The sequence below is a fragment of the Dryas octopetala genome, chromosome 2 (assembly GCF_963921425.1).
Source record: "Dryas octopetala chromosome 2, drDryOcto1.1, whole genome shotgun sequence".
Classification (NCBI taxonomy): domain Eukaryota; kingdom Viridiplantae; phylum Streptophyta; class Magnoliopsida; order Rosales; family Rosaceae; genus Dryas; species Dryas octopetala.
Genome location: NC_141367.1, coordinates 5003416 through 5075504, shown reverse-complemented (window position 1 = coordinate 5075504; position 72089 = coordinate 5003416). Strand labels below are relative to the sequence as shown.

The 72089-nt window shown below is 37.1% G+C and overlaps 1 protein-coding gene, 2 long non-coding RNA genes and 3 pseudogenes across 7 annotated transcripts; 2 read left to right on the top strand and 4 right to left on the bottom strand.

The window, feature by feature from the left end:
- Positions 1 to 20194: 20194 nt before the first annotated feature.
- Positions 20195 to 23112, top strand: LOC147292651 (uncharacterized; annotated as a pseudogene).
- Positions 23113 to 34690: 11578 nt separating this feature from the next.
- On the bottom strand, positions 34691 to 39359 carry LOC147292650 (putative disease resistance protein At4g27220; annotated as a pseudogene). The gene is made up of 3 exons (XR_015120333.1): positions 38468 to 39359; positions 35199 to 38337; positions 34691 to 34797 (listed from the first exon to the last, which is right to left on the bottom strand). The product of XR_015120333.1 is annotated as a putative disease resistance protein At4g27220 (transcript).
- Positions 39360 to 40084: 725 nt separating this feature from the next.
- On the bottom strand, positions 40085 to 43453 carry LOC147292649 (uncharacterized). 2 transcript variants are annotated; one of them, XM_086231684.1, is made up of 8 exons: positions 43317 to 43453; positions 42921 to 43069; positions 42712 to 42777; positions 42139 to 42243; positions 41654 to 42001; positions 41119 to 41330; positions 40510 to 40598; positions 40085 to 40415 (listed from the first exon to the last, which is right to left on the bottom strand). In XM_086231684.1, the coding sequence occupies exons 2-5, from the start codon at positions 42988 to 42990 to the stop codon at positions 41931 to 41933; spliced, it is 312 nt and encodes a 103-aa protein (XP_086087810.1). In that variant the 5' UTR covers positions 42991 to 43069; positions 43317 to 43453; the 3' UTR covers positions 40085 to 40415; positions 40510 to 40598; positions 41119 to 41330; positions 41654 to 41930. The 2 variants fall into 2 exon arrangements, with proteins under 2 accessions (XP_086087810.1, XP_086087811.1); XM_086231685.1 differs by lacking the exon at positions 40510 to 40598.
- On the bottom strand, positions 43285 to 44473 carry LOC147292648 (protein VARIATION IN COMPOUND TRIGGERED ROOT growth response-like; annotated as a pseudogene).
- Positions 44474 to 47271: 2798 nt separating this feature from the next.
- LOC147292647 (uncharacterized) lies at positions 47272 to 50762 on the top strand. Of its 3 annotated transcripts, XR_015120567.1 has the most exons (6): positions 47272 to 47677; positions 48896 to 48957; positions 49069 to 49106; positions 49596 to 49679; positions 50037 to 50165; positions 50439 to 50762. It is a non-coding gene; the product is annotated as an uncharacterized LOC147292647 (long non-coding RNA). The 3 variants fall into 3 exon arrangements; XR_015120565.1 differs by lacking the exon at positions 50037 to 50165; XR_015120566.1 differs by lacking the exon at positions 50037 to 50165 and having other exon boundaries at positions 49596 to 49684.
- An 8425-nt stretch (positions 50763 to 59187) lies between these two features.
- Positions 59188 to 62744, bottom strand: LOC147292646 (uncharacterized). The gene is made up of 4 exons (XR_015120559.1): positions 62600 to 62744; positions 62382 to 62448; positions 60002 to 60094; positions 59188 to 59517 (listed from the first exon to the last, which is right to left on the bottom strand). It is a non-coding gene; the product is annotated as an uncharacterized LOC147292646 (long non-coding RNA).
- Positions 62745 to 72089: the final 9345 nt, after the last annotated feature.

Here is a 72089-nt window from a genome sequence, read left to right as displayed (position 1 = left end):
ATAGACATATACGTGAGTTTCACCTTTAGAAGAGATGTAGTTAGTAGAAATTGTACGTATAATTCTATTGTTTTTTTAAAAAACAATAGAAGGGATGGGTTCGGTCCGGTTACCAAACCGGAATTCCCAAACCGGTGTATCAAACCGAACCTCATCGGATGCCCCCCTTTTGGATACCAGTACTAGTACCAGATTGTCGGTGAACCGGGACTCGGTATGACTGGCCTTTCCGATTGGCTAAGATCGGTATGGGCCCTAAGCTAAGACAGAGGGGCGAAGACGCGAGAGAGTCTGAGAGAAGAGTTCACCGCCGGAGTAGTTGCGGCTTTGGAGGCTCGATTCGGCGGTTGTGGTGGTCCGATGAACAATCCGAAGCCACCAACATGTTCAGAACAACGAGAGGAAGCTTCCCTAGGTGGTCCGGAGTCGCAACGCTGCTGGAAAATGAGTGGGCTCGCCGAAGGTGCCCATCAGACTCGGGGTTGGGCTTTCAGTTTTGCTGGGTTACTGGGTTGATGGCTAAGTTATATAAGTATAGGGAAAATGTTAGCAAAAGGACTATAAATATACCCCTATTTTCAGTTGAGGATCCCGATTTCACTTTGATTCAATTAAGGACTATAATTTTTCAAATGACTCAATCAAGTACATTCCGTCATGTCTGTCACATTTACCGTTAAAAACTGGTCACGTGACCCTCACGTGACCAATTTATAGGGGCAAAAAAGTCTTTTCTCATAAAAAAATGAAACTAAATAAATTTAAACAAATTTAAAAAAAAAAAAAAAAATTCCCTCCATCTCCCCCATCTCCCACCTTCGCCACCCCCTGCACCATACCCAGCCCAGCCCCTCCCCTCCCCTTCCCTTCCCTTCCCTTCCCTTCCCTTCCCTTCCCCTCTCTTTCTCTCTGCCCCCCAGCCAGCTCCCCCTCCCCGTCACTCATCCCCGCCCCCTCCTCCCCCTATACCATCGCCATCCACTAACACACCGCCAAAAATGGCGATTCAGACGGTGGCAGCGGCGACGGAGTCTGTGGGTAACTTGAAAATCAACAAATCAAGTCTCAATCAACTTCAATTTCATTTTAGACACTCCAATTTGATGCAAAACTATTCAAATTGATCCAATTTAAACAAATTCCGAAATGGGCATAAACCCTAAAATTTCAACTTCAACTTTCTCAAAATTGACAAGCTAGATCAAGGGGAAAATAAAGGCCATACCAAGAGGATCAATTTTCACAACTAAATCAACGGCCAAAACTCACCGGAAATGGCAAAAATCGGCGGCGGAAGCCTCCGACCTTCATAGCTCTGATTGGCTCCCAGCGGTGGTCCGATGAACGATCGGGAACCATGGTTAGACTCACTGCGATGAGAAGAAGACGTCTGGGCCAGAGTTGGGTCACGAAACTACCGAAAACAACGAGTCAACACAAGAGCTCCAACCGGCCGAACTGGGTCTCGAGTTCGTGGTGTTTCTGGGTTGAACCGACACCAAGGAGAGGGAGAAGGAGAAGTGGCGACCTCATCTGGGCTGGGGGGCAGAAAGAACGAGAAAGATATGAGAGAAAAGAGAGGGGAGGGGAGGGGAGGGGAGGGGAGGGGAGGGGCTGGGCTGGGTATGGTGCAGGGGGTGGCGAAGGTGGGAGATGGGGGAGATGGAGGGAATTTTTTATTTTTTTTTTAAATTTGTTTAAATTTATTTAGTTTCATTTTTTTATGAGAAAAGACTTTTTTGCCCTTATAAATTGGTCACGTGAAGGTCACGTGACCAGTTTTTAACGGTAAATGTGACAGACATGACGGAATGTACTTGATTGAGCCATTTGAAAAATTATAGTCCTTAATTGAATCAAAGTGAAATCGGGATCCTCAACTGAAAATAGGGGTATATTTATAGTCTTTTTGCTAACATTTTCCCATAAGTATATAACTATATACTTATATAGTTATATATACCAAGTTACCAAGTTGCTAAGTTACCAAATACCAACTATGAATTATTAATAATTTAAGGCTCAATTACAAAATGTACCTACCAACTATAGGTGGTATTTCAGATTGGTTCACTAACTAATAGAAAGCTACAAAATAGCACATCCATTATGAATTTGGTCAAAAAAGATAGTTAAATGTCACTTTAGACAACGATAACGTTAATTTTTTAAATGATGTGGACACCAAATTTGCTTCACATGTATCAATAATGTCATATTGATTAAAAAAATAAAAAATAAAAAATAACAAAACTTTTAAACCCTCTAAATATATAATTAAATATAACATCATTAATCCATGTGGTTTAAATTTGGTGTCCGCATCATTTAAAAAATCCACGTCAGCATTGTCTACATTGATATTTAACATTCTTATTAACGAAATTTATAATGGATGTGGTAATTTGTAAGTTTCTATTAGTTAGTATACTAATCTGAAATAATTTTTTATTCATGGACCAATCTGAAATACACTCTATAGTTGGTGGGTGTATTTGTAATTAAACCATAATTTAATTATGAGCAAAATGTACTGTTGGTCCACTTACTATAGTGGATTTTCCAAGTTGGTCCACGAATTAATTTTCGTCACATGTTGGTCCACTTTTAGTTAAATACCATTAAAATTCATCCAACCCAAGCCCATGCCAAACTAACACCACCCCTTTTTAAATATCAATATAAACATATTAATACTTATTTATTATAAGATCCATTGATTTTAACTATTAAATTTTAATAACTTTTTAGTTTAAGTACCAAAATTAAATAGCATTTTAGATTAGGTACTAGTTGAAAAGTCAAACAAAATAATAAAGTAAAAGGTATTAGAATTTACAAATATGACATCACATGCCACTACAATAAAAAAATAAAAAAAATATTACATCACAAATATTACATTAATTTATATTATATTGTATTAAAAAAAAAAATCAATCCAGTCACAACTTAAATATGACTGTTTTGGTAAATTGAAAAAGACAACTCACACCACTATAATATGTATTATTTTGAGTAAAAGTATTATTTTGACCTCTATTTATATTATATTGTAGTATAATTTCTCTAAAAAATTTTTAATTAAGTTACAACTTAATTGTGACTGTCTCACAACTTAATTGTGACTATCGTTCAGTCACAACTAAATTTGAAGTTGTGAGTGTCGTACAGTCACAACTTAATGTGAAATTGATATTACATTAGCAAATTTTCAAGATAATATAAAAACCTCAAGGACAATTTTGTCAAAACCTTATAAAATTTAACTAACACCCATCATATATTGGTCAAAGGACAAAAATGTCAAATGGAAAAGACTCAAATCAAAGGGGCCAACATGTTTGTAACTTAATTTAAAAAACTACATTTAAATTGGTAGTTCAATTGAAATATTATATAGTCTTCATGTTATACCAAAAAATTATTAGAATTTGGTATTTAACCATAATTTTCTATTTATTATATCTCGGTCAGAATATAAATTACTATTTATATTTTCCTCTACATTTGTGTATATATTACGTACGTAGTATTCAGGCTTCTTCACGAGCTTTGTCGTTATTGGATCGGTATCTCTCTCTCTCTCTCTCTCTCTCTCTCTCTCTCTCTCTCTCTCTCAGCTAAGCATTTGAGCAAAGATGGAGATAAGGTGAGGAGTAATCACTAATAGGAGTCACAGAGAATTACAAGTTTGTGTGGCATTAACAGACCCCAATACAAGACAAGCCATTCCAACCATGGATTCATACTGATTTTCCCAACAATTTCTTGGCTTTTTTTTTGTATTTCTCTTCCTCTTAATCCCCACCTCCTCTGCTCTCTCTTCTCCCTAATTAAAAGGTATTGTTTTCTTTCGCAACTACTCTTGTCGCTTTTGTTACATTTGGCTCCATTGCAGAATGAGCCCACTGGTTTTGGTTAACTTGTTGATTGATGTCGAATGGGTTTTGGTCATTTTGGTTAACTTGTTGATTGATGATCTCAAATGGGTTTTGGTCATTTTGGGTGGCTTTTGTTACTCTCTCTTCTAGTTGTTCATCAAGTCTTGCTAATAGACTTGGTTAGATCTTTCCGTTGTATCCATTATTATCATATTTATTCAGACTTGATACCATTGCCCAATAAATGTAAGCACATTGCCGAACCATGTTAAATTTATTGGTGTCCTTATTTCTTATTTATTTCTTGATTGGTTTGAGTTTGATAGTTTCTCATTCTATATTTAATCGATCCTGACAATAAGAACAACCTTTCTCTATTTACTTTTTTGAATCTTTGTTCCCACCATTGCTCAAGTAATTTGTTGGACATTATCTTTCATTAATTTTTTTCAATCAATCAAATGATTTGGTACTGTGGTTAATTTACTTTAGAGAAACAAAAATGGTTTTTGGCAATCCCTTTAGAGAAAACTCTATGAATGGTTGAAATATCAGATTCTTGCAAACTCTGTGAATGTAACTGTGGATCTGAATTTTTCTCTTTGGTTTAAGAAAGACTCACTAGGTGTCATTAATCAATGGATTAAGAAAGATTCATATATAACATGAATGAAATGTCGAGTTAAACTTGAGTTACCAAGTCCTATTTTTCTGAGAAAATGCTTCTGGACAAAAATTGTAGCTTCAGAACGATTGAGGAATTAAAACTCGAGTCGAAGTGTAACGACCCGACCCAAAATTCGGGAGAAATTTTAATTTTTATTCGTATTGGCCATGTAGAGGTATAGTGGGAAATGGGTTTGAGAGACTCGTATCTTTTCAAGTTTTTTTTTTATCCTAAATAATTTGGGAATTTAATTGAGAAATAAAAAGGGTTTTGGGTTAAATTTTTTAATTGGGCTTGACCCAAAGTTGACTTTTAAAATAAATGGGCTTTTGATTTTGACTTTGGGTCCGTTAGATATGTTTCGATCCCACGATTTCATAGACACGTAGCACGCTTCGATCCGAGTTACAGTTTGGAAGATACGGACATGTGAAGTGAGGGGCAATTTTGTAAATTTATAAAAGTGGGTTTTAAAATCCCAAAGGTCCAGAAAATTCTGGACTTTCTCTCTCCTCTCACGCCTCACTTCTCTCCTTGTTATCTCTCCCCGACGCCCCTCCCCTGGGAGACACTCCTTCTCTCCGGCTTGCTTCCCTCGCCATCCGGCCAGGAGGCGGCGACGGCACCACCTCAGCCTCCCCCTTCTCTCTCTCTCCTCCCCCGATCTCTCTCTCTCCTCGCACCCATCTTTCTCTTCCCCTCTGTGTGCGCGACACCGACACTGGAGGACAGCCTCCGGCCACTTTCTTGGCGGCATGAGACCACCGTCGTGACCCCTGTGAGTCGGCCGTTCCTTTCTGTGCCTCCCCTTGTCGGCCCGCCACCCCTGTGCGCAGGAAATCGCCGGAGAAAACTCCCCCAGCCGCTAGTTTCTCTTGCCGATTCCGGCCATCTTCGAGCTTCGATCAAGAAATTGGTTAGTGGGTTTTCTTCCTTTCTTCATGGGCTTCCAAACCCATATGGTGTTACTTGTCAATTTTGAACAATTGTGATTTTGGAAAATTGGGGTTTAGGGCTCATTTCGGGTTCATATTAAATATTCGAAATTTGATGATGTTGTATGTATTTTTGTACAATTCTCATCTCTAATAATCTTTAATTTAAGTTTAGAACTGATGGTTCGAAGAAATCTTGGAGAATTGATAGTTTTTAAGTATTTAGGAACTTGATTTTTAGGAATTATGGGTCATTTCGGGTTGGCCTTGTACATTTTGTTTTAGAGTTTATTTTGGACCATTGTCGGATAATATTTATTCATATGAAACCCCAATCAAAGTTTAGAATCGAAAAGGTTGTGGATTTTGGAGAAAATTTGGAATTCGATATTGATGTCACCACTTGAGTGATGACGGCAGTGGCTCTAACCACCCCGCTGTCATACTAATTATCTAGCAGCAATTTAAATGTTTTTTTTAGTTGGTTATCGATTTAGGGTAGGTGGAGGCTGTTCGGGTGGACCAAAGTTTATTTGAGATTGAATTTGGACACTTTTTAGATTATGAAGCTATCCTTGGATGATTTTCTTGTTTCAGGCGAGGCGACCGTGGCTCGTGACCATCCGGTGGAGGATCGAAACTAGATTTCCCAATTTGTGAGTGGACTTTATTTTTATAAAAGTTTATGTTTCTAAATGTCTATGATTTCATTGATTTAATGGTGGATTTGTGTTGAGAATTATTATTTAAAGTTTCTTCAAATGATATCCTTTTAGACTAATGACTTTAAAAGATTGAGATGTTGTGATTTGAGGAAAGATACATGTTTGATGAGTTGGGTTGTTAAAGGGAATTGTGAAAAGAGTATTTAAAAAATGCTGTGTAAATGCATGTGTAGACCGGTCGAGCCTGCCTGTGTTAAATGCACGGGATTGTGGCCAGGATACGAGCCTGCTCGTGCGGAGCGACCCTCCGTACGAGATTGTGGCCAGGATGTGAGCCTGCTCGTGCGGAGCACCCCTCCGTACGAGATTGTGGCCAGGATACGAGCCTGCTCGTGCAGAGCGACCCTCCGTACGAGATTGTGGCCAGGATTTGAGCCTGTCCGTGCGTGGGATTGTGGCCAGGACATTGTCTACAGTACGGGTACTAGTATGGTGTGAGTTTTAAGTATAAGAGTTTTGAGATGATTTTCGAAAATGGGTTGCAATATGGTTTTAAAAAAAACTAGGGGATTGCAAAAACGATCGTTAGGTTTCTAAAGATGTTTATTTTAAGACTTCTAAAAGGATAAATTAATTATATATTTCGTTTTCTTAAAACGTCCACTCACTGAGTTATCTCACAATTTTTTTGTTTTGTCTTAAATTGTTTCCCCCAGGTAGTAGCTTTGGTGGAGGTCGAGCCAATAACGTCGAGGCATTTAAGTCCATCTCCCTAGTCAGACCCTGTAGGCGTCATTTTATTCTTATAAAAATTCCTTGTAATAGAATAGAGGCTTTGATGACCACTTAAAATATTAAGTTGGTTTCTCTGCGAAATTGTTGGGTCTGAGACCCTTTTTGGTTGTGGTAGAGGTGGTTGCTGTTTAGAAGTGTTTTTTAACAGGTTTTGAAATTTCTGGGTTAGTCCATTTTGAGGGGAGGTTCTGCCGAATTTTAGGTAGGATTTTCCTTGATTTTGGATTCCCGCAGGACCTCTCCGGGTTTCAGGGTGGAAATCCGGGAGCGGTCCTGTCACAAAGTGGGGTCTCATTTGTAATCTTTGACTCGCTCAAGTTGATAACAATTATGCAGTACTTTAAATTATTTACATTTTGATATACTTTTCATGAATATTGGATTTGGTTTCCATATGCAGCTATCTTACGAAGTGAAATGCAATCCTACACTAATAATCATGAAAATTACAAACGAGTCCATTGGTACCTTGAAACACTTGATTTCAATCCAAGCTAATTAATGAAGAAAAAAAAAATTCCAAGAGCCACAAAATGTTTCATTTTACATTTTGTTTTTGGTCAGAAAAGTACTTGATTAAAAAACAAGAAGGTTCAAGGGGATGGTACCCAGCCGGCCACAAGAACACCAGTACAAAGCCAAACAAACAGCAAGGAAACAAAAGTAGACCAGACTACCAGAACTAACTAAAAAACTAGTAGTAGAGAAGAAAAAGATATGTAGCAAAATAACAGATAGCTGCCACATACCAAAAGAGAAAAGAAGAGATCCGGATATAGGAGAAGAGGCACCCTAGCATGAAAATCCCCACAAAAGAATCTGGAGTGCCCAAAGTCAGTGAGCGACCATCTCCACATCAGAAACCGGCGAGCCAGGAAGCCCATCCCGCGATTAAATACTGACCAGGGAGGGTAAGGGACGATTAAACCATGTCTCCAAGCACAACCTCCTCAAAGCTAGCTGTGCAGTGCAATCTTCGGCGTTGTTGGCATTGCAGGGGATCCAGCCCCATCTGACATGATCAAGATGAGCTCGATGCTTGTGAAATTCCTTGAGGAGCGAGAAGAAAATCCAGTTCCCCTTATCAGCACTACAATTTAAATTATCAATCAGTTAATTCGAGTCACTTTCCAAACAAATGTGTCTGTAACAAATTCAACTTGCAAGCTTTAAACCTTCAGTAGCAGCACAAGCTTCTGCCTCCAAAGCCAAACCCAAGGGGCGGTGATGAGCCAAACCTGTACAGAAGGATCCATCAAGTCCCGAATAATGATCCCCAGACACGCCATGGTATAGTTTGCAACCCACATCCCATCTACATTAATTTTCACAAAAGGAGGGCTGAGTTGAGACCATGTTGATGGTGGAGGAGGATCAGTAGTTGCATGGTTGGGTTGTAAAACAATGTGAGAGATTTTGACTGCCAGAAACTCAGCAATGGCCTTGTTTGATCTTCTAATAACCTGCTCCGGGGAGGGAAGCACACCATGAAAACAAAAATTGCATCTCTCCTTCCAAATCTCCGAGCAATAGAAGCTAATGATAAGTCATCAATTAAGAATAGCATTGGTCTTGTACATCCTTACCAGAAAACACTTCCGAAAGCCAAACATCAAGAATAAAGATCCTATCTTTGGGAGGCCTATCGCCCAGTCAACACCCAAACCATACCCAAACCATACCCTCTTTGTCAAAGGGCATAGAGAAGGGGGAAAAAAAAAACACAAATAGCAGAACAATCAATAAAGTGATGTATAGGGGTCGATTTAAGAAAAATAAAGTCAGGAAAAGAAAGATGCTAAAAATTAGTAAGAAGACACGAAATAAAGAAACAAATGATATTCAGTCAATATGGCGACATAAAAGGCAGGAAAGAATATTCTGGTGTCAAAATTGGGTGCATAATATATTAATTTCAAGGGAAACAATGAGATCTACAAGACTCATAAATTATGAGCCCGTTCAGTTTTTGGCCAAATTCCTTCGTTTAGGGCCTCAAATAAGCAGTTTAGTGATTTTGAATAAGTTTCCTAAATTGTATTTATTTCTATTTTATTTTCGTTTTGAATTTCGAGCATCTAGGGTTGTGGAAGTATTTAAACAACCTTTTTAGTTGATTGTAGGAGATCTTTTCCCCACTAAAGTGCATTAGAGACGTCTCCCTGTTCCCCCGCATCCGGGGACATGTTTTCTGTTTGCATGGATCTGAAGCGTTTCTTTGTTTCTATAAATTTAACGTGTTTCTCTATTTATATAAATTCGAAGCGTTTCCCTAATTTTATGGATTCAGAGCGTTTATGTTTGCGAGCTTATTTGATTCTTTTACGTTTGCATGCATTCGAGGCGTTTTTCGTTCACGCACATTTCGGTACGTTTCCTTGTTCGTATGCATCCGGGGTGTTTTACCACCCACGCGCATTCGGAGAGATTCCCCCTATGCGCGATCTCCATCTAAAAGTCTGGTCCAAATCGAGTTTTAAAATGGATCAATGGAGTACAACCTAGCTCCCAACTGACATAAGGATCGGCCAGACAATTGTCAAGCCCAAAGGCCCAGCCCAACGTAAGTAACCGACATTAGGATGGGCCAGCCAATCGTCAATCCCAAAGGCCCAATCCAGCGTAAGTAACCAACATTAGGATGGGCAAGCCAATTGCCAAGCCCAAAGGCCCAACCCAGCGTAAACAACCGACATTATGAGGTGGTGCGTAAATATTATGCAGATTTACACACCGCCTCAGTATCTATTATAAATTAAAAACCGTCTCTATTAAAACAGTCACCTCAACTCCCTATTCATTCACTCCCTATTAAAACCGTCTCTATTAAAACGGTCACCTCAACTCCCTATTAATTCACTCCCTATTAAAACCGTCTCTATTAAAACGGTCACCTCAACTCCCTATTCGTCGTTCAGAGTCTCTCAGTCCTCCTTCTAACTTTCTCCCTCTCTCTCTTCTCTGGTCAGTCTCTGACGAAGATTCCCTCCATTCCATCCCAAGAGGAGGAAGAAGAGAATAGGTCTTTCCCATTCCGGTGGCATTCCCATTCCTCGACTCCTTACAAAGAAACCCTAATTCCGACCGGGTTAGCATAATTTCCCTACTTATCGTTCTTCATTGTGTTCTTTGGGAAATTTTTCTTTGTGTCTGATTTTACTTTGTTTTTTGTTCTGTTTTCGGGTGTGGAGGTGGTTGGTTGTTGGTGGTTCGGTGAGGTGAGGTGAGGTGATCAACTATCAAAATTGGCCAAGTATTCCCCTGTACAATGCCGCCACTCCACCACCGGTCCACCGCCTTTTCCATTCCCATAGCCATTCGTAGTCCTCAACCCAAACTCAAGCTCCCGCCAAAAACCCTAATTCGGACAAAGCCTCTTTTGTTCAAAGGTTCGAGGATTGGCTAACATTCAACGACGGCCCGGTTAAGTGATCGAAATCGGCCAAGCACGGAGACTCCGACCCAGACATGCAGTGACGCAAGGGCTTGAAAAGAGGAGGGAAGTCACCACTCATGGGGTAAAAAAGGTAATGGAATTCTGTTCAGATAGATAGAGCTCTCCTCCCTCTCTCTCTTTGCTTTCATGGATGATTTATATTTTTCATGAAAAAAGTTGACATGTGTCTCCTTATCTTATGCGTTACAGTGTTACACCCATATATCATACATACAATATGCTCTCGTAGCACAGTTGGTTAGAGCACCCGTTTAGTAAGCGGGAGGTCTTGAGTTCGACTCTCAACGAGAGCAAACCAAAACTACTTCATTACTCGCTTATTCCTTTTATTGTTTTGCATTTAATCAAATGAAGGTGAAACGACTCATAATTCTGAGTACAATGACCTATGCAGACTACAATGACTAGATGGAGCTGACTGAGGAATTGTTGAGTGGTAAGGCAGCATTGATGCATGTCTCCAACATGTGCTCTTAGAAAATTTTATCTTGCTGCTAGTTCCTCTGCTACATTGTACATACTTCCCATGTTGTCCCATGTTACCTACTAGTTTATTGGCCTAATTTCTCACTTGTCTCACCTACATTGGTGAAAAATATTAGCGGTGGGCAGGAGCTCAGTTATCCTAGTTACTTATGCATTCTACTTTTGAACACAACATATAATCTGTGATCTTGTTGGCTACCATGTCCTCATGGGTTTCTAAAAACACTTTTTATGTCACGTTTGCAGTATTTCGGATAAGTAGGTATGCATTTATTTATGCATTTGTGTTTGCAGGGCAGTATATCATGAATTAATCCAGTTGATTCTACTGGTATATTATTCTCATATGCCTATGAAAAGGCCTATGGACTCTTTCTTGGAAAGGACCAAATAACTATTTGCTAGTGATTGTTTCAAGAACAGATTTATGAGTTTATAATGTGCCTTCAATTGTGAACATCTGTGTTGAATGGATAAACTGAGAATCTTCTACCATTGGCTTCATCTTCATTAGATGGGAGTTATGAGTTGAGTATTTTTATTTCTGTAACTTTTTATTTTCTCAATTGTTAGGTGGTTATTTCATGTGCTTGTATAGAGTTTATCTACTTACTATTTTCTTGTGCATCTCTGTAGGAGTATATTTTGGATGGATGATGACTCCACTCATGCAGCTAGGGTATAAGAAACCCATCATTGTCACAGATGTTTCACATGGGATCAGACTGAGACATTGATTAGAAAGTCCACTTTATGTTGCCTCCTTTTCAGTTGTTTCTACATTAGTGTGTGTCCGGTGCACAACATGCATAGCAGTTTGATTTTGCAGGTTCCAGGTATGTTGTTGGAAGCTTTGTGCAGTAATTGGTTTAATTTGGTTTTGCTCCCAAAGTATCTTTTTGTGTGCTTGTGTGTGTGCGCATATAATAGCAACTAATTCATTGCATCTTTTCTCGCCTTACAACTAATTCTCCAAGGCTATGAAAAAGGAATGTGTGGATCATATAATGGAGTGAAGTCGAGTCTTGTAGATAAGAACTATTAAAACTAACTGTATTAGTATGTCGTTGGCTACCCACTCCCATGGAAATTTCTGGATTCACCCACCCCTACTTAGACGCATTTGCTTCTAATCAGATGTTATTGACTCAATATTTTCTATACATTAATATATCCCCCTTCTTGAGTTATTTATTTTCCTATTCATGCAGAAAGTCAGAGTTGGATGAATCTGAATTTTCTAAGTTCCATTCTAGTGTTGACCTAGGTGATATTGTTGGTGTGACTGGTTAATTTTGTTAAATTCTTTTGAATTCCTTTTGTCCGTTCTTTAGTAGCTACTTTTCTTTTCAAGTGTTCACAATGAATATTCAGTTGTTTACATATAAATAATTAAATAGACCTGTCATATGCCACTTAGGTTTATTCAACGGTACCATAATTCTGTGCTCCAGAAGTATTGCTGAAGAAGGGGATATGGAATGCAATGTGACTGCTGAAGTATTGTTTGTTGTCACATTGAAGTATTGTTTGTTACCATTTGTAATATGGGACATACAGATTACTCAATAGGTTTTACAATGCATATTTAAAAAATTGACTTCATAAATATTGGAACTTTCGATGTACTTAAGCAGTTTTAAATATTAATCATGGATTTTCCTGCTGACATCTGTTTGTATGTTCTTATTAAACAAACAAATGGTTAGTTTTTCCATGCAGATTGTAAGCTGGAGAGCTCATCTGAATTTCCTGGAGGAAGCTGAGGCAAAGGATCTCCTTTGCAATGTTAAGCAGATGCTTGGTACCAGAGGAATCTCTCTCTCTCTCTCTCTCTCTCTCTCTCTCTCTCTCACCAGGGGTGGTACCAAAGGAGCTCTTAAATAGCTGATTTACTTTCATAAGGTATTTAATTGGGAAAATTTCCCACTCTAAACTCACCTGCCTCAGGAAAGTGCTATTCATCACTGTACGGATGCTTGCCATCATTGTCAGTTGATGTTTCTTTCTTTTTCCTATTCACCTTCTAATCTGTACGAATTTACACTGCTTCAAATTCGTGATAATGTTCAGGTACTTTGCTTTATTGGAGATGCTTTTTCCTCCATGATAAAAATGGCTTGGCAATTGTGAACCAGAGGTGGGATGCATATCTATTTGTTTTCCAGGCTCGTGAGTACTTTTCGGATATATTCCCCCTCTTCTTGTTCGCCTTTCTTTTTTTCTTTAAATTTTCTAATCTTCCTTTTATATACTTAGAACATGTCAGTTGGTAATTAAATGCCTTTTGAAATCAACTGCATGATTTTCAGTTCAAACAGAGGATGCCCTCATTGATAAATTAATAGAATTATTATGCTTGTGAATTAGTATTGCTCATTCATCCTCTGAAAGACATTGGTAAATGTCATAACAAGTGCAGGAACTCAGGTGGGCAAACTATGAAGAGATGGACGACCTCACTCGAGTAATTTTGTATTCACTTTTTTATTTTAAGTTGATTTTCCAATTTAAAATTCATTGAATTAATTATTTCTAAAGTTTTATTAGGTAGAGTGTTTTTTACAACAGTACATTGAGCTCCATTCATATCCCTTTATTCATATATGAAAAGAAAAAAAAAATCAAATTTTCTAAGGAATTGTAGAATTGTAGTTGCTATTAACCTTAGTTTTCTCAACTTTCTTTTCCCACATCTTTTGTTTTGAAAAATCTTTGGTCTGTTAGATTTTAGCCTGTGAGTGGCGGTCTGAATCGTCTGATCCAACTTCTCAAATTTTTTGTTTGTTTTCATATTGAAAATTCCCTATTTAATTCATCTACACTTCTACAGGTTAGTTTCGTGATGAAAGCTTTTAAATGCACCCAAAATCTGAAGAAACAAAGCCTGCATGTGAAAGTATGGACTTGTATGGTCCAAATGGAGTTTTAAAATGGATCAGTGGAGCCCAACCCGGCCCAATAAAGAAGATCCAACCGAACGAAAATTAGGGGTGGGCCAAGGGTTTGTGAAGCCCAAATTGTATAGCCCAGCGTAATCTAACGCTAACCGTAACGGACATTAGGAGTCGTTAAACTAACACCAACGGAACCGACATTAGGTCTCCAATATAAATCTTTCTATAACGGTAAAGCCCAAGGCGCGAAAAAAAAGCCCAAGTCGCAATTCGCAAAGCTCAGCGAAAAAATAACGCTAACAGTAAATTTGGAGTTGGTGCGTAAAAACTAAAAATCACGCACCGCCTTATTCTCCAATATAAATTAACGGTAACCTCCATTCACTATTATTCATTCACTCATCACACACACAGTTACAGCCTTTCAGTCTGAGAGATAGTCCTCCACTCCTCCCTCGATGATTCTCAGTCAGAGATGAAGAGAAAACCTTCTTCTTCTTCTCTCCAGGCCCTCCATTCCATTCCATTCCCACTCCCATTCCCATTCCCTGTACGATGCCTCCACTCCAGCACCGCCTTTTCTATTGCCATTCGCATTTCGCCGGAAACCCTAATTTCGACCACGCCTCCTCCGTGCCAAGGTTCCTTCTTTCTTTCTGTCTGATTCTTTTTCTTTTATTTCTTTTATTGTGTTTTTTTTTTCTTTTTCCTTTATTTGGGTTGGTTGTTTGAGGAGTGGCTGACATTGTTCCTTCATTCATCGAAATTGGCCGAGTATTTGGTGGTCACATGCAGACTCAGACATGCATTGATGCTTGAAAAAAGGAGGGAAGTTACCACTCACCACTCAGGGAAAAGAGGAGGTAAAAATTCCCTACAGATAGATAGAGCTCTCCTCTCTCTCTCTCTCTATTTACATGCATCTCCTTATGTTAGGCACACCCATCAATATCATACAGTATGCTCTCGTAGCTCAGTTGGTTAGAGCACCCGTTTAGTAAGCGGGAGGTCTTGAGTTCGACTCTCAACGAGAACAAATCAAAACTACCGCATTCTGTGTATACCAGCATTTTATTGTCTGTAAGTCACATCCAACATTGATACACATGTTTCTTATATTGTTCTGCATTAAATCAAATGAAGGTGATATCCACTAATAATCCTCAGTTCACTACCTGTGATTTCTGTATGGCTTTTGCAGACTACAATGACTTGATGGAGCTGACTGAAGAAATCTTGAGTGGTAAGGCATCATTGATGCATGTCTCAAAAACAGATTATGAGTTTATAATGCGAGTAAATTATGAGTTTATAATGTGAACGTATAGTTTATAATGCATGTCTCATGAACAGATTAGGAGTTTTTTTTTTTCTTCTATTTTCAGTTGTGAACATCTGTGGGAGTGAATACGATATATGGGTTTCAATCCAATAGATTGGTATGTCAACCAGAAGGCAGTCTCTCTCAAATGGGCTTGATAGGTGGATATAAAATTATGTACCAGTATCAAAATTTGTTATCAAATGTTCTCCTCCTAAAACAACAGCTCGTTTGTTGGACAAGGTAAATAACTTTCTATGTCCTCTTTCTCAAACTTCTTTTAAACCAAGTACACGAATCAGGATTTCATTGCTCATCTTTTCTGGTGGTATGCACTTACTATATAGATGCCTTTTGTCCTATTTGAGGTGGAGTCTGTTGAGGGCTAATGATGTTGTGAAAGGCCTAGCTATTTCTTATTGGGCTTGGCATATCAGATTGAAAAGTGATACCCTGTCTAAAGATGACTAATACATCATACATATTTGGTTAGATAAGTTGGCCATTGTATATAGGTGTTTGCTATTAAAATTTTTGCCAACCAAATTGATATTGATTTCACTCCTTCCCTTATCAAGTCTGTAAACTGTTGGTTGTCAAATTTTCCCCTCCTTAAACAACAGTTCGTTTGGACAAGGTTAACTCTTTCACTCACTCTGTCTAGAATAAACTTTGGTTTCGTAGAAGAAAGATAATGGAGGTGCTATGATGAAATTAAAAGTGATAAAAAGGTTTTGGTTTCGTACTTTAGCTATGCAGATCATAAGCTGGAGAACTTTTAAATTCCCAGATGACGCAAACCATTTAGATCCGAAGTAGGTCTTGTAATGGAGTGAAGTTGAGTCTTGTAGATCAGAAGTATAAAACTAATTGTATTAGTATGTTGTGTTCTTTGATCTGCCTTGTTGATTAGTAACTTGTCTTTCAAAATAACTGTTGATCTATGTTTTTTAAGAAAAAAGTTGGCATGTGTCTCCTTATCTTAGGCACACCCAACATACAATATGCTCTCGTAGCTCAGTTGGATTGAGCACCCATTTAGTAAGTAGGAGGTCTTGAGTTGGACTCTGAACGAGAGCAAATCAAAACTACTTCATTAGTCTCTCAGTCTGTGTACATTTCAGTGGTACATGATTCCAGCATTGCATTTTCTGTATGTCCCTTATAGCATTGATACACCTACTCCTTATATTGTTTTGCATTTAATCAAATGAAGGTGAAATAACTCATAATCCTCAGTTCATGACCTGTGATTTCTATATGGCTTATGTACACTACAATGACCTGATCGAGCTCACTGAGGAAACGTTGAGTGGTAAGGCATCATTGATGTATGTCTTCAACATGTGCTCTTAGAAAGTTGTATCTTGCTGCTAGTTCCTATGGTAAAACTTCACAGATGGAATCATGTTCTTGTGAAGTCTACATCATAGATGGAATCATGTTCCTCATTGGATCCTTTCCCCTACTTTCGTCCAGCTAGAACTACATGCATGCATCTTTGTGTTTATTGTTTACAATTGTTGTGAAACTATAACATGCAATGTGTTATCCTTTCCCCAACTTCCAACAGAGAGAGCCCAATGGCGGCAAACGAACAGAAACCTTATGGCCGAGGGACACCATGATGGCCATTCAGCTCTGATCTACCTCAGGAGCAGGTGCTCGTGTGATGTCCCCATTGTAATGGGCCTGATCTTCTAGCCGTTTGATCCCACCTGCCCCTACCTCCATGTACCTAGTTCATTTTGCAATGGAAAGGTACTATATTTTGGGTAATTTGCTTCTGTTGTGGTTAGTCCAAACACAAAATCTATTTGCTATTTGCTTTATCTGGATATAATTGTGATTGATGCAATAATTGTTGCCATATGATTCTTTGATGTGTTCTTGGTATCTTGTTACTCAGCAATTAAGAGAAGGATTAAGATTGGTTGAAAATTGTAGGTTTTAAGTAATTATACTGAATGTCCATTGATGATAGCTTTGGGATTTTGAGGTACAATGCCATGTAATCTTAATCTTGTTATAATCATTGATAATAAGATAAATTCCCAAGGACCACTTGTTTGTGCTAGCGTATATTGGGGTCTTTTTTTTTATAAGTAGGTGTATATTGCTGAATATATTTCGTTTAACAATTAGAGATGTTTGTTAGCAAGCCTTTAAAAGATTCTACAGTACAAAAAATCAATCTTGCATTTGATGTATGCTTACATTTCATTTAATGTCTTGATTGCTTGAATCCCTTTACTTTCATGCCGTTATAAGTTGAACCAGATGCTTTACACCATTCTTTCAGATGTCCTGCCTAAACATTCATGGCAGCATGAGTTAGATTGCTCATATAAATGCACTGACTTAGCATTTGAGCAAGATCAACATAGTTTTATGTCTTGCAAACAAAATGAAGTTGATGTACAATTCTTAAAATGTTAATTGTGGCTGTGACTGCTGATAAAAGTTTTCAGGTAAAACTACCACAGGTTTTATAACTGACATTTTCTCATTCAATTTTTATGTGTCCAACTTATTGCGTGTTTCCTTAAATGGTTTAGCTTTGCCATGCAGATTGTAAGCTGAAATTCCCAGAGGAAGCTAAGGCTAAGGATCTCATTTGCAAGCTCCTTTGCAATGTTGAGCAGAGATGCGAAGGAACTAAATAAATAAAAGCTAGTGAAGCATGAACTCTCTCTCTCTCTCTCTCTCTCTCTCTCTCTCTCTCTCACGAGGGGTGGTACCAAAGGAGCTCTTAAATAGCTGATTTACTTTCATAAGGTATTTAATTGGGACATTTCCCACTATAACTCACCTGCCTCAGAAAGTGCTAAGAACAACATTTATTCATCACTGTACGGATGCTTGCCATCATTGTCAGTTGATGTTTCTTTCTTTTTCCTGTTCTTTTTTCTAATCTGTATGAATTTACACTGCTTCAAATTCGTGATAATGTTCAGGTACTTTGCTTTATTGGAGATGTTTTTCTCCTCCATGAATCAAATGGCTTGGCAATTGTGAACCAGAGGTAGGACGCTTTTCAATTTGTTTTCCAGGCCGGTGAGTACTTTTCTGATATATTCCCCCTTTACTTTTTTGCCTTTCTTTTTTTCTTTAAATTTTTCTGATCTTCCTTTTATGTACTTAGAACAAGTTATTCGGTAATTATATGATTTTCAGTTTAAACAGATGATGCCCTCATTGATGAATTATTTTGCTTGTGAATTTTTCCCAGTTCATTCATCTTCTGAAAGACATTGGTAAATGTCATAACATGTGCAAGGAACTTAGGTGGCCAAACTATGAACAGATGGATAACCTCAAGTAATTTTGTATTCACTTTTTTCTTTTAAGTTGATTTTCCAATTTAAAATTCATTGAATTAATTCGTCTACAGTTTAGTTTCGTGAAGAAAGCTTCTAAATGTACCTGAGAATTTAGTCAGTTTAGTTAGTAGTTAGTACAGCCAAAGAAAAAAAGCCTGCATCTGAAAGTATGGTCCAAATGGAGTTTTAAAATGGATCAGTGGAGCCCAACCTGGCTCAATAAAAATCCAACCCAATGGACATTAGGAGTGGGCCAAGGATTTGTGAAGCCGAAATCGTAAAGCCCAGCGTAAAACTAACGCTAACGGTAACTGACATTAGGAGTCAGTGCGTAAAATTCACGCACCGCCTTAGTCTCTAATCTAGGAAGCACCGATACGCAAATTTGTTGAGGTATGTCGTATCGGGGCCTAGGATAGCACCGATACGCACTAGATACGGGGATACACGTATCGAAAGCATGCTAAACGTATATGTTGACTTTGACTACTCGATACGGCTGCGATACTTCAGCGATACTTCAGCAATACGGTCAAGATACGGTCTAGATACGTATGGGGTATTTTTTCAAGTTTTTTGTAAAAATGGGAGGTCTAATCGCAATTTTAAAAAGTTGGCAAATTTTAGATCATTAGATCCCTAACTATTCAACGTAGCCATCACTATTCATGCGCGAAACAGAAAAGGAAGTCGAGAAACCTATTTTCGAGCAGCCATCGCCGTCAAGTAGAGCAGCCATCGCTGTCAAGCAGAGATCGCCGTCGAGCAGAGCAACCATCTTCATCGAGCAGAGCAGCCATCGCTGTCGAGCAGAGATCGCCGTTGAGCAGAGCAGCCATCGTCGTCGAGGTTAGCTTTGGCTCTGACGCTCTGTTTGTTTTCTTTCTTAGTTTCTCTGAATATTCTGGTCTGGTCTCAATTCAACCCTTGACTGGCAGTATAAGTGTATATTGTATAACCTTTTGTTTGTTTTATTTTATAATTCAGAAAAGTGAAATCATGAATAGTATTGGGTTTGGGTTTATTTGTTTTGAGCAGTAATCAATTAATCATGAATAGTATTGGGTAGTTTGTTACTGTTTTTTTTTTTTTTTTTTTATAATTATGAAATCTGAATAATGAATAGTATTGGGTTGGGTCTGTCACTGTTTTTTCTGAAATATGAATAGTAAATAATATTGGGTTGGGTCTGTTAGAAAAAAAATAATGCTATTCTTACAATTTGTTAGTTATATTAGTTGCTCATTTGTTCAAGAAATGAGTTCAACACCAAATATGAGTTCATCAACAAATAGTTTAACTGCAAATTCTATTGACGTTGCTGCTGTTGAGGTGAATGATAATGCCCCATTATGGCAGTATGTCAAGAATCTTGGGAAAAAAGTGGGGAGTTCTGGAGGAAATACTCAATTTTTGTGCAATTTTTGTAATGGCACTTTCAATGGATCCTACTTTAGAGTGAGTTGTCATTTATTACGAAAGTCAGGAAATGGAATTGCTATATGCCCAAATTCAAAGAGTCATTTGCCGAGGTTGCAAAAAGAGGTAAATGAGGCTAAAGCTAGGAAGCAAAAATCTTTACCTAATCAAGTTCCTTTAACCACAACAATGGGTTCTTCTGGGAGTAGTACTATGAGAATGGATGGTGGACTTTATGAAGATATTGTTGAGCCAAAAAAAAGGAAGGGAATGGGTGGAAGTGGAGCCATTGAGAAAGCCTTCACAATGGCAGCTAGAGAAGAATTGGATGGTGAAATTGCAAGAATGTTTTACACGGGTGGTTTGTCATTTCACTTTGCAAGGAATCCACACTATGTGCGTTCATACACTCGTGTTGTTTCTAACCCAATTCTGGGTTATGTCCCTCCAGGTTACAACAAATTGCGAACTACACTTCTCCAAAAGGAAAGGCCTAACATTGGCAAATTACTAGAGCCAATTAAGATGACTTGAAAAGAGAAGGGTGTAAGTGTATGTAGTGATGGGTGGTCAGATTCACAAAGAAGACCTCTTATAAATATTATGGCTACTTGTGAAAGTGGGCCTATGTTCTTGAAAGCAATCAATACTCAAGGTGAGTACAAGGACAAATTCTACATTGCTAACATACTTATTGATGCCATTCAGGAAATTGGTTCACAAGATGTGGTTCAAGTAATTACTGATAATGCTCCAGTTTGCAAGGCCGCCGGATTGCTTATCGAAGCCAAATTTCCACATATCTTTTGGACACCATGTGTTGTCCATACCCTTAATCTTGCTTTGAAGGGAATTTCCTCACCATCTTCAAGTGCAAGACATGAAGATATTCAAGAACAATGTGGTTGGATAGCAAAGATTTATGAGGATGCTTTGATGATAAAAAACTTTATCATGAACCATAGTATGAGATTGTCAATGTATAATAATCATTGCAAGTTGAAGTTGTTATCCGTTGCCGATACACGTTTTGCCTCCACAATTGTGATGCTTAAAAGATTGGCTTAATTATCGATTTACCACCCAAAACTGTAACTCATTCCCACTTTACCACCTGAAAGTTTTTTTGTCCCAGATTACCACCTGTAACTTACATCCATGTCCCATTTTACCTTGTTCCGTCAACAATTCCGTTAATGCTGACGATCTGGCCGTTAATGCTGACGTGGCGCGCTAGATGTGCGCCACGTGTCACATCTTTTTTTTTATTTTTTCGCATTTTTTTATTTTTTTATTTTTATAAACTTTGAAAATTCATTAAAAATAGCTCCGAACTCAGAAAAATACACGAAAAATTCATACGGACTCGTCTTGACTAGCACTAATTTTATATAAGGTTAAATTACCAATTTGCCCTCTAAAAATTTTCAAAAAAAATTAGAAAGTCCAAATTTATTTCTAAAAAATTAAAATAAATTTTCCTCTATTAAATAAATTCTAGAAAAAATTCTAGAATTTTCGTAAACTCTTGGAAAAATTCTCAAAAATATTTTGAAAAATTACCAAAAGCTTGTTTTAGAGAATTATTTCGAGACTTTACAGAAATTTTAGAATTTTTCTAGAATTTATTTTATACGGAATTTTATTTTTCTCTAAGACCGAGAGGTCTTTTGGGTAGCAAGTGTTCATGAGAAAGGTAGTGTTAGTTTTTAGAAGACTAACGGTGCAGACCTCATATTTTTTGGAGTTCGGGAGATTATTCTATGAATTTTCAAAGAGTCAAGAGTATTTTAATTTTCTAGAAATAAATTTGGACTTTCCAAATTTTTTGGAAATTTTTAGAGGGAAAATTGGCATTTTGACCCCATAGTAAATTAGTACTAGTTAAGACAAGTCGGTAGGAATTTTCCGTGTATTTTTCTAAGTTCGGAGCTATTTTTAATTAATTTTCAAAGTTTATAAAAATAGAAAAATCAAAAAAATCAAAAAATACAAAAAAGATGTGACACGTGGCGCACATCCAGCGCGCCACGTCAGCATTAACGGAATTGTTGACGGAACAAGGTAAAATGGGACACGGATGTAAGTTACAGGTGGTAATCTGGGACAAAAAAACTTTCAGGTGGTAAAGTGGGAATGAGTTACAATTTTGGGTGGTAAATCGATAATTAAGCCTAAAAGATTTAAGAAAATAAAACAAGGCTTGGAGCATATGGTGATTAGTGAAGAATGGGATTCATACAAAGAAGATGATGTGGAAAAAGCAAGAATGATCGAGGATAAGATATTAGATGAAGACTTTTGGAGAGTCATTGATTATATACTTAGCTTTACCGCTCCCATTTATGAGATGCTTAGGTTGGCCGATACGGACACACCTTGCCTTCACTTGATTTATGAGTGGTGGGATTCTATGATAGAAAAAGTGAAGGAGGCTATTTATGCACATGAAAGAAAACAACTCAATGAAGCATCAAGGTTTTATGATGTGGTGCATGGAATTTTAGTGGAGCGATGGACTAAGAGTAGTACACCACTTCATTGTTTGGCACATTCTTTAAATCCTAGGTAACTTTTTTTAATATATATATCTTTACTATTTAGTAAATTTTGAATATTTGGTTTTGTCATTTTAATCTTATATTGGTTACCCCTATTGTGCTTCTAGGTATTATAGCAATGAGTGGCTAACGGAGGCTCCCAACCGTATTGCTCCACACAAAGATATTGAGATCACAACCGAAAGGAAAAAATGTATCAAAAGATATTTTACTCATGAGGGAGAGCGAAGAAGTTTCAATATGGAGTATGCCGCTTTTTCGGCATGTATTGAAGATTTTGCTAATAGTGATTCAATCAAGGATAGAGGATTGGTGCCTCCGGTGAAATGGTGGATAGTCCATGGAGCTTCCACACCAATCCTCTAATCCATAGCTTTAAAGCTACTTGGACAACCTTGTTCATCCTCATGTTGTGAAAGAAATTGGAGCACTTATAATTTCATTCACTCGGTGAGAAGGAACCAAATAACACCACAAAGGGCGGAAGATTTGGTGTTTGTTCATTACAATCTTCATATTTTATCAAGGAAAAGTCCAATCTACAAAGAAGGTGTGTCTCAAATGTGGGATATTGGAGGGGATGAATTTGATTCCATGAATTTGGAGAGTGGCGGAACTCTTGAGGTTGCAAACCTTTCCCTTGATGAACCGGAATTAGAAGCCATGTTATTTACCGATGATGGTGTTGAAGAGGATGAATGAAGTTCATTAGGAATTTGAATTTTATCAGTTTTTTGTGTTTTATTTGGAACATGTTTTATGTATTGTTTTATTTGAACATGTTTTATTTTGTGTTTTGTTTGGAACATATTTTATGAATTATGGTGTGTTTTATTTGGTATATTTAGATGATATGTGATTTTTTTTTTTAAGTTTAAATATATATATAATTTTAATATCCGTATCTGAGCCGTATCGGTGTTCTTATTTTTTAGAAATTTGCCGTATTACGTATCGGTGTTGTGTCACGTATCGGTGCCGTACCCGTATCAGTGCTTCCTAGTCTCTAATATAATATAACGGTCACCTCCATTCACTATTACTCGTTCACTCATTACATACACGAGAGACTCTTCAATGGGGCATGCCCCACCCCATACAAGATTTAGTCTCACACACACAGACACAGACTTCTGAGTCTGAGAGATAGTCTCAGTCCTCCCTCAATGATTCTCAGTCGAAAAGATGAAGAGAAAACCTTCTCATCTTCTTCTCTCCAGTCAGTCTCCGACTGTATTCTCCCTAATGCCTCCATTCCATTCAATTCCCATTCCCATTCCCTGTAGGATGCCTCCACTCCAGCACCGCCTTGCCCATTCGCATTCCGCCTGTAACCCTAATCCCGACCACGCCTTCTCCGTGCCACTCGGCGACGGCTGGAAGAGGTCTTTCCCATTCCGGCGGCATTCTCATTCCTCGACTCCCTAGAAAGAATTAAAGAAACCCTAATTCCGACGACCGGGTTAGTATGGTTTCCTTCCTTATCGTTTATCTTTACTGTACGTGTTCTTTTCTTTATTTCTTTCTCTTTTGTTTTTGTTTTTTTAGGTTCGGGGTGGTTGGTTGTTCGGTGAGGTGATCGAGCGATCGATCGGGCTTGAAAAGTAAAGAGGTTGAGCTATATAGACAAACTGGCTTTGATCCATTTGAGGTGGGCTCTCTTTTTTCCTTTTCTTGATGTTTTGTGTTACTTTTGATCTGCTTTGTTGATTAGTAACTTGTCTTTCCAAACAACTGTTGATTCATGTTTTTTTGGTTGGTTGGTTGTTCGAGGAGTGGCTGACATCGACGGTGGCCCGTTAGCTGATAGAAATTGGCCGTCATACGGAGACTCCGACTCAGACATGCATTGACTCTTAAGGGCTTGAAATAGGAAGGAGGTCACCACTCACCACTCACGCTTAAGGCTAATATAGGTAATGGAATTCCCTCCAAATAGATAGAGCTCTTCTCTGTCTCTCTCTTATTTTTTTCAAGAAACTCGTTGACATGTGTCTCCTTATGTTATGTGGCATACCCATATCATATATACAATATGCTCTCTCAGTTGGTTAGAGCACCAGTTTAGTAAGCAGGAGGTCTTGAGTTCGACTCTCAACAAGAGCAAATCAAAACTACCTCATTCTATGTACACCAGCATTGCATTGTCTGTATGTCATATCGAATATTGATATACCTATTTCTTATATTGTTTTGCATTAAATCAATTGAAGGTGAAATCCACTCATAATCCTTAATTCACTACCTGTGATTTCTGTATGGCTTTTGCAAACACAATGACTTGATGGAGCTCATTTGTAAGCTCCTCTGCAATGTTGAGCAGAGGCTTGGTACCAGGGGAGCTCTTGAAATAAAAGTGGGTATGCATGACGCATGAACTCTCTCTCTCTCTCTCTCTCTCTCTCTCTCTCTCTCTCTATCTATCTCTCTCTATTTATTGGTTTTACAAATCATTTATGGTTTTTAAGAAAAAAGTTGACATGTGTCACCTTATCTTAGGCACCCCCATCATACAATATGCTCTCATAGCTCAGTTGGTTAGAGCACCCGTTTAGTAAGTGGGAGGTCTTGAGTTCGACTCTCAACAAGAGCAAATCAAAACTACCTCATTCTGTATATACCAGGATTGCATTGTCTGTATGTCACATCCAATATTGATACACCTGTTTCTTATATTGTTCTGCATTAAATCAAATGAAGGTGAAATCCACTCATAATCCTCAGTTCACTAACTGTGATTTATGTATGGCTTTTGCAGACTGCAATGGCTTGATAGAGCTCACTGAAGAAATCTTGAGTGATAAGGCATCATTGATGCATGTCTCAAGAACAGATTTATGAGTTTTTTCCTATTTTCAGTTGTGAACATCTGTGGGGGTGAATACCAGATATTGGCCTCATATGGCTTTCAAGCCAATAGATTGGTATGTCAGCCAGATATGGCTTACAGTGCTCCATGAAAGGTAGTCATATGATTTGAGTGTGAGAAATTGTTATTTTTAAATTTAATTGAGTTTTTTCCCAAGTAATTTATTGATCAATTTAATTAGTCACTTCATTTCTCTCTCCCTCTCTCACACTCTCCTTCTCTTCTTTCTCTCCTACTCCCTCTATCCCTCTCTTCTTACTTATTCCTCAAATGTAGGTGATGCATGGGGAAGATTATGTTTGTTTGGCTTATCTAACTGTGAAAGATGTATTGATGTTTCACACTTTCCTGCAAGAAGAGTATGGTGGTGAGTTACTGAGGAAGGCATCACTGACTTGATTGGTATTGTCAACGAGAAGCTATGGCGTGTGAGCCAAAGCACTATCTCTCTCTTCCCTCCCCTTTCCCTTCTTACTTATTCCTCAAATGAAGGTGATGCATGGGAAAGATTATCTATTTGGTTTATTAATTTGGTGAAAGATATGAAACATATGGTGAGTTTATAATGAATCATTGAGTGGGTTAAGGTCAAACTCAAATTCGATGGAAAACTCAAATTCAACCTTTCTATGCTATTTATTGGGGGAATGGGGCATTTTGCTGGTTACGAATGAATCATTGAGTGGGCTAAGGTCTTGTTACTTTTCTTATGTGTTTGGACTGGGAGTTGGTTTTAGTGTTTTATGGTCAGGGGCTTACCAAGTAGTATGGTCTTTTGGCTGGTCTAGTATTAGTATGTTGTTGGCTTCCCAGTCCCAAGGAAAATTTTGGATTCACCCACCCACCCCTGCTGAGATGCGTTTGCTTCCCATCAGATGCGATTCACTGAGTTTTTTCTGTGCATTAATATATCCCCTTTCTTGAGTTATTTCTTGAGCTTTTACTTTTTATCTAAATGTTGAGTTAACAATAATGATATAGGCAAGCAGCTTTTTTCTTGGGACCAAGACAACAGGTAGTCACGTGATTGAATGTTTGAAATTCATATTCACCGAGTGGCCAAGTAGTTTTATTTTAATTGAGTTTTTTCCCTAAAAATTATTGGTCAATTTAATTAGCTACTTTATTTCTCTCTCTCTCTCTCTCTCTCTCTCTCTCTCTCTAACTCTCTCTCTCTCTGTCGAGAACTTTAGTGTCTTAAAACAGAGATAAGGGAGGTGCTATGACGAAATTAAGATAAGTACCATTCAAATGGGCTTGATAAGGATCCAATTGATATTGATTTCACTCCTCCCCCCTTCAGGTCTGTAAACTGTATTCATTGGTTATCAAATGTTCCTTCCTGAAACAACAGCTCGTTTGTTGGACAAGGTTAATCATTTCTATATCCTCTTTCTCAAACTTCTTTTAAACCAAGTACACGAGTCTGGATTTCATTGCTCATCTTTTCCGGTGGTATGCACTTACTATTTAAATGCCTTTTGTCCCATTTAAGGTGGAGTCTGTTGAGGAACTAATGGTGTTGTGAGAGACCTAGCTATTTCCTATTGGCCTTGGCATATAAACATCACAGGTTAACTATATAACATCACAGTCCTAGACATACTACCATTATCAAATTATGGCATCAGTCTAGTTGACTAAAAGTCTTGAAGTACTTTTGCCACATATGTATATTGTGATGATATTCCTATTACATTTCTTGGTTTCAGGTACTGGGGACTCTGGAAAACTCTTGGAGATGGAATGTTACTCCATAAGTGAATATGTTTCTGGGACAAGTGCCTCAGCTTCTTTAAACTTTCATCTTGATTGGGATTGTGAGCACTATGTCCTTGTGGGCCATTATGGCCCTTTTGGTTTTGGTTTATGTAGCCTTTATATGTTATCAGGTATGTGAAATCATCCACTAATTTCATTTTTGACTTACTTTTCGGACTTGCACTTTCCATTTTCCTCATGTCCTCTATTTTGTCCCTCTTGGAGTAGAGAAGTAATGTACTGGCCGGGACTCCATATGCAGATCCCTTGTTTATGCACAATTTGGAGAAGCACTGAATGGTATATCAACTATTTGTACTTATCAAGTTTATGATTGGATGACAGACATTAATGGAAATTCTGTGGACAACACTATCAGATTCACACTGGTGAACATGAGTGGAAGCCGCTAGCTTGGAATCCGTTTGGAAACATTGGGAGGCCTCATAATATGGTCTACTACCTTTGCTATTATCCAGAATGGAAGGGCAGAGAACCAGCACATCCACTATGGGTCTCCTTCTTAGTTATGCACTTAATATTACAAGTTTAATGACTGGTGTGCTGAGACTTGCAAGCCTGGCTGAGAATAGCTTAAATTCTGTTGATTGGTTTGGTACATATATAGGTTTGCCTTCAGAGGCTCCAGCTATAATTGAAAGCAACCGGCCCCCTCCAGGATGGCCTTCATCTGGATCTATCAAGTTTGAGGATGTTGTTCTACGTTATAGACCAGAACTAGCTCCACTTTTGCATGAGTTGTCTTTTGCTATTTCTCCAAGTGCCAAGTACAGAATTGTTGGAAGGACTGTGGGCCAGGGAAGTCCATCTTGCTGAATGCTTTAGTTTGGATTGTTGAATTATAAAGAGGGAGAAATTTGATTGATGATTTGTGCAATATTGCTAAGTTTGGACTAACAGATCTACGGAAAGTTCTTGGTATTATACCACAGTCGTCAGTTTTTTTTCAGGTACAATCAATTCTAGTCATTTTTTTAGTTGGGATGTAGTTGATTTTGTTGTTTATTCTTTTCTTTGTTTAAGATGTGGTGATGCAGTAGTCAAGATCCAGTAATTTCACAAATAATTACAGTAAGGAGGAATTAATGTAGGAACACTAAATCATAGATCTCCGGGTACAAGAGCTTGAGCTCTCAGGTTTGATTTTCATTCAACAGTTTCTGGGCTGAAAAAATATTAGTGGACTGATCCAACTGCTTAGAAGTCCTAGATACTCTTGCATCATATGCACATGCATTTTTGGTGATCATGTTTGATGTGTTTTGTTTTGTCATATATGTTGGGTCTTTAATGGGATTGAGTATCAATGAATTTCTATGATGCAATGGACTTCGCTTCCATATTTATCTTTTTCTGAACCTTTTTAAAGGAAATGCCTGAGAATGTTGCCTTTTGTATAAAGTATAGTTAGCATATATATAGGCTTATATTTAGGTTTTTTCCTTATTTAGCTAGGAGGAGTTAATGTATTAGCTGTATAGTTGACTTACCTAAATGGTAATCTAGCTGTATGTATAAATATACCTTGAGATGAATGAAAATAATAAAATTCAGCCATATTCTAATTTGGTTTCAGAGCCCTAGGGTTTTTTCCTTTTAATTTTTTTTTCTGACGCTACAATAATGCCGCTGCTACAGTAACTCCGGCGCTACAGTACTCCGCTGCCCATCTTGTGTTTTTTTGCTGCAACCCTAATTCCCTTGAAGATCTGCAGCTGCCGCAACCTTCAAGAGCAACCCTAGCTCTTATCTTTTGTGGCTGCCTAGCCTATCTTCCTAAACCCTAGCCAAACAGCAATCTTAGTTCCTCTAGCCCTAGTTGCAAATAGCAACCCTAGCCGATTCCTTGCTAATCAGCAACGCTAACCATGTCTGATGAAGTACCAGCGCATTCGAACACCAAGTCTCCTCTGATTCCTGAGAGCAAGATGTCATCCACTGTGACCATTCAGGAGACCTCGTCTCCAATCCATATCAAATTGGATGGTACGAATTATCGCATTTGGTCTAAGATTTTGGAGATGCATGTTGCCGGCAGAAAGAAGAAGGGCTATATTTCAGGAAGGAAAGTGGCTCCTGCTGAGAGTGATCCGGCCTATGATGAGTGGGAGGCTGAGGATGCTTTGGTGAAGTCATGGCTTATCAACTCCATGACACCTAACCTCATGTCTCATTTTGTTCAGTGTGGTACAGCAAAGGAGGTTTGGGACGCTGTTAAGAGGAGCTATCTTGATGCCTCTGATTCTTCTCAAGTTTATGAATTGATGAAGAAGACTTTCCAATTACGTCAAGGTGGCCGGCTTCTCATAGAATACTACAACGAGATGAACTCCTTTTTTATGGAGTTAGACTATCGGAGGCCTAACGACATGGAGTGTCCGGCTGATGCTGAAAAGCAGAGGAAGCGTATTGCGGAAGATCGAGTTTATATGTTTCTTATAGGTCTTGATCACAGTCTGGATCAAGTTAGCAGTCGTGTTTTGGCAACTTTTCCTCTACCGAGCCTGGAAGAAACATACTCATTGGTTCGCCGTGAAGCACAAGGACAGGTCACAATGGGTGCTGAAGTTATCTCTGAGACTTCAGCCCTGATGATCCAGAAGAGCGATTCTCGACCAGCCCCTTCTGCTGGTTCTTCTGAGCCTGCTGCTCGCCTCTGTACTCACTGCAATAGTTCCAAACATACAGTAGATGTATGTTGGAAGAAGCATGGTTACCAGAAGTGGTATAAACTTAAGCAAGCTGAGCGAAGGAATAGAAAATCCGCTCATGTCGTTGTTGCAGATACCCTTACCCCTCCATCTTTTGCTTCTCAGGTCTCTCGAGTTTCTTCTCAAGAAGGTAATTCTGGCTTGGTATTTCTTTCTTCTACTAACAACACTTGGGTTATTGATTCAGGGGCTACTGATCATATGACTAGTCATTCTTCTTTGTTTAAATCTCTAATGACTCCACCTGTTAAGTCTGTTCAGGTTGCCGATGGGACTCCCATGCCAATTACAGAGGCCGGGACCATCTCTCTCTCTCCCACATTAACCTTGTCTTCTGTTTTGCTTGCACCTACTCTCTCTAATAATCTCCTTTCTATTAGCCAGCTTACCAAAAGTCTCAATTGTTCTGTAATCTTTTATCCTACTCATTGTGTGTTTCAGGACAATCTCATGAAGACGACGATTGGTACTGGTAAGGAGATGGGAGGACTTTACTACTTGGAGGGGCCAGGCAGTTGCAGTCCGAATCTAGCTGCGGTTTTCAAGTAGGAGGAGAAAGGTCTGACAAAGAGAAGATCCTTTTATGGCATTGTCGTCTGGGGCATCCATCATTTGGTTATTTAGAACGTTTGTTTCCTAAGTTATTTCTTTCTATTCCTGTTACTAGTTTGAGGTGTGAACAATGCATCTATGCAAAAAACCATCGTGTTCCTTTTAAAGTAAGTTTCAATAAAAGTTCTACTCCGTTTTCGTGTGTTTATACAGATATTTGGGGTCCTTTTTCTACCCCTTCTACTTCTAGTCATAAATACTTTGTGTCTTTTATTGATGACTGCACTCGGGTGAGTTGGGTATATTTGTTAAAGTCTAAGAGTGATGTTATTCATATTATTCCTCAGTTTTACAAAATGATTGCAACACAATTTCATACTCAGGTTCAGGTATTTCATTCTGACAATGGTCGGGAGTTTGTCAATCAGTCGCTTGCTGATTTTTACAAACAAAATGGCATCATCCATCAGACAATGTGTGCATACACGCCCCAACAGAACGGCATAGCCGAATGTAAGAATCGCCACCTTCTTGAGGTGGCGCGGGCCTTATGTTTTACTATGCATGTTCCCAAGCGTTTCTGGGCTGATGCTATTCTGACTGCTGTCTTCCTTATCAATAGGATGCCTGCTCGTACCATTGACTATCAGACTCCTTTGAGGATGTTGTCTCGGTATCACTCTATTCCTTCTACCCTAAACCTTTGTCCTAAGGTGTTTGGTTGTGTTTGCTATGTCCATGTTCACTCACTTCATAGAGATAAACTTGACCCTTGTGCCCTTAGATGTGTCTTCCTGGGTTATTCCACTTCCCAAAAGGGATATAAATGTTTTCATCCTCGGACAGGTAAATATTATGTGTCAATGTATGTTGAGTTCTGTGAACGAGTGTCCTATTTTTCTGGGGAGGTTTCTATGGTTCCTCTTCAGGGGGAGATTAGTAGTAAGGAAGAGGAACAACTGTGGTTGGAAGAGAAGAGGTTGTGGATTTTGGGTAAGGGGGAGGAGTCCGCGACTCCAGGTTTGGTGGAACATGAGGAAGGAAGGGGTGAAAGACCAGCCTGGTTGTTCCAAAAAGGTTATACAAGAAAGAACAAAGCTGCTATTGCCGTGCCCCCTACTGTGCCTAGTACTCCTCTCGATGACACTACCATACCATCGAATGACTCTTCTGAGATTGACTCTAAGGTACATCTTCTCTCTCCTATAGCTTTAGCTTCAAATATTGTTTTGAACTCTAATCCTGTAGTTTCAGATTTGGGTTCTAATCCTATAGTTTCAAGTTCTACTAACTTGGATTCCCAAGTTGGTGGTCAGAGTAGGAGATATCCTCTTCGTGATCGTAAAGAACCTAAGAGGTTGGGTTTCTCCAAATCATCTTCCAATGTTGTCTATCCCATGTCTGATTTTGTCTCTTATCATCGGCTGTCTAAGTCTCACCTAGCTTTTGCCCTTCAATTGTCTTCTGTGTCTATTCCTAGTCATTTTCAGGAAGCTCTTGGAGATCCCAAATGGAAGTCTGCTATGGTAGAGGAAATGAAGGCACTCCAGAAGAACTCTACTTGGGAAATGGTTGAGTTGCCTTGAGACAAGAAGATGGTGGGATGTAAATGGGTGTTAACATTGAAGTATAAATCAGATGGTATAGTTGACAGGTACAAGGCTAGATTAGTTGCCAAGGGTTACACCCAGACCTATGGGATTGACTATCGAGAGACCTTTGCTCCTGTGGCTAAGATGAACACTGTTAGAGTCATTCTCTCTCTTGCAGTTAATCTGGATTGGCCATTGCAACAGTTTGATGTGAAAAATGCCTTCCTTCATGTTGATTTAATAGAAGAGGTGTACATGGATCCTCCTCCAGGGTTCACATCGAAAGGAGGTAAGGTATGTAAACTGAAAAAGGCCTTGTATGGACTAAAGCAATCACTGAGGGCGTGGTTTGGTAGGTTAAGCTACTCAATGAAGGCATATGGTTTTAAGCAAGCCTTGGCGGATCACACCCTGTTCTATAAACGGGATGGTGATGATATAACCTGGCTCATTGTTTGTGTTGATGACATGATTGTTACAGGTAATAACCCGAGTAAGATTGAGAAGCTACAGGGTTATTTGGCCAAGGAATTTGAAATGAAGGATTTGGGAGTTCTAAAATACTTCTTGGGCATTGAAGTGTCTCGATCCAAACAAGGAATTTTCCTCTCTCAACGAAAGTATACATTAGATCTCTTGGCTGAAACTGGTAACTCTGCCTGCGAGCCGGTTGATACTCCTATTGAGGTAAACCATGGTCTGGCTATATATCCTGATCAGGTTCCGACAAACAAAGAGAGGTATCAGAAGCTAGTAGGAAAGTTGATCTATCTCGCTCATACTAGGCCTGACATATCATATGCAGTTAGTGTGGTAAGTCAATTTATGCACAACCTGAGTGACCGACATATGGATGCAGTGACCCGTATTTTGGCTTATCTGAAGTCTTCTCCAGGTAAAGGTATTATGTTATCTAGGCATGAACACTTGGATATTGTGGGATACACTGACTCCGACTTTGCTGGATCCAAATTAGATAGGAAGTCTACTTCAGGATATGTGTCATTTGTTGGAGGCAACTTGGTGACTTGGCGAAGTAAGAAACAGAATGTAGTATCACTGTCTAGTGCGGAAGCTGAATATCGTGCCCTTCATCATGCGACTACGGAGATTACTTGGCTCAAAATTCTCTTAGATGAACTCGGGTATGGTCCTCAGAAACCGGTGAAGCTCTTTTGTGATAACACGGCGGCTATTGAGATTGCTAATAATCCTGTGCAGCATGACCGAACCAAACATATTGAACTTGATAGGAACTACATCAAGGATAACCTAGATTCTAGTGTGATTGAGGTTCCTTATATTAAAGGTGCGGATCAGCTGGCTGATATGATGACTCATGCCATTACTAAAGGACCATTCCATACATCGTTATACAAGTTGGGCATGTACGATATCTATGCACCAACTTGAGGGGGAGAGTTAGCGTATATATAGGCTTATATTTAGGTTTTTTCCTTATTTAGCTAGGAGTTAATGTATTAGCTGTATAGTTGACTTATCTAAATGGTAATCTAGCTGCATGTATATACCTTGAGATGAATGAAAATAATAAAATTCAGCCATATTCTAATTAGTATTGTAAAGAATAAGAAACAGTGAAATTTTATGATAATCAAGAAATCAGAAAAATTTATTTTGCAGTTAAAAGATGTCAAATCTTCCTCATTGTTTGGATGCTAGAAAAATGCATTATAAAGTCTCATGCAGTTAAAAGAGATGGGCGACCAATTTAAGTACTATAGCATTTTTTGCAACAGATAAGCGTAAGATCCAAAATCTACTGACTGAAGGATGACGAGGGAAACCTCATGTAGTTCCTGGATGAGGAATGTTATGTGCAGTTGCATCAGATACGATCATCCAATCCCAATTTTCCATGCATGGCCCCGCCATGTGCAGTGCATGAATGGCCTAAATTATGCAGATTGACAATAACTTCCTTTTTGGATTCATGTAAACAAAACTGCATTTCTTAAGTTTGTGTTGTGTGTTTTTGAAGAACATAATGATGCTGATGCCTGGGAAGCTTTAGAGAGAGCACATTTGAAGGAATGAAGAGATTATGAACTTTTCTCTTGGGGATCCGACGGATCTGTAGTGCAAATGTGAATCTTGGGGATCTGCATATGATAGCAAAAATTATGTGTTTCCCAGGTCCCATAATATGATACTCCAGAGAACCTGCTGTCAAATGACGGAAGCTTTTTCTCTAAAATGGTCCAAAGTAAAGGCTCGGCAAATGCTCAATATATATTTACAAAGCTTAGTACTTGGAGCCTTGGAGGGGAAGGTGAAATCGGGCCGGGGAGAGAAGAGAACAAGCAACTAGATGGACCTTCTAGTTAGTAAATGTCCGTTTTGTTATTTGAAATTATTTTAATTTTAATCTGGCTTTCATATATAAATTAAGAAAAATTTTAAATGAGCTCCTCATTTGCTCACTACAGTTAACCATCCTTTTAAAACAAAGTGGAGAGAACGACGAGGCCCCAAAAATACTAAAAGTTCGTACATAAAGTGTCATCTGCACTTGAAGATTATTGTCATTAAAATAATGAAAGTTCGCACATGCAATTTCCAAAATCAACATTGGAGGCAAATGCATGCATGATCCAAACACAAACAAACCGAAAACCACATAGATACATATAGAAACAGTCTTGTGAAGATTTTCTTCCTTTCCTTCTTTCTTTTTGGTACAGAGAATACCTTTTTATTTCCACATAGCATCCATATATTATATATTTATATATGTATATATATGATATCTACACACTTAAAAGCCAACTGAAGAATCTTCTTCTGGGACCATTTCAACTCTCCTTTTGCTTCTTCTCTTCACACCAGCTTCTTCTAGGAATTCCTCAGCCCCGACAACCTTTTAGTCAATTTGAAATATATAACGGAGAAGTTACAAGTCAGCAAATTGCTTTAGTTTTTGCTCTCAAAACCAATTTAAGTGCCTTTGTAAAGTTAACAATACAGTTTTCTAATTGGAAATAATGTATGGCAGAAATTTAAGCAAAAATTAAAATACAACTACTCAAGCTTAAGAATAAAAGATTAACGTAATGTGTAAATGTATCACAAGAACCCCTTTTTCAAATTTTCTTCCACTCATAACCTTTTTATAAATGTAATGTGTCAAATATTAGAGTAACGCATAACGAATTCACTTAGATGCAGACATCATGCTACTGTGTATATTTCATCTTTTTTTTGTATCAAATGACAGAATGTAAAGAAAAAGACAGATTGAAGTTTATGACACAGACATACCTTTTCCTCAAAAAGAGCAAATGTTGTTCATTATTTATTTGGACTTGCATCTTGCTCTGGAAGTCAGGAGTAGAGGTTAAAAAGTGGGGGCAGTCATGCACATGCAGGTGTTCCAATGCAGGGCACTCAAAACTAGTATTTTCAGGGTAGAAGCTTGTGATCTGTGGAAGACATTGCAATGCTAAGTTCTTCAACTGTGGAAAGTAGTCTTGCTATTCATTGTTCCCTCGCTTGGCCCAATAATTTTGTCCAAGCTATGGCAATCCTCTACCCAAAGATCTTCCAATTGCAAAATACATTGAACTACGTCCAATGTGAAGAGATTTTTCAATTTCTTGCACTTTGAAACTATCAAAGTTTTAAGATTATGGAAGATTGCATGCTGAGCAGGACCATTCCATATGTTGGTTAGGTCTGGTAGATTGTCCAATTTCATCTCTCTCAATTTTCTCAAGACAATTTGTTCTTGGTTAAGCCCTTCAGACTCAAACACATATTCCATATGAGTCAGACTTACAGTAAGTACTTCCAGATTTTGTAGTCTCTGCAACAAATTTGATGGAAGAAGTGGATTCACGAAACCATCACATTGTTCCACCTGCAACAACTTGAGATTGCCTAAAGACCCATGTGGTAATTCACCAACACATAACCCCTTCATGGAATGTAGGTGGGCAACACGTAACTCCTCCAACTTCTCGAAAACAGGTTTATTCAAAGCCCATGTTAATGTGTTCATCAAAGCTACTATCTGAAAGCAATGTTGGACAAGGATAAACTTCAGTTCATGTAATTTCCCATGTTCATATTCCACAAGAATGTTATTTAATTCCCCACACTCTACGTACATTAGTTTCTCTACTCTCTCCGTCACCACGCTGATAAACCAATCCGGCAAGGCACTGATTTCTCTGTCGAGGACCAATGCTCTTGAATGTGCAGAAGTAATCTTTGATATATGCAAATTCATGAACCTGGTGAACGGGTTTTTGCAGATACATATGTCAAATTTTACCCAATTTGGATGGAACCCAATATTTTTAGGTATGCATTCTGCATCAGATATGTCAACCTTCAAAATGTTTAAGTTTGACAAGCAAGTTAACTCATTGAAGCCCACATTAGTTTTTTCTTCTTCTCCTTCAACTTTATTCCCCCAGTCCCCAAAACTACCTTGCATGTATAGTTCTTCTAACCTAGACAACCTTGATATCACCTCGGATGGAATTGTCGCAATATTGTTACTCATAGTGAAATCCAACATCCTTAGATTGGTCAAATGTCCTATTTCTTCTGGCAATTCCTCAAGAGCAGATTCTCTCATACTAAGAATCTCAAGTTTCTTCAGTTCTCCAAGTATGGATACATCCATTATTGACTGGCAACGATCTAGAGATAACGTTTGGAGGTTGTTTAGGAGATTGAATGATGGGGGTAGTGATGAAATACTAGTACTGCTTAGGTCTAACACCATTAACGCATTTGGGGTTTGGAAAAAAGCTTCTGGAATCTCCTCTATATCAGTATTTAATTGTAAGAGTAAAATCTCAAATTTTGGACATACCAACTCTTCGGGAAGCTTGCGAATTTCATTCCCCATTAGGGAGATTGCAGAGTAGCCTTCAAGTGTATTCGTTGGCCAATTCTTTAATTCACAACCAGCTTTTACAAAGAACCCATGACCGTCTTCAGATAATGCAATTGATATGGCCATATCTCTGATGACATCATGCATCCTTACACATCCATCCTGTTCACTATGCAAAAGCAAGCTAGAAGCTTTAAGATACTTGGCCACTGAATGTGCTGTGCCTCTAGCTTCTTGCATTGTGCAGGCATCTCGAAACAATCCTTTCCCGATCCCGTACTTGAATAAGTCTTCTATTTGGATATCACAGTCTTCTGGGAATAGACAACAAAGTAAGAAGCACGACTTGGCATCCTTGCCTTTCAAGTAATCATAGCTTAATTTTATACATTTGAACACATCTCCCTCATCTTCAAGGTTGGAAGTTTGGGACATCTCTAGTCGTCGAGCTGCTTCTTTCCATTCTTCGAGGTCCTTATCTCCAAGTGCTTTTGCAACGGCTATCAAAGCAATTGGGAGACCACCACATTCCTTAGCTACCTTCCTCGCTACATCATTGAAATTGGTTGATTCAAAGGACCTTCCTGCTCTTTTCATAAGCAAGGTCCAAGAATCTTCTTCTGAGAGGATATTGAGAGGAATCTTGGCTTGGCTCTTCATGGTATGACAGACATTTGAGATCCTAGTGGTGAGTAGGACTTTGGATTTGCATCCTTGAAGCTCGATGTGTCCAGGAATTCCTATGCTAGACAAATTTATTGTCTTCCAAATGTCGTCCAAGATTATAAGGATCTTGTTTCCTCTCATTATCCTCTCCTTCAATCTACCTGCTCTTGCAATTTCTGTGTCCTCTTGCAATTTCAAGGCCAGCATATATGCAAGTTGGTCTTGAATTCTCAACACGCTCGGGTTTTGGGATACCACAGCCATAATCACATGATCAAAGAGCTTCTCTGTATGGGCTTGTACACCAACATGTTTTACCATGCTTGTTTTACCTATGCCCCCCATTCCGTAGACCCCAATGATGGTGACCTTGTCATCTTTCAGTGCCTTCATGACCTGATCCATGCTTTGTCTTGTTGATTCAAATGATTCAAAGTCTTCTGTCGACATGGTGGACTCAATCCCAATGGTTCGGCGAACATGAATTGAAACTGTTTCAAACTTTCTGTCTTCTTTCAGCTGGATTATCTCTGTCTCCTTCACTGCTTTCTTGCCGAACCTATAACGGCATATCAAATTTGGACACCACTCACAAAGACACTGTTTACTTGTTTCAGCTTCTTCTTTCAATTTTTTCGCATCGGTTATGGCCTTATCAGCATTCTTTAGCCATAGCTCAACCTCAGACTTAACTTCTTCTCCATTCATTAGAGCCCCTTCCACGGATCGCTTAACATCATTCTGTATTGCCTCCAGTTTTTCAACTTGAACCTCAAGAGATTGTATTTTTTTCTTGTAGTGAAACATGTAACCCAACTCACGGCCCACTGGAGTCCATAACTTCTCACCAATACTCATTACGAACTCAACAATTTCCATAGCCATCTTTTATTTTTTATTCAAACACAAAAAATACAAGTAAAAAATAAATTAAAGAAGAGAAGAATGCTGTAAGATTCAGATTATAAAATACCTTCATAAACTGAGAAAAACAAAATTGATTTAGGTGACTAACCTTGGAGCTTCTTCCTTAGCTTCAGCTGCAACAGACTTGGAGAATTTTTGTGCCTTGGAAGAATGCCAGTGAGCTTGGTTTAGGCTTTGCTTTGTCTGTCTGATAATAGAAAAGATAGATGAAGGCTTTGCTTGGGTCGAGATTATAGAATTTGCTCTGTTTGTGGGTTCTGGAGTGGGACTAGCTTCTGTACGGAAAGGTATTTGTTCCTCCTCCTATAGTCCTACCTACTTTGGCAAGCTTAGGATCATGAGTGGAGAACACAGTGAAAGCGAATTTGATGCCACTGTCTTTTTGGCTTCATGAAACAAGTTATGCATCAGTAATGATGCCTTGTGATTTTTAGTTCCACAAGATGAGCATCAAATACCCTTTACATCAAATTTTTTTTTGTCTCATAAGTTAAAAGAACTTGTTAACTTATTTTCTGGCATCTTGGCCTAAGAACATTGACCCTTTGGGGGATTGGTTCAACCCATAAAGGAATCTACCAAGACTACCATCTAACCAAAACACACCTACTATATCATCCTTCTTCGTCTTTTTTTAAAAAGTATTTTCATTTTTTTTATGCAGCTAGTTTTGCTTCAGATGAATCTTCTAAGTTTGTGCCGTTGTTTAATTAGTCACATAATTTCAGCCGAAGACATGGCTTAGCAGGTTGCCTTTGAAACAGGGCTTTTGCTCTGTCTCGGTGGAGTGACTGCCTCTTTTTCAATAAGAAGCTTCAGGTTAGGAGCATGACATTATTTGTGGTGTGCAGCTTCCTACTTCTGTTTCCAGTATATGGATTGACTGGAGGGGAATCAATATATCCCAGAGACTCTGTATGGCCGCTTTATAAGTTTTCTGTATGATATGTTATATGTAATTCCTATGAACTGCAGGAGGTTTGGATCGGGTTAACGTGTTAATAGTTTCTCCATTTTAGTTCATTGCTTAATAAAAATACTTCAAATTTATCATTCATGAGAATTCTGAGAGTTGATAGTCACATATATACATGATGCTTATATTAGGACAGGTAGACACCATTCTTATTATTATCAATAAACCTTTGAGATTTTTCTCAATTTCCTGGTGGACTCCAGAAAACCCTAACTTAAGATTAACGTAGCTTAATCCTAATCTATCCCGTGCTTGCTTCCGTGCTGCGTCATAAAGTTAATTAACTAAATAATCCAACGCCAAATACCTATAATTGTAATTCATGAGAGAGAACATATGCATTGTGAATTGTGATAACAAATAAATAATCATCAAGGACTCACAAATATACAAGTGTAGACATCATGAAAGAGCATATTTAACCTCCCCTGTTCTATATGAAAGTAAAAATATTTTTGTCTTCTGCAGCAAACTTAATTTTCCTTGATCCCCTTAACACTGTTTATAATTCTGGATTACTTTAAATTGTTTTCATTTTGGATCCTTTGCATGATTAATATATTGAATTTGCGTTCACTTATGCAGCTAGCCGACCTTGAGAAACGCATAACATCCTACAAGTCATTTGCTACCTTAGAACCCTAGATTTTGAATCCTTGCTAATGAAAAAAAAAATATATATCTCCCAGAGCCCAAAAATGTTTCAAATTACTTAAAGGGTATCAATTACAAACAAGGAATCGGTTGACGTCTCAACCAACAAAGTTTATACATACAAACCAGACAATAGAGAATCGGTGAAAAATTCTCGGTACTAGAAAATGCTTAAGATGTAAATATCAGTCACATGTTATCGCACCATTTAAAGAGTAAATGAAACCCCACTTCACCAAGCATCACTAAATAACACTAATTGAGAGTATCAAATAACAAAAATACTGAAATTAACAGTTAAAAAGTATTTCCATATAAACTACACCCATTACCTCAAACAAGTGATCTAGGATGTCATAAAAAACCCACAGATACCGAGAAGCATTGGCTTTTAACAAAAGGGTATCTGCACCATAACAAACATGGAAAACATGCCTTAGAAAATAGTTATTTTATTGTAATAACAAATAAATAATAATCATGGACTCATAAGTACGTACAATTTGTCCAAATCAAAATTGTATCAAAAGCAAGCACACATAGAGGCAGGATGCATGCATATGAATTTCTTTGTGAATCCTGACTTTGCCTGGTCAAATACAACATCGAAACAACTTATCAATAAATGTATAGAATAACTTTCAACTTTTGAAATGATGGCAAAAATATTGGAACTGTGATATACAATCATTTACAATTGCAACTGCAGATTCTATTACCTGATTTAATTCTTTCAATAATAATGGTACACATACACCACATGCCATAAAATAAGAGTTGGTAATATTGTTGGTGAATATATAATGGACTCTAGGAACAAGGGGCCTTTGTTCTGTGTAATATGCAACCAAGACTTGATTATAGAAACAAGAAAAAGGAAAAGATAACACCTACTAGATATAGTGATTTGCTTGCGTTGCATGAATTATTAATACTTCTATGATAATCTTACTGATACTCAAGGTAATTAAAGAAATTGTTCACCATCAACATATGATATACCATATAGCTCTATTGATGCCCTTTCCTTCTCCCTCTTGAAAATGAAATAACCATTGACTGATGCAGAAAGGCCACATTAATCTTAGGAACCGTGTACAAATACTTACAATCATTGGTTGCGTGAGTTCCTGATAGATATCTCTTATTAAAAACTGGGGAGAGTTAAGAAGATCGAGCGACATTCCACCCGATTCTCAAATTTGATGCAGTTGCTCAACTCAAAACTTTAACTAAGGCTAGCTACCACTAGAATATTAGACTCCAAATGAGTACTGATTCTCCAGTGGCCTCTTTTCTTTGCAAGTAGGATTATTAAAACCTGAAACAGAGAAGCATAGATGTTGCAGTGACATCAAAAACATATATTATTAAAGCAACTATATTAAGGCCTTGTTTGATACATATGATTAGATTGAATAGGTAAATGGCTAGATTCATGTGTATTCAAGGAAGAAGATAGTGGGTGTCTTCTGACAGAAGGAAGAAGATGGTGGCCTGGTGGGTGTCTTCTGACTAGAAGGAAGATGATGGAAAGAAGAAGGATTAGCCATAAGGGGAAACCTTCCCCACTAATCCCACCATTTTTTTGGAGATTGAAGTAATAAACTTAGAATATTTGCAAGGGAAATGGATCTCAAGTACCTGCTATGTATTGCACACCAGTTTTTCTTCCTTTCAAGTTATGTGCATAGATTCAGTGATAAGCAGTCTCTGATCACATTGTTGTTGAAAGGGATGAAATCTTGGATGATTCTTTGGCCACTCTAGCAAAACTTTCAGTTGATTAAATTAGTGAGGTCCTGAAGTGGTTCAGGCAGAGACTTGCGCTTGTGGTACTTCGATTGATACAAATGATGGCCATTGAAGAGACACGTCAAGGTACTAGATATCTTCCAAACCACTAAGCACTTTAAGAACTTCACCTCTTGATCTCCAATGGCTTCAGGTGGTTCAGGGGCATTAGTCCCTCCAGCGTCATCAGCTCTTGCACTAGGTAGATTAATCCAACAAAAAATGAGACATGTTATGTTTAACTTGAGTCAACAAATTTTATTTTTCTGAGAAAAGGCTTCAGAAGAAAAATTTTAGGTTTGCAACATTGACTAATAATGTTCTTTGATTCTCACATTTATAAATAGATAGTTCTTCAACAGATGAAAGGTTCCCCTGACCAACCACTCTGGTAAATCTTCCATTAATTCCACTTGGGTAACTTGGTATGGTTTCCCCAACTGCAAAAAGAGTATCATCAACTTAATTCTCAACTGTGGAGCTTATCGATCTTCTAAACTTTGAATGTAGTTTAAATATTGTTTATTTAATTTATCTAAAACAAAAGATACTTCATTGTTGGGAAAATATTTTGAAATTAATTGTACAAAAAAAGCACTAGCCTCTTATTTATCTAAAATAAGAAGCATCTAGCTTGAGAATGACACGACCAAATGTATACATTATCTACATATGTATATATTATCTACAAAAACCAACACAACATTCTTGGAAAGATAAATATCTCGATGATATATACAGACTCAAGAAAAACTTTGAATACATACAAGTGAAATATATAATACGAAAATGATTTCTATGAAATAATTGGAACAGCCAGTGCCAATATGTGATCAAAATAATTCGTACATTATGTCGAATGAAACAAATGAGTAAATAACCATGCAGGGGAGAGGGAGCTGACGTACCTGAAGTGAGTTTGCACCTATTGCCCATCACTTGTTCTTCCAATTGAGTAAGAGCATCCTGAGAACCTACAAAGTATGCCAAATTATGAAAGATATAGCAGATGCCATCAACTGGGCAAAGGCTAGAGATCAAAGAGTGCAAAGTATTGTAGATCTAATCAAAGAGAAAAATCAGGAGAGAAGAGGAGGTAGTGGTTTGAAAAGCTTACAATTAATTCGAAACTTGAAGCAATTAGGATGAAGATAATCCTTGCACAACGGGGACACTTCCCTAGGCATATCTTTCTCTTAAAAGATGAAAAGCGTGAATATCCAACTGTGATAATTTGGTGAGGCGTAGCTTGGTTTCAATCTTGATCTGTGTACAAATTAAAAATAAATAAAAAATATGTATGGTCAAATTCTGAAGAAAAAAGAAAAAGGATAACAAAGTTTTGTTTTTAGCAATGTTCGAAAAGCATTTTGACAACAAAATCGCACACTGCTTTCAATTGTTTTGTAGTGGGGAATGAAATTCCTGTCATGAGCATCTGCTAAGGAAAGTAAAACGAGACATACAAGTAATTCAACAAATCAGGAAGAATTGATTTTGGGCAAAAAATTACCCTGGAATTCTGGAATGTGAGCAATCTTGGGCCATTCTGGGCCGCTGTTCTTGGTGCATATATCTTTCCTTTAGACGAGGACATGTAGAAACTTCTAGATATTTTAATTTAGTGAGGTATTGCATAGCTTCAACCGTAGGTAGACACATTAGATTCCCACAATTCTAAATACCCAGCTCGGTAAGATATGTAAGGCAACCCAATCATTATGGAAAAGCCTCCACTCCGTTAAAACAGTATTATCCACAAAGATGATAGAGAAGTGGAGTGCTAAAGTTGTTGAGGCAGAGACTTGAGTTTAGGCCACCCCACCAACCTTAATTCTTCAATTTGTGATGCTAGAACCTGAATATCAGGGAAACAATCAAGATCCTCCCAGCAACCGCCTATTATCAAATTCTTTAAACGAGTAAGGCAGTGTAACCCAGTCGGAAAATATTTTAATTTCCTCAAATAACAAATGTTCAGTTTACCGAGGGATGTGAAATTCTTTAAACTTGGAATAGTCTCTAGTTTAGGGCAATTCGATATTGTTAACTTCTAGAGAGAGACGATGGTTGGAAGCCAATCATCCCGTATATACCTCAAATTCTCGCAATTACCGATAGACTGTGAACGAAGAGAGATACAAGATTGTTGGACACCTGTTAATCCAGCACAACCTGCAATCCAAGTTGGAATAGAGACTAGACTTTTGCAGCTTTCTATAATCAACTCCTCAAGACATGGAAGGGTGTAAAAATTTGGTCCATTCTGATTATTTATGTAGATCCATTGATTTTAATCTATCACAATAAGAAATAGGAGGAGGAGAGTGCTGACTTGGCTACCCTTACTTAGTTCACCACTTACAAATTTTAATTTTTTAAATTTTGCTGAGTTAATCATCTTAATATGACAGAAATACCTCTAATTTCACAAAAAACATCATTTTTACTATCTAAACCCACCTACCCCACCCAAACAAACACACTTACACACATATCTCACCCCTGGCCTACCCGCAGACCCTATCTGAAACACTACAACGCCACCGCTTCCTCCGTCGCCGGTCCTCCCCTCCACTTCTGATTCCTCCTTTGCTCTTTCTCTCTGCAATTTTCAGGTTGTTGCTTTTTCCCTCTTACTCTCCTTCACTCACTCTCTGTGTCAGCCATGTTTAGGCTTTTATGGATCTAAAATTTTTGGTGTCATCATTGTGTAATGCATTAATATATATATTTGCGTTCCTTCAGTAGTTATCTTCCGAAATATCAAATGTTATTCGATGGGTCTCTATCGAATGAAAATATTGATTTAACTGTTGTTGGTTCCATTCGACGGGCATCTGTCGAAACTTTGATATAAGTGCGGTGGGTGTCTGTCGAATGAATCTTAATATTTCGGTGGACATCTACCGAATGGATCTGAAATTTTCGGTAGACATCTGCTAAATGGCATGAATATAAAATATTTTTACATACACTTTTCTCTTATTCTATATTTCATGATAACTTATATGCTCTGTATTCTAAACATGATTTCAATTTTTGAATGTAGGTATGGATAAGAGAGGGGCATCTAGAGGTAAATCTTCTCGAGGTGAAACTTGTAGAGGTAGATCTTCTAGAGGTGGTACTGCAAATGAAGATCGAACACGTCCTACAGCTTCAGAGAGGCGTAGGAAAGTGGCCAAAACTATTTACCAAGAGATGGGGAATGATGTCCAGCTGGAAGATAATGTAATATAAGATAACAACAATGATTCATATGGGCCTTTCCCTGGAGGTCCCACTGATATGTCATTGCTTAGGAGCTTCAAAAGTCACATTGCTGCTTCCATTTGGAAAAATGAGGTATTAGAGATTATACATAATGACTTATATAATTTAAAATTTTTAAACTATATAGTTTGCAATATTGTAATTGACTTGTGGCTTGTGGCTTGTTTTTAAAAATAGGAACGTGAGCCCCTAAGATGCATGTCCAAAACAACAAAGCTGCGTACATGAGACTTGTGGAGTAGAAATAATAATAACAATGTGAAGGGGTATGTGAGAGGATCTAGGCTTGAACCACTGGTGTCATGCCCGTACCGTACTGTTGATAAGGTAGTGGTCTCAGCCTTTGTTGAGAGGTGGCAACCTGAGACTAATACTTTCCATATGTCATTCGGTGAGATGACCATCACACTAGATGATGTGTCAAACATTTTGGGAATTCCGGTTGTGGGTTTATCACTTTCTACACTCCATCATGATCATATTGCATCAAATTTGTTATTGAGAACATACTTAGGGGTAAGTGAGGCAGATGCCACATTGGAGTTGGATGACTATTCTGGTAAGTATGTGCGTCTCGAGTGGTTATGGTCGAGGTTTAGCCATGTGTGTGATACAGATGATGATGAGCTAGTGAGGTGTGCTGCTAGAGCCTATTTATTGTTCTTATTGGGATGTACCCTTTTTGCTGATAAGACTGGCACAAGGGTACAAGTCCAGTATCTAAGATTACTTACTAATCTTGACATCGCTAGCCATTATGCATAGGGTGCAGGGGCCTTGTCTTTCCTGTATCGGCAGTTAGGTGTTGCTTCTAGGTCTAAGGTTAAGCAAATCTGTCGATATATGACCTTGTTGGAGGCATGGGTGTATGAACATATGCACCATATTGTTAGTCCAGGTTATGACATAAATTACTTAGAGAGTAGCCCTCGTGCGCTCCGATGGACTCCGATGAGGGATACTGGGACAACTTGTGAAGATGTACAGAAACTAAGACAACGACTTGACGATTTGAAGGCGGATGAGGTATATATTTATAGTTATAATGAAAAATTAGACTTAATTTTGCATTTGTTGCTCTTGGATGAATTATTTGATACTAACTCCTTTTTTTTTTTTCTTTTTTTTTTCTTCAGGTTATATGGGAACCCTACAAATCCAGTAGACAACAACATCCATTACTAGATGTGGCGTTCTACACAGGGTTGATCAAGTGTTTCGATATTGTGGAGCCGTATTATCTCGAGAGAGTCTTGAGGCAATTTGGACAGGTACAAACGATCCCCCCTGCACCACGTGCTCCTCAGCGTGGTGGACGAGGTGCTTATGCGCAATCGTACAATCCGTTTTACGAGTACTTTGATAGTACGTGGGAGAGGTGGTCGGACCACTTATTGTCTCAAGATAGTCGTAGTGTAGCAGTGAAGGCTCCATCCGACACCGTTGACGGCTACCTCCAGTGGTTCCATTATGTATCTCATTTGTACATCCAAAATCCGGCACTTAGGACTGCATTTGACCCTCATAGGACCGTGGCACCAGGATTTGGTAGGGTATGGATATATTGGCTTAAATTTTGAAATTGCTATCAAAATTGGTTTATTTAGGCTGAAATTGGCTTATATTTTGGCATGGTATATAACTTGTTGCTTATATATGATATTTTTACTTATAGGATTGTGTTGACCGTATGTTGCATATCACTCTCCCTATTGTGGCATTAGGCGAGGATGAGGCCACAATGCGTCCCTCTCACCTTTACAGGGCGATTGACAGTCTACAACATATCTTGGAGGGCACACACCTGAGCAACACTTTGGCATACCAACGCCGCTCTCGGTAGTGATCACCCGCTTCCATGTTAATTATATGCCTGTCATTTTATGGACATGAATTATAATTGCACTACTACAAATATGTAAATAGACATCGGTCAATAGACAACGGTTCTTATTTTGTCCGTTATCTTAATTTACCACACAACGGTTTTTTAAAAACCGTTATATGAAAGTATATTATCCTATGGTATTTGGTTTGATGATTTTTTCTAATTATTATACACAATAGTATTAGGCAAAATCGTTATGTTGGGCAGGTGAAAAAAAAAAAAACACACACTCTCTCTCCTCCCACTTAAAAAAACACGCTCTCTCTCTCTTCTACCTAAATTTCGTTTCACACTATATCTCTATCTTTGCACTTAGATCTCTTTGTCTTTCTTCAACACCGAAACAATATCTAACTCTCTCTCTTCATCTTCGTTGGTCTTCTGCTCTGGGCTTGAAGATGTCGGACAAAGCTGAATCTTCTGACCCATAAGCCCCAGATCCCTCTTCAATTTTACTTGCTTCTGCTTTGCTTCAATTTGTTTTGAACTTTGTTTTTTAATTTGGGTTTTGTGGGTTTTAATGTGATTGTAGTTTTTGTTTCAGTAAGGGGACCAAAAGGGACTTCGGCACGACGATTTTGGAGTGCAAGAAGGCTGCGAATTGACTTGTTGAGGATGAAGCTATCAACAACGACAACTCGGTCGTCGATCTCCACCTGGAGGCCATAGAGAAGCTTCAGTTCTTCTGTGGCGACACTATCTTGATCAAGGTTCAATTTATATGTCTATTATTCTTCTATTCCTTTATATATAAAAATAGAAATATTATTGATGGAGTTTTGGTTGCAGACATTTTCTAGTTAGGGCTAATGGAAAATTAAGGTTTTGGTTAGTGCGTAAATGCTTTATTTTTAGCTGGGTTGATAGATTTTCTGTATTTTCTTTGGGATCTGGGAATTGGGCGTGTTCTGGGGTCTGAAGTATTGGGATTTTTGTCTTGAAATTTTGGGTTTTTGTAGTCAAGTTTATGTTTTTTTGCATTGATCTTGCTGATGAACCAAAGATCTCTCTGTTTCTCCCTCTCGTTTTGCTCTCTGAGGTATTTTCCTATGTTTTGTACTAATTATATGTTCGACCCTGTATTAGATATGGACATGAATCTTGGGGATTATGCTTTGGCGATACCAAATTACCATTTATATTTGCAAATGCTAGTTGGTGTTTGATTTGAATAATAAGGTTTTTAGTGTTATTTGTTACAGCCACCAATCATATTTGACAACTCTAGTTGCTGCTTGATTTGAATATAAAAGTTTCTATTTTATTTGTTTCAACTTCCATATCATATATGACAATCCTAGTTGGTGTTTGATTTAAATAATAAGGATTCTAGTGTTATTTGTTTCAATCACCAAGAGTGATATTTGTCATGTAAAAGACTTTAATTTTGTTCTGTTTCTGTACAATTTTGGATGATTTTTTTGGTCAAACATTCTGTTTTAGTTAAAGAGGGGGCAGCAATTACATACATTTATGTCTGTTTTGTAAATGGTGAATGTGATATCCAATATTATATATCTTTTCAAATAAAAAAAGGGGCAGCCTATAGATTTAAAGCTCTATATTTGATGAAAGTATCATATATATATTTGCATTTGCATAATATTATAAAAGCATCAAATAGAGAAAAATAACTTTTGTATTCCTTTTGAATAAGACAAATATGCTATAGATTAGACTACTTAGAAGTTTTGCTCTTAATTTCTTGGGAGTTTCTATTGCATAAACATATTATCTAGTTTGAAGACTTGCATAAGGTTAACTCAGGCTTGATTGGTAATTTCTGCTGTCATATGGTTCTTATTTCATTGGTAGTTTTGGTCATATGGTTTTTATTTTATAGTATCCATTGTCTATCATTACTATGATTATTGAACTTTCCCACATGTTGTTTCTTTTTGACTTCCATGCTAATTTGTCTTCCGTAGGAATTGGATATAATGGGTTCCAAGAGGTTGTTCAAATGACAATTAAGCTTCCTTGGGCAAAGGTTTGTATATGCTAATTGATAAACTTTCAAATAGAAAAACAAAGATTCATTATGAAGCTATGGTCAGTAGTAAATTAGTAAAGCTGTCCTTTTTTTTTTTTTTTTTTTCAGAAATCCAGAACTGGGGATCCTTTGGAGACCAAGTATTCGTAAGTGTGTAGTGTGCTTTCTTAAACTCCATCTTGATTTGTGGTCTGTTGTTTACTCTAAGAATGGGGGTCTGACATTATTTTGGAGCTGCATGTAATGTCTGTAATTATTCTCTTACACTTCAAAAAAAAATCTAATGTCTATCATTGTCTTCTTTCCAGTGCACTAATCAATTTTATTCTTTTCTTAATTTATTTCATTTTACTAAGATATATCTTTATTTCTTGAACTTTACTTTTGATTTTAGAGGTATTGGTTGCTTCTTTGATGACTGTGATAAATATCTTCAGAGAGCCATATAAGATTTTTTAAACTGGCATTATTTCTCCATTGGTGCAAGAATATATTAACTGTCGTAGTTGCTATTTGAGGTATGAGTTTTATGCCTTATACACTCAAAAAACTGAAGCTTCTATTCCCATGCTAGCTCACCGTAGTTTCTATTGTTAATATTTGTTATTTATTTCTTGAGTTATATCTACTTACAGATCAGCACTTGCATTAATGGATTTTACTGTGATCAATTCACCCTAAAAGAGTCCCAAAATGTGGACTAAGAATTGGAGTGGATGGTAAGGTGCCTAAATAATCCTATTACTTTCTGATGTTTAGAACTAGTTTTATGTAAATCAGAATTGATTTATTGTATCATATCTTTTTGATCTGATTGTATTTTATTGGCAACGTACCTTCAAAACATTTTTGATTGGGTTTTACTGATATGGGTTTGTTTATTGATTTTGTAAATTATATGGGTTTATTGATATGAGTTTACTGATATGTGCTTATTTATTTTGCTTGATCTTTATTGATTTTGTTTACTGATATGGGTTTATTGATTTTGTTTATTGATATATGGTTTGTTTATTGATTTGGTTTTAGTTGAATCAGTATTTTGGTTGTTCAAAATGTTGTTTTTTTTTGTTTAGTCTTGGTTGCTCAGCTTCATATTGATAGAAAACTGAGTTCGCTACTGGAGGTCGGGTCCTCAAAGGAGAGGTCCGGACCTCAAGCTTAGGTCTCAAACACCAATCTTACTGGAGATCCGATCCTCAAGGGTGAGGTCCGGACCTCAAACCTAAATTTATATTGGAGCTTGATTCTGGATATAGGCCCCTATTTTATCTTGTGGATGCTAACTATATATATATATATGCTTGCTACTGGATGTTGAAACCTGACAGGGGCATATTCTTCTCTTGCATGCCTATGTTTTTCAATACACCTACTTAGGGGCGCGCATATTCTTTATTTTTTTCTTTCTGCTGGACTGTTTGCATTTTTGGTTGAATTTTATTTTTAATTAGTACTCCATCTTTGCCTTGTTTCAGTGGGAACGAAGGCAAGACACACTTATACCCAAGAAGATATCGATGAAGTCCGGGCTGAATGGGCAAACTTCGTGGGCCAGTTTATGTAGACATTTCTGGTTGGATTTTTGCATGACACCTTTTTGACATAGGCCATATGTTTAGCTAGACTAGCTTTGGGTATATATGATATATTGATTACTTTGCTAGATTAGCTTGGGATGATTGATAGGCTAGCTGCTGGATAATATTTTGATATATATATGACAGCAATTAGGTTGATTAATTAGATTGATGCCTAGTTTTTTGGAAAGGTATATATGGAGGATTTTTGTTTATGGCATATATGGCTGGTTTTGTGAATGAAATTGGGTTAAGGGAGCGAGGTACATATATACAATTACTACCTTCAAATATCTTATATTATTTGGTACTTTAGAAATTCCAATCCTTTATTATTGTGAATTGGTATTTTGTAAATGTATAATTTATTAGGAATGTTAATTATGAAGGGAATTAATTTGGAACAATTAATGGTTGTACCAAAACAACCTATCTCATCAATTAGATTTTGCATTGTTTGTTCATAATTGCATTGTGGTCAAAGACAATAGGGAGTTTCTAAAAACAGATGTAAACAGGCACATTATACAACAGTTTTTCGATCAAAAGCGTGGTCTGTGCCCTTGACTTACAATGGTTCAATATCATAAACCATTGTTTAATTCTTAAGCATACCACACAAATCTTAAAAAGCCATTGTGCTAAGTGCCTTCATACAATAGTTTCTAACCCAAAATCGATGTATCAAATAAGTATATACAACGGTTATATGGTTAATATTCAATTTTCTTAATGCATTAATACAACGGTTTCATATAAAACACCGTAGTTTGAAAAACCTATAGACATGGCAATACACATATTATTCAATAGATTAAACCACGGTTTTTAACAATAAACCGTTGTTTTAATGACTATTTCACCTCGTGTTTCTACCTAAAATAGTTGTAAAACCAATTCTTTACTTAACATAACCGTTGTTTAACATATATATACACATCGGTTATTAAATATAAACCGATGTTTAAATTGGCATCAACAACGGTATCCTCTAAATCATTGATTTTAAAGGTTATATATACAACGGTGGTACATCTATAACCGTTGTGTAGGTGCACCAGGACAACGGATTTTATCCGTTGTCTATTGGAGTATGAATAGACATCGATCGATTAGACGACGGTAAATTATAAACTCACACAACGGTGAAAATCCGTTGTCTGATTGCTATTTTGTAGTAGTGTTGGTTGGCAGACATAGATTATGGACAAGTTTATTTTGCTTAAATGTAAGAAAATGGTAGGTGTTGATTCAAATTTTAATGGATTTGTCCATGTTGTTCATTAGACCAGGTTCTTTTGTTGGTTTCTGTTCGTGCAGTTATTTAATGAATGTAGCAGTAATTTTTAGGTAACATGTATCAAGCACAAGGGCCAAAGGCTAATGACTAATTATGAGAGTTATTTGTATTAGTTCAAATTAAGGACCTTATGTTTTTTATTTTGACTAAGATTGGAGCACCTTAATTTAGTGATTTTCAAATTGCATAAAAACAATTAGAACAAATATTGGAGCAGTACCTTAATTTATGTTTTTTTTTTTCTAAGATTGAAAGGGACAAAAACTTCATAACCACATATTATGATTATATTGAGAATGGGTCAAGATCTAATAAAGGTTAATATCATCCCACATACATGGTACGTACGCCATAAAGGTTAAAAACAAATCACTAGGTTTAATTAAGTTGAAATTCAATTATTATCAAGAGACACAATTTCCGGCGTAGGCACGTCACCATTAATTCGCTTGAACTCCTCAAGGAGATTTTGATATCCAATGTACCAACCACATGCGGCATAAGCGTCGGCATTTTTATGCCAATCATCTGAAATATGTGGCATTGGATGGCCCGGGGACAAGTGTACCTACGCATATTAATTAAGTGAATAACTTAGTAATGAAAGTTTTTCTACTATAAATTTGCAATTACACAATCTATAGTCGTACCTATACAAAATGATCACTGTTGACAAAACCAATGCAAATCTCACGCAGCTCAACGTCTTGATGTGCTTTTGAGTGTGCATATAGTGGGAGACACGTAAGGCATAACGATCTACATAAATAGATCACGGTTACACCATAATATGTGGCGATAATATATCCCATCTCGGGCATGGTCATCCAATGATCTCTGGGTGCAGGGGTGTCATCAAAATAATCAAGTGCCCTCTGAAACTCAATAACTCGCTCGCGCACATGGAAAACTGTTGTTATCCTACCTTAAGTGCAAGGTTGTCAAGTTTTAGTATGGAAATAGAAGTAGAGGGTTGTCGTACCCAGGAGATTGGATTGAGATTTCAACCACAAGCTAGATTGATTTTAGGGTTATAAAACTAGCAAACAACCTACTATGTACTATACAAAGCCAAGACTAAATATAATGGTATGTGCAAATGTGTAGTGTTGAGTTATTATTTGGTTGATTGATGATAAGTAACATTAGAATTTGAAACTAACAAATGGAAATGCAAGCAAATTCAAGTACAAATTAAATTCAATGATGATGAAGGATTTGGGGTTCACACTAACTCTCTCATCTAACAAACAATGCAATTAATGATTATGCCAAATTAGATAAATTAGATTCCCTCCTAACCCCCGATCAAGGTAAATTAGGGCACATCATCTTTCATGTTATCAACTATCCCAACCAAGGTAATAGGTAACTATCTAAGATTAATGCCATAGCAAACCCTAGGTGCATAAAGTTCTAAGGATGAAGAATCCAAGCAATTAAAATAATCTAACCAAGGTGCTTTTAAATTACCATGCTCTTATGCAACAAGCTTTAGAAACTAAAGGTTACCATTCTCCAATTTCTACATGACAACATTTCTCATATGCACAAGTGGTAAATTGACACATACAAGTCATGATCTTTAAACTAGCATAAGAGCATATATATCTAAAAGAGCATTTATATCACAAATCACAAAGTCATTACATGGTTGGGCTAGGGATACATCCCAAATCAAGAAACTACTCACTAGCCATAAAAGTTACAAACAACATCACAAATTGAAACATAAATGGAAACAAGAGAGAAAAAAGAAAACTCTAGATGTTGAAGCCAAGCTCCCAAGGGGTGTCACTCCTCCAAGGATGCCCAAAATAGCTTCTTGTCCCAAGTGCCTCCAAGCTCCTCTTGCAATAATGGTGGTGAATATGGTAGATGAGTGTTGTGATGATGTTTTGCTTTTTGGAGAGGAAGAGTTGATGGAGGGAAGATGGAGAAAAGAAATGATGAAGAGAGATGGGAAAAAGTTAGGGTTTTGGAAGATGGAAGATGAGATGTGTGTTTTTGAGATGAGATGATGGAATCAATGATGAAATGAGTGAAATTAGAGAGGATGGAGGGGGGAGCTCGAAAATGAGAGAGTGTTTTATGGTTTGGGTGAGTTGTTATGTCTAGAATATGTGGCTAGGATTCAAAGGAAATGAAGGGATAAGGTTTGGTTAATTCAAAAATGAGAATATTTCATCTTATCCTTCAATGGATGATTCTTAAAGAATGTTGAGATAGGTAGATGTTCTCTTTGCCTCATTTAGAGCCTTCACATTGTGGTTTTTGAGTTTTGCTTAGAATGGGAAAACAAAGGGGAAGGAAAGAGAGCATGTGATAGGCAATTACTCAAAATGGAAAGATGCCTTGGGACCACTTTATCCTTTTCTTGACAGGATTTCTGAGCTGTCTTTGGAGAGCAATTTGGAGGCCTTAACCAACTCAGAAATTTACATTTTATATATCAATAGAAAGCCCTAGATGTCTTCTTTCCAACCATATATTATATGTCTCAATCCAAGCTCGAACCAAAAAGTTATGCCCCACACAATGCAGCTGACTCAGTTCTTCTCGGGTGCAGTTTTGGGCTGACTTTGAAATTCAAAATGAACACCTTAGAAGTCTTCAAATGTTACAAAATTTAACCTGAAATAACTTCAAGGTGTTAGCTTCTATCTCCAAATAGATTCATGTTAAAATCTATTAAGGAGAATAAATGGTGAAATTTTTCATTTTATTGCTCGGAATCTAAAAACACAAAACTAAATGAAATTTAAACCTTTTAATCAAATGAATTCACAAAAACTAAGTAAGAGGAATATAAAAGGATGTGAATTTATGAACATATCAAAAACTGACTCAAACTTAGGCTTTGCTCGTCCTCGAGCAAACAAAACACACAATAAAGAAAAATACAAGATAGGGCTATGAATTTCATAAGCACAAAATATTTCCTAGATTTTCCTCTAGTGCTAATAACAAGACATGAAACACATGCTTGAGTGAGTGTGTGCACTATAAACCATATGTCAATTCAATACATTCACAAGATATGAAATTCAAATTTGGATAACCAAACACTCATTGGAATGTTCTCTATTTTCACACAAGTGTTTAAGGGTTAGTGTATGCACTCAATGTAATGTTGTGCATATGCCTACATATTTTTGCTACTCAATCTCATCTCCACTAGTCATGCACAAAATATCTTGGATCAAAAGGACTTTTATTAGGTTGTAATGGGGTTTAGGGTGAGGGGTTAAAGAAATGAAAAGGAAAGGTTATCACAAATTCCAAGCAAACATAATAAGTAATTCTCTTGTTGAGATTTAAGAACTTTAAGAACTTTAAGATGCTTGTCAAAAATCAACCCTCAAACCATTTCCCTAAACTTAAACTAAAAACATTTTTTATTTCTTGAATAACACTTTTTTTTTATCCAATCCTCTCACGCCAGAGATGCAATTGCATTTTCAAAGTTATCACATCCACACCCTGTGTGACAATTGGCCATGCAATGACAATCACGATTTTTTTTTTTTTTTTCATACATAGAACACCCCCACACTTGTCTTTCCCAAAACCCCCAAACTTATTTCTTTGCAAGCACCTTAACATAACTCAATCTCATATTGCTCACTAGTTAGCTTGAAAAGGGTAAGACTAGTGTTTAAGCAAAAGGGTAAGACATTTGTAGTGGAAAGAAATGAAAGGCTAACATAAAGGCACAAAATGGCAATCTAATGGATATAACATATTTAGGGATTATGCTCATTTGGGCATGGTGGATTCCTAATGCCTAGATCATTTCTAAGATGGATTCATACATGACACAAAGCTTTGAGAGATATTAAGCAAGTTCTAGAGATGCAATATGCACAAGATTGATCATACAAGAAGAACAAAGTACTAGGAACAATATATGCACTTTCATTAGGCTCAAAACTCACATATATAGCATAATTGGTTCACATAAGTTTTACTATGTTTCTCTCATTACAATGCACCAAATTGACAAAGTTTTTGTAAATAGATTCAAACAAGGTCTCATAACTCACTATTAACAAAAGAGAAACTTTTAAGACCTAAACATGTTCATTCTCTTTTTAGCCCTTGTTAAATAACAAAAATTAAAATTTTTTAACAAAAGTTACATTCCCCCCACACTTGAATCTAACATTGTCCTCAATGTTAAAAAGTGACTTTGAAAGTTTTTCAATGAAAAATTCATGCTTGGGGTGAAAGATAAACAACACACAACACAAAACACAACAACACATAAAACAACAAAACATAAATAAATAAATTTAAAACAAGGTAAGGGTCAAGAAAAACTCCCCCTTGTTGATCTCCATCACTTGAATCTTAAGGTGACATGAACTCTCATTCAAGTGCAAGACGATTGTAATTCACCTTGGAGATGGCTCCACTCTTCAAATCTTTGATCTCAACGGCACTATAGGGAAATACTTAAACTACTTGAAATGGACCACTCCATCTTGATCTTATTTTACTCCTAAACAACTTACATCTTTGTTCTGAACGAAACACAAGTTGCTTTGGCCCAAATCTCTTCTTCACAAGCTTCTTGTCATGGTATGTTTTGGTTCTCTTCTTGTATAGCTTGGCATTCTCATTGGAGAGACATTCTTCAACTTTGGGAACCAAGGGTGTTGTATAGGATCTCACGACCTCCATGGTTGCTTCTTGTTTGAACTTCATGACATCCCTTACTTCAATCCGATAACAATCATAGGCTTGTGATGGCCTCTTCAATGCATCAAACACCCTAAATGCAATGGTAGTGTCATGAACCGTCATAGTCATAAGCCCCTATTTTACATCAATCTTGGCACCCGCGGTTGCCATAAATGCACGACCAAAGATGATAGGCAAGTCATTCATTTCCACCTCCTCCATGTTAAGAATAATAAAATCCGCCGGAATGATAAGTTCATCAACCTTTACAAGAACATCCTTCACTACTCTTCTTGGATACACTATGCTCCTATCCGCCAATTGAAGAGAAATAGTGATGGGAGAGATGTCTCCAAGACCTAGTGTCTTATACACATGATAAGACATAAGATTGATACTTGCCCCTAAATCCATAAAAGCTTTCTCAAATGGTTGATTCCCAATGGTACAAGGATGGTAAAGGAACCCGGATCCTTCAACTTAGGTGGAAGCTTCCTTTGCAAAATGGCACTCACTTGCTCACTTAGCACCACCTTATCATTCTTCATAAAGTTTGTCTTGTACCTCTTGTTTGTACATAGATCCTTCAAGAACTTGGAATAGGAAGGAATGATCTTTATGGCATTAAGGAGAGGAATGTTTATAGCCACTTTCTTGAATAACTCAAGAAGTTCATTCTTCTCTTTCTCTTTCTTTGCCTTGGCTTCTTGCTTTCTTTGAACTTGAGGATATGGAAGTGGTGGCTCAAAATCTTGTACTATATTCAAAGGAGGGTTGAATGTGATACCTCTCTTGAATGGTCTCTCGGATTGCTCTTTCTCTTGCTTCTCTTTGATGCTACTCTCGGCCTTGGTCGTAAGATTGTCCTTCAAAGCCTTAGGATAACCATCATTGTACCCTAAATTCACCTCATTATCACCCAATTCCATGGTCTTCCCTTTGTTCTTCTCTTGCTTCTCAAATTCGGGTGGTGCAAGTGGCTTTCCTTGTTGTGCCTTGGTGTGCTCCCTAGGTTGCTCTTGTACCTTTTCCTCAAAGCTTGGCAAGGTTACTTGATTGTTGTACTCCTTGCCACGTACTTCTCAAGGTAGTGATAAGTTTAACTTGCTCATGCTTTGAATTGTTCTCAACCATGCTTGGAAACACACCTTGCTTCCCTTCTCTAACCTCATTGGCCAATTGCCCCATTTGCATCTCAAGTTTGTTCAAACCATTGCTTAGAATGTTGATCTTTTCATCTTGCTTGACTTGATTTCCTTTGCTCTCTATGATGAACCTAGTTAGCAAATCTTCAATAGAGGATTTTTTCATTACCTCTTGATGCATTTGTTGTTGTTGTGAAGGAGCTTGGTAAGGTTCCCTAGGAGCTTGATATGAATTAATGGCTTCTTGGTTGTTGAATGAAGAGCTACTAGCACCTTGATAGCCACCATTAGGCCTTTGAAACCCTTGGCCTTGCTCACGACTTGGATAGGATGGTGCTTGAGGTGCTTGTGGTTGGTCACTCCATCTAAAGTTTGGATTGTTTCTCCACCCCGGATTGTAAGTGTTGCTATAGGGATCATTCCTTGGTCTTTGTTGATAACCAAGTTGGTTGCATTGCTCCATAAATTCCGGAAATGAACCTCCTTGAGGGCATTGCATTGTCTCATGTTGCAAGCTCTCACATATCATACAACTATGCTCCACTTCCTTGCTTGCCATAGATGAAGATGGTGTATAGCTAGAATTCCCTTGTTGAGCATTGAGAAGCAAATCAAGCTTCTTGTTCATTGTGGCCTCTATCTTCTTCAACTCTTGTTGCACTACAAGAAAATAGGGATTCGGCAATGATTGGAGGTCGTTGTCTAAAGCTCGAAATTTGTTGCCTAAAACTATTGGCAACAAAATTATGTCGTTGCCATGGGCGTTGCCCTAGGACCCTTGCCAATAACTATAGGCAACGATTTTGACGGTCGTTGCTAATTTGGCAACGAATACTTTGTTGCCTATTCTGGCATAGAAAACCAAATTTGAGGATATTCAGCAACGATCACTGCGTTGCCTATTTTGTTATGCAACACCGTCGATGTTGCCTTATCAATTTATAAGCAACGACTTTGTCATTGCCGACTATATTTGATAGCAATCTATGTCGTTATATATGTCATTTAGACAACGAAGGCCGCGTTGCGTATTATATTACGCAACACCGTTGTCGTTGCCTTTTCAATTTATAGGCAACCACTATGTTGTTGCTTAATAATTGCGGTGACATTCTATGATGTTGCCTATGCTATCAAGTAACGACTCTATTGTTACTTAAGTATAAAATATGCAAGGACCATGGCGTTGCCTAAACTTCTTGGCAACCATGTCATCGTTGCCTTTTCCCATAAAAGGCAACATGGTTTAATCCTTGCCTAATCTTCTTGGCAACCAAACACTATCATCATTGCCTTTTCCCTCAAAAGGCAACATGGTTTGGTCCTTGCCTAATCTTCTTAGCAACCATGTCATCGTTGCATTTTCCCTCAAAAGGCAACATGGTTATCGTTGCCTTTTGAAGTGTGTAACGTAATTTCCTTTTAAAATTGGCAATGAATAATTTTTTAATTATCAAATATTTATTTTAATTAATTTTCATAAATATAAATAATGCTATTATTTCAACAAATAAAATTTATAATCCCAATAAAACTTCATAATATAATAAATACAAATGTTACATTGACCGTCATATTCAAACTTGTCTAATCTAAAACTTAAACATAAATTTAATAAATCTAAATGTTAGAAAATGATAACTTCTTCACATAATTTTCTAATAAAGTACTTAAACACAAATGTAATAAATCTCGAAAAAAAAAAAAAAAAAAAAACAACTAAATCAAATTTCATCCTCATCCTCATCCTCACTACTACTGCCTGCAAGTTGGCCGTCATTTATGCCATCTCTAGATTGTTGGAGTGTGACTGGGAGTCAGTTGCTCATGGATAGATCCGCTGCTACTATTGAAGCATTTTTTCAAAATAAGCCGTAGAGCATAAGTATTACAAAGAACAAAACATAGTAATGAACTAAGACAATTTTCATGAGTTACACGTTAAGAACTAATATTATATGACAAAGTCTCCATAAAAGAAAGGGCATGGATGCAGTATGGTTGTCATTCTAGTGATTCTAACATTGCTTTTCACTATTTTTTAACAAACACAATTTAAATGTCAGTTTCTTTCAATTTTAAATGCATTTGTTTTTTGTCTGAATTTTTAAACACCATTCCATGCTGTACTTTTCTTGATCTTCCATTAAGTTCCAATAAACATAAGAAAATATAAGCGAAGATACAAAATAATAGTGTTGGTATATCATCTACTCTTCAACCCAAATGCATAATTTATATGGAAAGTTCCCTGGCATATTTTCATTTAATTAAAGAGCACATACACATGGTGGAATTGAAGCTTTTAAATTTACAAACAAATGACTTACATGTTTCTCCTTGGCTTCATCAGTAGTCCACTGCTGATTCTTGTTAACGTACATATCTTTCCAATTATCAATAAAAGATGGGACATTGCCCTCCTATATTAAAAATACCAAAAAGAAAAACAACTTGGTTAGTGGCAAAAAAATAAAAACAACTTGTATCAGAATCAAAAGTGAATTAAAAAGTGATATCGGGGCCTTTTTTTTTTATATAAACCTCACCATCATCAATAACCTAGATTTTATAAAAACTAGAATTGAAGGTGGCGTTAAGTTAAAATTTTAATACTACTTAATTTAAACTCTGATGCTAATTCTGATCAACATCAATTCTGCTACTTGTTAATATATAGAACTACTGGCTAGTTTATATATATAATTAGAGCTAGGCGTCAGAAATAGTACCCTGCAGATACACTAATTTGTAAACATCAACAAATATCCAAAGTTGACATTAATTAATTTATGATATGGATCTCTCAAGAAGTATTGACAATGCTAATCTACTCCAAGTTGGAAGAGATGATATATATGGATCATGGCAGTGGCGGAACTTGCAAGGGACCGAGGGTGGCCATGCCCCTGCAAGTTTTTTAAAAATGCCTACTAAAAAACTAATTAATTTGTTTGACACACCAACTTGCTTCAATATATATGGCTCCCCCAAACAAAATTGGTAAGATCTAGATCAATTTGATTAATGTTAATCAGGATATTATCATCACCTTAATCTGATTTAAATCTTCATTTTGATCTGATATATCCCCTAAGATGATATCACTTTCATCTGATTAAAGAGCTAGATATCCTTATATATATATAATCCTTCAGATACATGCCATAAAGGGAAAGAACAAATACATATATTTGTTTATATAAAAAAATCACACATCCATAAAGAAAAGTGAGATGGAAAGCAATAACACATTATGTAGCTAGCTTTTATACATGTCTATGAAAATGCAAGACAAGCTTTAAATATTTTATGTATCTCCACCATCCCATACTATAATAAGAGATGGGCAGCTCCAAGTACAGTAGATCTCACTTGAAGAACATGATCAATAGCAACCATAACCAGATCGACCTGTGTAGGAGTGTTTCTGTAGCAAGCAATTTTTGTTTTTGTAAAGGGTCTTATTTCTTATTGAATCATGAAATTATCTATTAATCGTCTCAATAGGCATCGTCTGGTCTAGCAAAGTTAGTCCAACAAGATGGGGCCTACTTCCAAATTCTCCTGTTATATCCATAACTATAAGAGGATTTCTCAGACCAAAAGGACTCCTCAAGTTAACCAGCCTCATCCAAGACATCAACACTGAATTGGGAAATCTTCACAAATGCATATTTCTCAGACAAACCAAACCCAAGTTTCTTAACAAAACCTACATCCACTGCCCTCTTCCCTTCTCCCCCAAAACCCACTTAATGTGTAGGTACACATGCACAGACGAGAACAGAAGGTTGCAATATAATGAATCAATGATCAATAAATGGTTTGACTTCTCTCCTCTGCCTAAGTGCTCTGACTAAAAAAAATAACTATTATAAACTTTTTAAGTTTTCTGATATCATGATGAAATAGTACAAAATGAGGTCTGACACTGCCTAAAGGAGACATTTTTTGCAATCTCTTGTTAGATCTTTAATAGAACTCAGCCGAGTCCATTGAGGGTCTTAAAATTTTTCTATTTACTTTGGTATCATGTGATTCATGTCCAAACCAGGAAAAACCATAATTGGAGCAAAGATGTCACAGGAAGCAAGTAGCTTGAGATAAAGAAAACCTATCAAGGAACCCTCCAAGTGAACACGGGAAAACGAGATCATTGACAAGTCAATTTGCTTTATGTGCATGGTTTTGTAATTTGACCCTCTAATCGGTAATCTTTCTTCAAAACTACACTTGTTGAAGTAAAGATTTGCCTTCACGTGAGAACTTGGGAAACCCTTCTGAAATACATGACAGAGGTAATGAAGCTCTGATACCAAGTTACCAACAAGCATCAACACAAACCCAAATTCTGAATAATGTATTTCAAAACCTTATGACACCTCTTCTTTTATATGGTAATTAAGATGAGACTACTACGATACCTAGAATCCAAGTTTTACAATTTTCACAATTTCCACAGTAACAACAGAATTATAGCTTTCCTTTGAGACAAATTACATTCCTTGCAGAACAGCTTTCCTTTGAGACAATTTTCACTATTATGAACCAGCAGAGAAGAGACTTCAATAGAATTGATAAAACTTTAGAAACCAAAATCAGCACAAAGCCCAAACATAGGCAATGCAAATAGACCAAATCAGCACAAAGCCCAAACATAAATATGCTTTTCAAACGCAGGAAAATTAAGATTGAACTTTTTTTAACCTGATTTGCAATGGAGGGGGTGGTGCACCGGATTTGCAATAGAAGTGGGCAAATCAAATAATTCAACCTGCATAAAAACAAATCAAAAATCAAAAGTCAGAACTGTAAAACATTCAAATAATTAAAGATGTGAAAATTTTGAAAATAAAGAACTTGATAGAAGAGTCAATAGGAGGCTAAGAGGGGCAAGAGAACGTGAGGGCAAGAGAGGGGCGTACTGTTGGCGAGCGAAGGGAGAGAGGGAGGAAGCAGTCGCAGGGAGGAGTAGCGTGCAGAGAGAGGAGTCTGAGAGTGAGAGGAGTCAAAGAGTCGATTGGTTTCTGTTGGGCAATAGGGCATTTGGGTTTCTTTCCTTAAAAAGATAAAAACTTTCGTAATGGTGGGAAGCATCCCACCCAAATTTCGTTTTCTCATTCTCAAGAAAAAATTAAATTATTAGACAATGATCACCAAAATAATAGGAAACAAAAGCGTCGTTGGAAGCTTTTTTGCATATTAATTTCCCGCGTAAGAGAGCAAACTTGCGAAATCAATAAAATTAATATGGTTATATATTCGGAAAAAAAAAAGTACAAAATTGCAAATTTAAAAAAATCACATCATAAAAACAAAAAACAACAATTAAATTATAGAACAAAAATTGAGTTTAGTAGGGTTTCAGTGATTTTGAGTGGAAGGGTTTGATGGAGGTGGTACGATGAAGGACGGTTTTGGGTGTGGAGGAGGCAGCCGTGGTAGACATGCAGTGGCGGAGCCAGAAATTTTGTAATGGGGGTCAACCTAAATTAACCATGAGAATTGATCGGCCAATCACAATTTGGTCTAATTATAGCCAATCTCATGTTGGATGGGGTCTCGAATTCACATCTCATAGACAATACACATTTATTAATTAATAAAAAATGCAAGAAAAAATTAATAAATAAATAACTTGATGGTAAATAAATAACTGATACCGAAATCATATGGTAAACATATACATAAACTGGAAAGTATATACATATATATATGTATATAAACTACATATTTTCAAATGTTCTAGAAATTAAGGTCAATCAAAATAGAAACAAGAGTTTTTCAATTGGTGAGAAGCGTCAGCTAACCTTTATGAGCCCATGCTGGCTCCGCCACTAGTGGCCGGTAGAGCCATGTTATGACCATCATGATCCATGACCACCCCCATTTACCCCACCAATCTAAGTGTTGTGATTGTGTATAATGACTAAATGAACATAATACTGAAAGTGTCTTTTTTACTCAATTATTTAGTAAAAAGAGTACTCATGTATTTATATTTTTTTAATCATAACCTAATAACCTCACGAAAGAATGTTTTGATAGAATTCGTTTGTGTGGTATAACATGCCTCTGCCACTGTCATTTACCTATTTTAGTAGACCATTGCTCATTTACCAATTTTGCAGAGCTTGCTATAACGTTGTCCATAAAGAATAGAAGAAGACGCGGGAGGGGAGGAATTAGATGAGGAATCAAGACTGGCTGATATTTTAAGGGTATTTTAGTAAACAAATCATGAAATTTTTTTAATTTTGTTTTTTATATCAATAGCCCATTTTTTTCCCCCAAAAGTTGAGTGGGGGCCTGCGTCCCCCCTGGTCCTCATGTGGCTTCGCCACTGCCCGTACCCCTTCCAAGGAACCCTTCAAGTCAAATCACTGAAACCCACAAGTAAAATTCATCTTTTGCTGTATAATTTAAGAGTAATGTTATTTGGACCAAATTAAATAACTAAATAGGAGGGACCAAGTGATGTGTCACTTAGGGAGGTAGGCCTCATTTCCATGTGGTCCCTCATCTCCACATCTCTCTAAGTGACACATCACTTGATCCCTCTCATTTGGTCATTTAATCTGGTCCAAATAGTATTACTCATAATTTAATTTTTGTTTTTTAGTTTTTACGATGATTTTTTTCTTTGAATTTTTTTTGTTTTTTTTTTTTGAGTATATAAGTATATAACCATATTAATTAATATATTAGGAAATTTGAGTGAGATATAATTTTTGATAGTCATTGTTTAATAATTTTAATTTGTTTTTTTAAGGATGAGAAAACGAAATTTGAGCGGCATGCTTCCCGCTATAACCAAAATTGGTTGTTGCCGGGTAAGAGAGGCAACACTATACAAATGTTGCATTTTTTAATAGGCAAGGAATTTGCCCATATAAGGCAACGATTAAAGTTTTTGGTGTTTAGTGGCCAAAAAAAAAAAGTTTTGTTGTTTAGAAAAAAATAGATGCCGTACTCACCAAACAGCAATCAAACGACTCAACTACTCTCACTATGCTACTCTTCCCTCCCTACGACTCCTCCCTCCTCTGCCCTCTCCTTCACCCTATCTCCCTTTTCTCGATCGACAACGCCCCTCTCTTTCCCTCACCCCCTCTCGCCCTGGTCTTCTTTGGTCGCCCAAACCACCGCCCAAGCCCAAGCGCCTCTTAGCCTCTTAACTCCGCCTGTCTTCTCTTCTATCCAGGTTTTTTTGTTTTTTTCAAGTTTTTCACATCTTTAATTATTTTGATGTTTTACATTCTTGACTTTTGATTTTTGGTTTATGTTTGTGTTTATGCAGGTTGAATTATTTGATTTTGCCCACTTCAATCGCAAATCCCCGTGCACCACCCCCTCCATTGCAAATCAGGTTTAAACAAATTTCAATTTTAATTTTGTGAGTTTGGAAAGCAGGTTTACAATTGGGCTTCGTGGTTATTTGGTCTATTTATATTTTTGATTGTCTATGTTGTTAAAATGCAATACCAATTTCCTAATCTCAATTCCTTTGTATGAGAAGTAGATGGCTGCAAGATGCCATGTATGTCTTAGTTTAGTGCTTTCATATTGCTTTTATTTTTCTGGAAACAGTATAGGTCTCTACTGTGTTTCTCTAATTCTCTGTATAAGGAGATGAATTGGACCCCACTATGTTAATTCAATGATCTCTTTCGTTTTACTCCAAATATTAAATGTTTTGTACCATGACCGTCCATTAGTATTGTTTTACATTGAGGGCAGTGTGTTTCACTGTGAAAAGAAGCAGATCTATGAAAACAAATAAACAAGTAATATATGTTGCCATGGCTCATTGTGGTTTCATGACAACAAGGGACAAGCATGTTAGAAGCTTATATATGTAACAATATCTATGAAAATAAATTACGTACAAATTGGAAGTAGGATTAACATGTTTCAATTATTCTAATTAAGATATTGAGTTCGTTTATGCCTTTCTAGCTTGTAAGGTATTGTTTTCTACTGAAAGCAATGAATATAAGTATATAAGCTAGCTAGCCATCACAATACATTTACTGTGACTGTTTTGTATTTTGGAAATTAAGAGGAAGGAGGACCATATCTCGCACATATCATGGTTTGTACTATTAAATTTTTATTTGGGTTTTGGGAGGTTTTTAGATTTTAAAGGCGCTGGATTTGTAATGTTAGTAGTTATTTCAACTCTTTTTTTACACAGTCTAAGTTTTTTTTTTGGCCATTTACACAGTCTAAGTTAAAGCTACTGGGATCCTATAATTACATTATTAAAAGAGAACAAACAGTCAAGCCACCAATGCTAAGTCGGTAGTCTTTAGTCCTTTTTTAGACATGATTCCACGATTTATGTTCTTGAAATTTAATACCAACTTCTTGTTCTCAACTTATTTCTCCTTGTTTTTGCTCCTTGTTATATAATATATATTTGATTCTTATTAACTAGAACTTCACATTCTCTAAATTGATACCTGCATATTTTTTACGGAGTCTAAGTCAAAGATTCTGGGATCCTCTAATTACATTATTACAAGACAACAAATAGTCAAGGTATGAAAATATTCAACATATGGTCTGCTCATGTTCAACCCAAACCCACTCTACTCCACGCCCAGCCCCGACGCCCAACCCCAGTCCCGACCCCACATTACCACCGAAACCAATCCCAAACCCAGCCCCTCCCCGCCCTGCCCAGCACCGACCCGAGCCTCATCTCTCTCTCTCTTCCAGATCGGAGGTCGGCTGGGTTCTCAGCTTTTTTTATGTTTTTTTTATTGAATTATTTATTATTTATATATTTAATAATAAAAAATTCATCTGAAAAGACTAATATACCCTTATTTTTGACAAAAATATTGACGGACTTGGACGAAAGCAGTACATTGCGAATTTTTTTTTTTAATTCAGGTGGTAGATTGGAAACCACTTGAAATTAATTCTACATACCTATTTTATATTAATTATAGCACCAAAAATCCCCAACATATGAATTGGAAACCACTTGAAAAATAATAGGCAACGACCTCTTTCTTGCTAAACTTTGTGTTTTTTTCTCTTGTACTAATAGGCAAAGCCGTAATTAATTCCTTGCCAATCCCCATAGTATGCAATGACCAAATATCGTTGCCTATTGGACTGAAGTCATTGCCTTTTATTTTTTCAATATTAGGTTCATATTCGTTGCCTATTATAGAGTAGTCGTTGCCAAAATATATAGACAACAAATCCAATTTGTTGCCAAAACCCTTGCAAATTCATTGCCTATATGCATAGGCAACGCCAATAATTGTCATTGTCTATTATAGAGTAGTCGTTGCCAAAATTTATTGACAACAAATCCAATTTGTTGCCTAAACTCTTGCAAATTCATTGCCTATACACATAGGCAACACCAATAACAATCGTTGTCTATTTTATATTCATTATGGCGCCGAAATTTCCCGCCAAATGAATAGGCAACCACTTGAAAACAATAGGCAACGACCTTGTCGTTGTGAAACTTCGCGCCTCTTTCCCGCCAAATTATAAGCAACCCCCTTTTTATTTCCTTACTTATTCTCATAATCAGCAACCAAAAAATTGTTGCCTATTCTATATAGTTCGTTGCCTATTAATTATCCAAGATCAGGTACATGGTCGTTGCCTATGTAGAAAAATTTGTTGCCTATTCACGTAATAGGCAACGAAATTAAAGGTGTTGCCTATTATTCCGTTGCTTAATCCCAAATTTCTTGTAGTGTTGCACATTGATGTGAGGAGTGTCCATGTCAAATACTCCTCTTCTTTGTTGCTCTTTCATAGATAAGTTCACATCCTTCATTGGCAACCTATCATTGACATTGTCCCAAAGTTGTGAAGTCTCACTCAAATTGTCAAGAACCTCTATGGCCTCCCTTTCGATTTTGTCCATAAAACTTCCTCCACATGCATAGTCCACTCTTCTCCTTGTCTCTTGAGTCAACCCATTGTAGAAGAAGTTGAGAATCATCCACTTGGTGAGACCATGATTAGGGCAACCATTTTCCATATCTTTGAATCTCTCACATGCTTCATGAAATAGCTCATTAGGTTGCTCCCTAAATTGCATTAAGAGTTGCCTAAGAGCATTGGTCTTTGATGGTGGAAAGAACTTTTGGAGAAAGCTCTTTTGCATTTCCTCCCATGTGTGGATGCTTGCGGCCAACAACTTGTATAACAATTGCTTAGCTTTGTCTTTCAATGAGAATGGGAAAAGCCTTAACCTTAAATTGTCCTCATTAATTCCATTTAGTTGTACGGTTGAGCAAGCTTCACAAAATTCGGTGATGTGCAAATAGGGATCACTACTTGTCATTCCATGAAAGCTAGGTAACAATTGCAATGTACCCGGCATGATCTTAAATGCATTTGCACTAGGTGGAAGCACAATGCAACTAGGATGAGTGGCCAAAAGAGGTAGTGTAAAATCTCTCAAGGGTCTTTCTTCCTCTAGTGGTGGTGGAGGTGGATTCCTATCCCCCATCCTTGCTTCCTTTGGAGGTGATTTTTCTCTTGTCTTCCTTGTACCTCTTTCTCTTGATCTACCCCTTGTAAACTCTATCAATTCCTTCCCACTTCTCAAAATAATGTGTGAACTTGAAGTGGTTGGGTTTTCACTCATACACCTATCAAGAGAGCAAAAATACTATAATTCACAAAGATAAAAGAAAGAAACTCAAGATAGCATCCAATGTCAATAAAAGAAAAGGGTAACTAACAAATGTACACAAAGTAATACATAAAAGAAAATGACTTAGATTAAGCAGTATGCAAAACATTGCTTCAAAGTTGGTGATTTCAAATTATCAAAACTCAACTTCAAAATCGACATAATTCTTTCCTCACCTTCCAAATCCCAGTTTTTACTTTTTTGAATTGACAACCATTCATCCTTACTTTTATTGTAAAGGATGCCTCCCAAAACCTGTTGGCATATGAGTTTAGAATTTTTGTTAAAAAATTAATATGGATAGAATCGAACAATATTGAAAATTAGACTTATTTTTTGCTTTCATTAAATACTTTTATCCCTCTTATCATTCTATTTAAAAAAAAAAAAAACTAATAATTAAACAAACTAAATTTATTTTAGCTGGACACATCCTTGTTATTATATGGTTGTGGCTATTTAGTGTAAAACATTTTTTTTTAAATTCTCACATTCATGAAATACCGAAATCTCATGCACATTTACATTTCATAATTCTAGAATTTGCTAGGGATTTCTTGGCATTTAATGCTTTAAATTCGAGTGTCATCATTTTCCCCTTTTTTATTTGATATTAATGTTGATCGATTTGGGCTTCAAATTTTAGTTTTTAGAAAATGATTGCAATATATATGTGTTAGTTTGGTTTTTATTATGTTAGGGGGAATTCCTCAATCCCCACTAATGTGGCACAATCACAACCACACACATCTTTAAAAAAAAAAAAAAAAAAAACCAATAAATCTTAACCCAAATAGTTTTTGTTAAATTAACTTTTACCTTAGTTAAAATATTTTTTTATTTTATTTTGTTATAATACTTTATTTTATTTTGGTGGGAGAAAACACGTAACACAAATCCATTTCTGATGGCAATGACATCAGCATAACATCAGAAAATATAATCATTACAAAGGAATAATGAAAAATGATGATGTCGGACAGAAACCATGCGTGAAGCAGCCCATTTTTCTGATTTTTGTTCTTTCTCTCTCCTCTTATGATTGGCCCATGACATATAATATTTGCATGCAATACTAATCCTCTCCTGTTTCTTCAGCAAGCCATACCTATATAACAGGCATTCGACAAACATAAGAAATCATCCACGATCAAACAAAAGACTCAGAGTCTCCCAAGCCTAGCTCTCACCCTTATATATACTTCAGCTCTCAAGCCAATCTCTATCTCTCTTTCTCTCAAACACTTTCCCTCTCTCTCTTCCTCTCTTCCTGCGATTGATATGTCACTTCTCAAACACCCTCCCTCTCTGATACACAGACAACCAAACACAAACTCAGTTACTCGAAACCATCAACCTCACAGATACAAGTAGTGTAATCTCACCATACAGTCTGCCTGATTTACTGAGTTCATCATTTTTAACAATAGCTCATGTTAAGCTATTCGCATTTTCCAAGTTAATTCAAGCATCCTTGTGTTATCTTCTTGTTAGCTCGGCCAGGGTACAACTGTCTTGGTATGATTGTTTATGAAAGCGTATTCTTATACCTTCATAAACGTTTTGTTTGTATTTCACAATTTAAATAAACATTATATGATGATAGCATATTCCTATACCTTCATCACAAATATTTTGTTTACCTTTTGCATTTAAATGTTTATGATAATAGCGTATTCTTTTACCTTCATCATAAATATTTAGTTTACATTTACGTACGTTAATTAATGCAAGTGTGAGTTTATATTTATGTATTTCAATAAACGTTGCGTGAGTTTATATTTCGTACTCTAATTATTAATTGTGATTTTCCTTATTATTAATAATATTTGGATATCATTAAACAACTGTGGATTATCGCTATTGTTTATAAGATCTTGCTATTATTAATAACTATGAATTTTCCTTTCTAACTATTATATAACCTCTAACTATTATTAATTGTGAATTTTCTTATTATTAATAATATTTGGATATCATTAAACAACTGTGGATTGCCTCCATTGTCTATAATATCTTTCTATTATTAATAACTGTAAAATTCTTTGTATTTAACATCTAACTATTCCATAATTATTAACTATTCTTAATAATTTGCGATTTTCCTTATTATTAATAATATCTAGATATTGTTGAACGAAGGCGGACTACCACTATTGTTTATGATACTTATCTATTATTAATAACTGTGAAATTCCCTTTATATTATATTTGTTTGTAACTTATTTTCACCAAGATCACAGTGCCACTATAAAAGTCCTTGTGGAACAAGACATAAAAAAGAACTTAGGCCAAGGAAGTTGTTCCTCACTTGGGCGTACAATCAATTGATCAGAAACCAGAACATAACGCGTAAATCAATACTAATTTAACAGACAACATCGATCATCCACATCAAATTCGACAAAACGACTTTTAGGCCAACCCAAATTCAATCCATTTCTATATCCGGCCTATGGGCCGTGAACAGTGGCACGCCTTCACACTATCACCAAATATAAAGAGGACTACAATGTTCCTCGTTTGAAGTTCTTGAGGCCCGAGCCTCGATGAATTTTGAGGGTAACATAATTAGGCACGCCCAGTGGGACTTATTGAAGTTCCGTTGAAAAGAAAACGACATCGTGCCAAATTTTCCTAAAGAAGCACAATCAAATTTTCCTTGAAGAGCACATCCTACAACCAGATTGACCAGACACTTAGTGGATGCCCATTACAAGAACATTTTACTCAAAGATTAGTGAACTTCTAAAAGAAGCTACTTAGAGAGGTATTACTGCTAAAGAATTCACGACAATACTTGCCGAGAAAAGGTTTGTTTTAACAAAAACGATGTCTGATCAAAGCGGAAAGAACGCCGAAGGCGAAGGCAACATGCAAATTACTCAAACGGATATGACCAGTTTCCCTCAGCGCAATGGAAGGAGAAATATCCACAAAGATGAGGGGTGTCAGGAATACCTTTGAAAATGGTATAACCAGCATGACAAGCAGTCTTGACCGACTTAACTTGACCATGAGGGGAATGGCTCAACTTTTTGATCAAAACAACTTGACCATAACGGGTTTGGCTCAACAAATTGATCGAAACAACTTGACTATAATGGGCTTGACTCAACAATTCAATCAAAACAAGCCTCAACCCAATGTTGGGCAGAACGAGGGTGAGCTTGTTATCCAACAAATCTCCCACGATCGCCACCGATGGAGCAAAGGGCTCAACATCAACAACCATTGCTCAAGATGCCCGAACCAGTCTTGCCGCAGCTGGAAACTCAACCACAACCGATCAATCAGCCACGGTATATCGCGCTACATGCACGAAACAACAATAGAAATGGTGCAGGAAATGACAATGTGCAAAATGAAAATTATAGCCAAAGAGGGCCAAAGGCAGGCACAAAGAGGCTTGTATAAGGACGCCGATGAAGAGGCAACCCACTATGATCAACCAATAACCATGGCACCATGGAGAACTTACTCTAAGAGCACATCAAAGGTCAAGGCTGACGCTCTAGACCGGTTTATACACTACCATTTACAGCCGTAGTATTGAACTATGAATATCCTCGATATTTTTGACTCTCAGACTTCACATGTTTTTTTGGTGAGGATGACCGAGTATCATCCATTGAGCACATAGCAAGATTCACGACCCAATGCGGCGAACATTGGAGGGAAGAGTTTTTAAAAATGCATCTTTTTGTGTCTTCTTTAATTGGCATCGCATTTAA

Coding starts and splice junctions, on each gene's coding strand:
- LOC147292649 (XM_086231684.1), bottom strand. CDS start 42,990: ATGCCTAGGGAAGTGTCCCCGTTGTGCAAGGATTATCTTCATCCTAAT. Junction 42,778..42,920: donor CTTCAAGTTTCGAATTAATT/GTAAGCTTTTCA, acceptor CATACTTTGTAG/GTTCTCAGGATGCTCTTACT. Junction 42,002..42,138: donor AGAACTATCTATTTATAAAT/GTGAGAATCAAA, acceptor TAATCTACCTAG/TGCAAGAGCTGATGACGCTG.